Source organism: Nicotiana tomentosiformis, chromosome 3, assembly GCF_000390325.3.
Source record: "Nicotiana tomentosiformis chromosome 3, ASM39032v3, whole genome shotgun sequence".
NCBI lineage: Eukaryota > Viridiplantae > Streptophyta > Magnoliopsida > Solanales > Solanaceae > Nicotiana > Nicotiana tomentosiformis.
In genome coordinates, this window is record NC_090814.1 from 91,911,160 (window position 1) to 91,983,248 (window position 72,089).

The window sequence follows — 72,089 nt, forward strand, 5'->3', positions numbered from 1 at the left end:
TTAACTATCATAAAGAATTATAAAACAGGATAAATTTACTTTCAGCAATTTGGTTATTTTTACCAAATCATTGAAGAACATTTAGTTTCAATAAAAAATAATATATTAATCAAGACCAACTCATTGAGACTTAAATCTTAATATTATAGATGAGAGAGAAAGGGAAAAACAGAAACAAAAAGAGGAGGAAAGAAAAGAGTGATGATCAAATATTTGGATGTGTAGAAAGATTTCAAGGCTAATATACGTTATTGACATGTTCTTTATATATTTCTTGATATTTTCAAGGATTAAAAGTTTTTTCTTATTCCGATAGTAAAAAGCCACGAGAAGAAGCAAGTTCTTATAGTTCAATCTATAAAGTACGTATTCTCATATGCCGCTTTGTTAATATATAATGAGTCAGGGCTTGGATGAATTCAATCTTTTTGGTATTCCAGCCTTCTTTCTCTTTTCAGAGAAAGCTAATGCGGGTATTTTGATATGTTAATGATAAAACCTATCTACTATTCCGCTACGAGGGAAAGGAGTGAAAAGCAACTATGTGAAGTAAAAGAGATATTGCGGATTACTACTAAGAATCTAACATATTAAATATAATAGTGATAATAAAACATATTATATTAATTAGCTACAAACATGATGTCTTTAATATCTTCATAACACATAAGTTGCATGCAATTAACATAGTTCACTATTATTTGAAGTATAATGTATTTTACACTTCTAAATTTATTCTCTTACTTTACTTTTTTTGTTTATTTTCTTATCTCTTCTTAGTTGGGGTGTTACGTGTGAAACACGTTTGTAGAAACTAGTATTGAATAATAAATAAATTATAGTAGTAGTAGTACATACTTTTCCTTTCTTTTTTCCCGTGTTTTGGACATTCATTTATAACCATAAAATTGTGTTTTATAACTAAACTAAGTAAGATGATCCATTAAAGAGAGAGAAGCTCTAATTTCTCTCTAACTCTTGTAACGATCCGACCGGTCGTTTTGAGTATTTGCATTTCGCTCGATAGTTTGAGGGCACGAGTAGCTATGTATGATGTATTATGACTTGTGAGAATCGTCGGTTTTCGTTTTCAGGTTATTCGGAATTGATTTGGAAGAACGATTCTCAACTAGGAAGCTTTAAGTTGGAAGAATTGACCAAACTTGACTTTTATGAATTTGACCTCGGAATGGAGTTTCGATGATTCCAATAGTTCCGTATGGTGATTTTAGACTTAGGAGCGTTTTCAAAAAATTATTTGGAAGTTCGTAGTTAAATTATGCTTGAAATGGCTAAAATAGAAATTTAAGTTTGGAAGTTTGACCGGGGAGTTGACTTTTTGATATCGGGGTCGGAATCCAGTTCTGAAAATTTTCATAGGTCCGCTATGTCATTTATGACTTGTGTGCAAAATTTGAGGTCAATCGGACTTGAGTTGATAGGTTTCGACATCGAATGTAGAAGTTAAAATTTCTTAGTTTCGTTAAGCTTGAATTGGGGTATGATTCTTGATTTTAGCATTGTTTGATGTGATTTGAGGTTTCGACTAAGTTCGTATCGTATTTTAAGACTTGTTGATATGATTGAATGGGGTCCCGAGGGGTTCGGGTGTGTTTTGGATCACTGGTTAAGAAATTAGTTAAGTTAAGGATTTGGAGTTTGACCATGGTCAATATCGGGTTATTTTTGGTATTTTGAGTGCGCGAGTAGGTTCGTAGTATGTTTTATGATTGAAACACATATATGGTTTGTGTCCGGGAGGTTCCGAATGAGTTTTGGGTGCTAAAACGAAAATTCTTTCGTTGCTGATTTTCTGGTGTAAAATAATTACGAAAAATGTCATTTTGTTTTAATCGCTTAAATTTCCAGACTTCATTTAAATCTTCAAAATATCATATCTCCCTCATTTTAAGGCCAAATTGGGTGATTCAAAAGTTAAACTTGTCTCACAAGGGATCCATTGAAGGCATCAAAAGAGAGTTTCGGGATGGTTTGGTATACGAAACAAGGCAGAATAGCTGGGCAATCTTTTTTTAAATATCGAGGGTTTGTTCATTTTTTATTTTTGATGAATTGGAGCTCGGAAAGAGACGATTTTTGGGACATTTTAAAGGAAAATAATGGGGTAAGTGTTCTTAACTTAATATTGGTCAAATTACCCGAATCCATGGTTGTTTTTAACATTTAATTGGTGAATTAAGTTGGAAAATTTAGAAAACCCTCTTGGTTTAATTTGAGGATTTGAGGGTCGAGTTAATGTCGGTATTTGGTGAAATTAATATGTTTGAACTCATGGTTGAATGAAAGTTCATATTTTGTAACTTTTGTTGGGTTCCGAGATGTGGGCCCCACAGTCGATTTTGAGTGTAATTTCAGATATTTTTGGGAAAATTTGTATTTTCATATGGAATTAAATCCTATAATTTGTGTTGACTGAATCGAATTAATTGTGACTAGATTCGAGCTGTTCGGAAGTTGATACGCGCATAATGGATTTTCTGGAGCATTGTTTAGCTTGCTCGGCATTGGATTTGGCTTGTTCGAGGTAAGTAACATCTCTAATCTTGGAGCTGAAGGTATGAACCCTGATTATACGTGTTATGTGAATTGTTTGGAGGTGAAGCACATGCTAGGTGACGGGCATGTGGGCGTGAACCGTAGTAATTGAGACTCAGTTGATTCCGTAGAGCTGTTTAGTCAATTAACTTGTATTCTGAGCTACTTCTTTTATTACTTCTATTATATTGTTATGAACTGTTGTTGGTTATTGGTGTTGGACCCTGACCTTTGTTCTAACTCGTCACTACTTTCAACCTAAGGTTAGGTTTGTTACTTATTGAGTACATGGGGTCGGTTGTACTCATACTACACTTCTGCACATTACGTGCAGATATTGGATGTTGATGTTATTGTGATCGACGGGAGCTGGATTTGAAGATGTACCTGTGTTCCGGTCATAACTGCCTCTTGTTTATGGTAGCCTTAGATTTATAAGAATCTGCTTATGTACATTTCGAATAGATGATGTATTTATTTCATACTAGCTTGTAAATTCTAATCTTAGAAGCTCATGATTTGTACTACCAGTCCTTGGGGAGTTTATTAGACTTAATTAAATATTATTGGAATTGGATAGTTATTAGTTGGCTTACCTAGCAGGTTGGGTTAGGTGCCATCACGGCTAGTTGAATTTTGGGTCGTGACAAGTTAGTATCAGAGCTCTAGGTTTCATGGGTTCTACAAGTCATGAGCAAGTGCCTAGTAGAGTCTTGCGGATCGGTATGATGACGTCCATACCTATCTTCGAAAGGCTACAAGGCATTTAGGATAATTTCTCATCTTTCTTTCCTTATCATGCGAAATTGATTCAGCTTGAAACATAACTCTTTGAATTCCTTCCACGCATTTGTGTGCGCATGTGAGTTGTCACGACCCAAACAAACCCCTGTCGTGATGGCGCCTATCGTGGAACTAGGAAAGCCGACTCATTTCCAAAACAAACCGATATTTCCATTTCAAAGATAATTTCAATGCTATTTAACACAAAAACCTTCGTAAAAGAGTTCAATTCAAAACAAAAATGCGGAAAAGAAAAGCCCGATATCCGGGTGTCATTAGTCATGAGCATCTACTACAATCTGTCTAACAATATCAAGGCTAACTCAGCCTGAAAAATAGCTAAATACAATTAGAGGAAGATAAGAGGGAGAAGAGTAGGGGCTGCGGTCGCCAAGCAGCTACCTTACTATCCCCGAGAAAATCTGCAACCAAAATAATCAACAACCGCTACCGTGTCTAGCTACACCTGGATTTGCACACAAGGTATAGAGAGTAACGTGAGTACGCCAACTCAGTAAGTAACAACAATAAATAAAGACTGAACAATAGTGACGAGCAATAAAGCATATAACGTTCATATCGGGAAATTTTAGTAGAATACCACATGCTTTAAAAATCAGGATTTGAATCAAAACATCTCGTTTAAACCCATTTCCAGTAAATATCATTTAAAGATATTTTTCAACAGTTTTTAAACAGAGGAAAAATGCAAAGGTGAGCGAAATGATGAAATCATAAACAACCCCTCGGGCAAAACATCACTCATATAAAGCCCCTCGGGGAAACCTCACAGTCACTTGTGCCACTCGGGCATACCTCACAATCACTCATGCCCCCCAATCACTCAGCACTCGCACTCAGTAGGTACCTGCACTCACTGAGGGTGTGTACAGACTCCGGAGGGGCTCCTTCAGCCCAAGCGCTATAATTTGCATGGACAACTCACATGCTGCACGGACAACTCACGTGCTATAATAATAAAGTATGTTGCAGGCTGGCAACCCCGATCCACACTCATCCTCACAATCAAGCCCTCAGCCGATATCAAACATGCTGCGGCGTGCAGCCCGATCCCATAAATATCCTCACAAATCAGGCCCTCGGCCTCACTCAGTCATAAATATCTCAAGCCACTCGGGCATTTTAGTAAAATAGGGCATTCGACCCAAAACATTTATATGCATCAAAATAGGGTCATAAAACTGAGTTATGTGGTAAACAAGTATAAACATGGCTGAGTATAGATTTTCAATCGAAAACAGTGAGAGGATAGTAAGAAAAGGCCCATAAGGGTCTAAACAGCACTGGCACAAGGCCCAAACATGGCATTCAACCCAATTTACAGAAACTCTTTCTAAAACATATAAGTATCATATAGTTTCAACAAAATATGCAACTTTACAGTTGCTACGGGATAGACCAAGTCACAATCCCCAACAGTGCATGCCCACACGCCCGTCACCTAGCATGTGCGTCACTAAAAATAGTAGAATGATACAAAATCCGGAGTTTCATACCCTCAGGACTAGATTTACAATCGTTACTTACCTCAAACCAGTCAAATCTCTACCCCGAAATGCTCTTGCCTCTCGACTCGGCCTCCAAATGCTCCGAATCTATTCACTATCAGTACAATACCCTCAATATACTCTAATGGAATGAATTCCACAAGAAAAACTATCAAATTAGCCCAAAACCTGAAATTGGCTCAAACCCGCCCCCCCGGGCCCACGTCTCGAAATCCGATAAAATTTACAAAACTAGGAAATACATTCACTCACGAATCTAATCATACCAAATTCATCAAAATCCGACATCGTTTGGTCCTTCAAATCCTTAAATTATTCTCCAAAAATTCCAAGCCCTAACCCCTCATTTTCACTAATTACATGATTAAACAACGAGAAATCACCATATATACGAGTATTAGGGCTCAAGCAACTTACCTCACTGATAGTCCTTGAATCACCCTTCAAACATCACTCCAAAAGCTCTAAAAACCGTCTTGAAAATGGTGGAAATGAACCAAATTCGCGAAGGGTTCTATTTAAGGTTTTTGCCCAGGTTTTTTGCACCTGCGGGTTCTTTTTCTGCACCTGCGGGACCGCACCTGCATTCAAGGTGCCGCATCCGCGAACTCCACTTAATTCCCCAGCTTCCGCACCTGCGCTCCAGGCCTTGCACATGAGGGCTCGTAGGTGTGGCCAAATCCTTCGCGCCTGCGCTCCAGCCTTGGCCTCACATTTCTCCGCATCTGCGCAGCAAATTCTCGCGCCTGCAAAAGCGCACCTGCGCGTTTCCTCCACTTCTGCGAAGCCTGCCCAACATTCCCCTTTCTGCATCTGCACCCCAGGTTTCGCACCTGCGGGCTCGCAGATGTAATAGCCTTCTCGCACCTGCGCATTCTGCCTAGCCCATCATTTCCCGTACCTGCGAACTCCCCACGTGCACCAGCGGCCTCGCACCTGTGACTCTTTCTTCCGAAGGTGCGGAAAGAGCAGTAGCAACAGCTTCAACTGCATTTTTTAACTTCGACAAATCCGTTAACCACCCGGAATCACCCCAAGGCCCTCGGGACCTCAACCAAAAATACCAACAAGTCATATATCAACATACCAACTTAGTCGAACCTTCGAATCACTCAAAACAACATCAAATCATCAAATTACCCTCAGATTCAAGCCTAAGAACTTCTAAATTTCTAAATTTGGCCACCGATGCCGAAACTAACCAAACCACGTCCGAATGACCTCAAATTTTGCACACACGTCAAAAATGACACTACGAACCTACTCCAACTTCTTCCGGAATAGCATTCTGACCCCGATATCAAATTTTCCACTGCCGACCGAAATTGTGAGATTTCCAATTTCGCCAATTCAAGCCTAATTCTACCACGGACTTTCAAATCACATTCCGGACGCACTCCTAAGTCCAAAATCACCTAACGGAGCTAACAGGACCATCAATATTCACACCCAAGATCGTTTACACATATGTCAACATCCGGTTGACTTTTCCAACTTAAGGTTCTAAATAAGAGACTAAGTGTCTCATTCCACTCCGAAATCACTCCGGGCCCGAACCAACTAACCCGGTATATCATAATATAACTTAAGAGCATAAAGGAAACAGAAATGGGGGAAATGGGTCTATAACTCCCAAAACGACCGGCCGGGTCGTTACATCCTCCCCCACTTAAACTTACATTCGTCCTCGAACGTGCCGAGAGTTGTTCCAAAAGCCAAAAAATGGCTGTGTAACTTTCCCATGCACATACCTGGGGGTGATCCCACGTCACCCTATCCCATACAGGTCCGATAGCACAGCATAACCGAAATTTCTCAATTCAACCTAGCCCACAAGCCTTCGAATCAAATTTCCAACATCCGAAATTTCCTATAAGATTAGAAATTCGCATCTACATACCGTACAAGTCTGAACAAGCTGTACCAAAAACCATAACCATAACTCGAATACTCAAATTCAAATACCGCATAGCTCGAATGCTTGAAGCAATGATTTCTATTCAGAGTATCGGCTCAAATCAACCCAGTGCCGGTAGTAAACCTCATATCAGACTAAACCTAATTCTAAAACCTTCGTACACTGCCGATGGTGAAAGATACATACCGAATTCATAACCATTCATTAGACCAACAGGTCATGGAGCTCCCGTTCCTTCTACAAGAACTGTAGCCAATTTCAAAGTCGACTTCCGATATTATCCTCCTAATTATACCACAATCAAATCCGATAACATCCATTCTAGGGCCAATGACCTCGTCTCATCCAACACGACCACTCTAGTGACATGACACATCAATACAATCTAAAGCCACAACCCGTGCAATCCGTGCACCAGATAGCAACATTCCAGATGTACCCAATCATAACAATGACCAATATGCAACAAGCCAAGTGTACTCAAACAGAGAAAATTACCCAAGCGAGAGAACCGTCCCGCAAGCTCAACAAATACCGCCATAACGTGATGATAACAACCCAATTACTCATCTCACTCAAATTCCACTATGAGACCACAATAGAATCGCACTATGTGCGCCTAAAACCAACAGATCATAACTCCTCGTAGCATGGAAGAGTATCTCATAACTCATTCCAGAACACAAATAAGCCCAGAAACGACTGAATCACAACACACACTAACCTCTGACTAACCTTGGCAATGTCTCCACAGCCCACAACTATGAAATTATCTACTCATTAGAGTTCCCAGTCTCCAAATCCATAGAGCACACGAACCACCATATTTGATTCCACCTCCACCGCCCGAATGCCTAACACCTCTCTCGCATACAATCATCCCACGAGAAATACTTTAAAAATTCTTCCATTCCACCTGGCAAAAATTTAAATATCAGCAGTCGATCAACCGGGAGAGTGCCGCAATACCAGCGAAGTACCCATAAATCAAAACACACTGCCCCTTTTGAAATGTATGCTCTCATCAAGCTATACCAGATAGTAATATCATTTACCTAGTCATCGGAAACCGTTCATGCTGCCTAAGAATTTATGTCCTTCCCTTCAAAACTGAATTGTGACCTTGTACATGTAAATCCTATTCCCACACAACACACCACATCTATTATGCCATCATGTGACAAGCATAAGAATTCCATTATCAACTTCGAGTCACTAGCAAATTACATACATTATTAGTCATAAACCTCTTTCTTGCTTCTTTCTAGGAGGAAATCATAACACATAACACGTTCCGTACATCAGTAGAAAATATCCGGTTCAAACCATGGTAGAACCCATCATGAACACTTTGAAATCCATTTGCACATAACCAAGCTATCTGAACTGAATTCCTCTAACTCTACCAAGCCACACAGTTTGCCAAATTCAAGAGCATTGCCACGAAACACCTGTAGGTACTAGCCACATCATAAGTACCCAAAGGAACGATCATACCCATTACTGTGCTAACCCAACCTACTACCAAACTATCCTATTTCTCCAAGTTCTTTCTAAATTGCCTTCAAATTGCTACTTTTTCCTTGTTAGAACACTACTATCCTTAACTAAAACTTACCCCACGAACTCTAGCATAGAATCACGCCGCCCTAAGGCTTATAAGCTGCCGAATTCCCTTTTTATGTATCCCAAAGGTTCCCCAACCAAAAATGCTTACTCCGAAGAGACTTTATGTGAACCTAAAACTGTTTCCTTCACCTTCTTGATACTGAAATGCATAATTCACAGTGATATAAGATGCCACGAGTCTCAACACCGTTCAATGCAACTCCTAGTTTTCTAGCCATATTTATAAATCTTGAGTCCATTGGAACCATTCTCGAGAGTCATCCACTCTACTCAATTCTCGAATTAACCAACCAAACGGACCGTAACGACCTGTGCCCCATTAGCACACCAACACCCAAGGGAATAAAGAGTAACCCACACTCCTACGCAACCGAGCAAATTCCTGCTCCATGTACACTACATTCTCTGTGAATAACCACTCAATTATTTTATGGTCCTCCTATGACCATAGAGTGTAATACAACTTGTGTTCAGAAATTCCTTTACTCGAGTCATTCTCGATCTAGACCTCTGCAAGTCATAACCGATTCACCGGTATACCCCGAACCGAAACTAATACGACCCATAACCGTGAAATCAACTCGTCGATAACAGACTCCCCCACTTAGCCTTAAGCTGCAATTATATAAAATTAGAACCCGTAAGAATTTCTCCTTCTCAATTACCAAGGTCTCGCACCGTTAACCTGCCAGACTTCTCGAAGTCTTTTATTAAGCCTTTCATGAACATTCTGAATCTCCAGCCAAAATCACATACGCGACCTCCTACCGGGTAGCAAGTAATATTCCTCGCAAAAGCTTCATGAACATCACGCCACCTCTAGCTGCACATAGGAGATAACCCACATGTGGAATTCCTTACTGACATCTTCCAATGATGCTGCACTGAGTGCAACAACCACTAAATCCGTAAATTCTCCTGAGTTTATGCTCGCTACCATTTGTATAAGTTTGTACTTTCCCTATTGACATCAATTGTACGTCAACAATACCTTCCGAACTCAAGTCATATTGCACCTGACACGATAATCAGATCTTCACGCCTCTATTCATTTGAAACACACTTCTTTCTGCCATATTCAATTTTCCTTTGTACACTAAGCATCACTCCAAATAGAGTCTGCAGGCCGATTCACATACTAACACGATTCCAAACCATTCTACACTTTCTTAAGGAGCACGACTACCCTACTAGTGAATTCATATGCTAATCTGCCACTCTTACTTCGGTTAAATCATTTCCTTTAAGAAACTTCTCAACCTCTACTTCTCCTACTTGACCTGCTAGTACTTCAACCACCGCGAAACACTTCCCGTCATGTCTTCCCTCATACTTTGCTACCCAACTGCTGCATCAAATCAAAATGTATCACTGTCGCACCTGAACCAATAAAATGTTATCGACTCTAAGTTTCTTCGAAGATTATCTTTCTCGAGCCATCAACATCAAAAATACCCATTCGCAACCACAATTACTACACAATCACTTACTCTTCTTGAGTCCAAAATCATTGACAAGACATGAGAATTTAATTTACCCCAAAATTTAACAACGTGAAAGATCCTTCAAAACATTCACACTCGAGACCGTACGTCATATCAAAAAAAAATCAAGCACCCAATGGCCTTCCTTTACATTTCAAGGAAACACTTCTAGTCACATTCAAATCGTCTTAACACATCTCGCAGTTATATCATACTCATCACAAATCCATTCCCCCGCTCATCGAGCCATGAATTTCTCTCGTAGGGGCATTACCGGACATATGAGTCCAAATGTACAGGTTACAACTGAAGCTACCGAGCCAAAAACTACGGTTTAAACCTGGCCTCAAGTCCTCCAGACTAGCCCATCACCAAAACACATAATACACACCTCGAACCTCATTCATAGAATCACAAGCCGGTGATGCACAACTGATACCGAGCGCTCATGTGCGCATACGAATGCGTGGAAGGAATTCAAAGAGTTATGTTTCAAGCTGAATCAATTTCGCACGATATGATACAAGAAAATGAAATTTTCCTAAGGTTTCTGCAGCCTCTCGAAGATAAGTACAGACGTCTCCGTACCGATCCGCAAAACTCTACTTAACCCGCTCATGACTCGTGAGACCTATGTAACCAAGGCTCTGATACCAATATGTCACGACTCAAACAAACCCCTATCGTGATGGCGCCTATCGTGGAACTAGGCAAGCCGACTCATTTCCAAAACAAACCGATATTTTCATTTCAAAGATAATTTCAATGCTATTTAACATAAAAACCTTCGTAAATGAGTTCAATTCAAAACAAAAATACAGAAAAGAAAAGCTCGATATCTGGGTGTCACTAGTCATGAGCATCTACTACAATCTGTCTAACAATATCAAGACTAACTCAGCCTGGAAAATAGCTAAATACAACTAGAGGAAGACAAGAGGGAGAAGAGCAGGGGCTGCGGTCACCAAGCAGCTACCTTATTATCCCCGAGAAAATCTACAACCAAAATAATCAACAACCGCTACCGTGTCCAGCTACACCTGGATCTGCACACAAGGTGCAGGGAGTAACGTGAGTATGCCAACTCAGTAAGTAACAATAATAAATAAAGACTGAACAGTAGTGACGAGTAATAAAGCATATAACGTTCATATCGGGAAATTTCAGTAGAATACCACATGCTTTAAAAATCAGGATTTGAATCAAAACATCTCGTTTAAACCTAGTTCCAATAAAAATCATTAAAGAAATTTTTCAACAGTTTTCAAACAGAGGAAAAATGCAAAGGTGAGCGAAATAATGAAATCATAAATAGCCCCTCGGTCAAAACATCACTCATATACAGCCCCTCGGGCAAACCTCACAGTCACTCGTGCCACTCGGGCATACCTCACAATCACTCATGCCTCCCAGTCACTCAGCACTCGCACTCAGTAGGTACCTGCACTCACTGGGGGTGTGTACAGACTCCGGGGGGCTCTTTCAGCCCAAGCGCTATAATCTGCACGGACAACTCACGTGCTATAATAATAAAGTATGCTGTAGGCGGGTAGCCCCGATCCAAACTCATCCTCACAATCAGGCCCTCGGCCGATATCAAACATGCTGCGGCGTGCAACCCGATCCTATAAATATCTTCACAAATCAGGCCCTCGGCCTCACTCAGTCATAAACTCTCAAGCCACTTGGGCATTTCAGTAAAATAGGGCATTCAACCCCAAACATTTATATGCATCAAAATAGGGTCATAAAACTGAGTTATGCAGTAAACAAGTATAAACATGACTGAGTAGATTTTCAATCGAAAACAGTGAGAGGATAGTAAGAAAAGGCCCATAAGGGTCCAAACAACACTGGCACAAGGCTCAAACATGGCATTCAGCCCAATTTACAGAAACTCTTTCTAAAACATATAAGTATCATATAGTTTCAACAAAATATGCAACTTTAGAGTTGCTACGGGACGGACCAAGTCACAATCCCTAACAGTGCACGCCCACACGCCCGTCACCTAGCATGTGCGTCACTAAAAATAGTAGAATGATACAAAATTCGGGGTTTCATACCCTCAGGACTAACTTTACAATCGTTACACCTCAAACCGGTCAAATCTCTACCCCAAAATGCTCTTGCCTCTCGACTCGGCCTCCAAATGCTTTGAATCTATTCACAATCAGTACAATACTATCAATATACGCTAATGGAATGAATTCCACAAGAAAAACTATCAAATTATCCCAAAACCCAAAATTGGCTCAAACCCGCCCCCAGGGCCCACGTCTCTACATCCGATAAAATTTACAAAAGTAGGAAACCCATTCACTCACGAATCTAACCATACCAAATTCATCAAAATCCGACATCGTTTGGTCCTTCAAATCCTTAAATTACTCTCCAAATATTCCAAGCCCTAACCTCTCATTTTCACTAATTACATGATTAACTAATGAGAAATCACCAGATATACGAGTATTAGCTCTCAAGAAACTTACCTCACTGATAGCCCTTGAATCACCTTTCAAAAATCACTCCAAAAGCTCCAAAAACCGACTTGAAAATTGTGGAAATGAACCAAATTTGCTAAGGGTTCTATTTAAGGTTTCTGCCCAGGTTTTTTGCACATGTGGGCTCTTTTTCCACGCCTGCGGGACCGCACCTGCGGTCAAGGCACCGCATCCGTGAACTCCACTTAATTCCCCAGCTTGCGCACCTACGCTCCAGGCCTCGCACATGCGGGCTCGCAGGTGCGGCCAAATTCTTCGCGCCTGCGCTCCAGCCTTGGCCTTACATTTCTCTGCATCTGCGCAGCTAATTCTCGCACATGCGAAAGCGCACCTGCGCGTTTCCTCCGTTTCTGGAAGCCTGCCCAGTATTCCCCTTTCCGCATTTGCGCCCCAGGTTTCGTACCTGCGGGCTCGCAGATGCGATAGCCTTCTCGCACCTACGCATTCTGTCTAGCCCAGCATTGCCCACACCTGTGAACTCCCCACGCGCACCAGCAGCCTCGCACCTGTGACTCTTTCTTCCGTAGTTTCGGAAATAGCAGCAGCTTCAGCTGCATTTTCCAACTTCGACAAATTCGTTAACCACCCGAAATCACCCCAAGGCCCTCGGGACCTCAACCAAAGATACCAACAAGTCATATATCAACATACCAACTTAGTCGAACCTTCGAATCACTCAAAACAACATCAAAGCATCAAATTACCCTCGGATTCAAGCCTAAGAACTTCTAAATTTCCAAATTCGGCAACCGATGCCGAAACTAACCAAACCACGTCCGAATGACCTCAAATTTTGCGCACACATAAAAAATGACACTACGAACCTACTCCAATTTCCGGAATTCCATTCCGAACCCGATATCAAATTTTCCACTGCCGACCGAAATCGCCAAATTTCCAATTTTGCCAATTTAAGCCTAATTCTACCACGGACCTCCAAATCGCATTCCGGATGCACTTCTAAGTACAAAATTACCTAACGGAGCTAACAGAACCATCAGAATTCAAACATGAGATCGTTTACACATAGGTCAACATCCGGTTGACTTTTCCAACTTAAGGTTCTAAACAAGAGACTAAGTGTCTCATTCCATTCCGAAACCACTCCGGGCCTGAACCAACTAACCCGGTATATCATAATATAGCTTAAGAGCATAAAGGAAATAGAAATGGGGGAAATGGGGCTATAACTCCCGAAACCACCGGCCGGGTCGTTGCATGAGCGCTTGGTATAAGATGTGCATCACCGACTTGTGATTCCATGAATGAGGTTCGAGATGTGTATTCTGTGTTTTAGTGATTGGCCAGTCTGGAGGACTTGAGGCCAAGTTTAGACTGTGGCTTAGGCTCGGTAGCTTCAGTTGTGTGAACTTGTACATTTGGACTCATATGTCCGGTAATGCCCCTATGAGTGGAATTTGTGGCTCGATGAGCGGTTGAATAGCTATATGATGAGCATGATGTGACCGTGTAATGTGTTCAGCTGCTTTGATTATGACGAGAATAGTTTGCTTGAGACATAAAACAAAAAGGGTCATTGGGTGCTTGGTGTCTATCTTGATTTGACGTATAGTCTCGAGTATGAATGTGTTAAAGGATCTTTCATGTTGTTTAATTGTGGAGCGAATTAGATTTTCATGTCTTGTAGATGAGTTCAGACTTAGGGAGATTAAGTGATCGCGTAGTGATTGTGGCTGTGAAAGGGTATATCAAGATGCCAATTTTAGGCTAAGCATGTGGGTTTTCTCGTGCAGAGTAATCCACAGAGGTGTGCTCCTTATAATATTGAGTGGAGAGTTTCTTTTCTACTAGTGGGGTGTATGTGTTGAGGTTTGAATTTGAATCTGGTTGGGAAAGTTGACTTGACTGTCAAGAGAAATAAATGCGATTTTAGCGGATGATTTAGGAATTTTATGTTTGATGTTGCATGATCTTGTGAAGAAGTTAGTTGAATCTCACTGTAGTATCATGGCAATAATACGGTATGTGTATTTTCAGTTATTGAATGTCATGATCTATGAATTTGAGCCAAGTGGGGGAGCATGCTATTGACGGTTTAATTTCATGGTTATATGTTAAATTTTAGTTTGGGTCTAAGGCATACTTGTGGTTTAGTTATGACTTGGAGAGGTTGAGATCGAGGATGACTCGAGTAAAGGAATTTATGGATACGAGTTATGTTACACTTTATTTGTATATGGAAATCATGGAATGGGTTGAGTTGTTATTCATGACGGATGTAGTGAGCACGGTGTATGAATTTGCTCGGTTGCATTAAGGCAGGGTTACTTCTTTGGGGGTTTTGTTATGCTAATTGAGCATAGGCAGCTCGGCCCATTCATGCAGTGCAATTTGGATTTGAGCAAAGTGGGTGACTCTCGAGAAGGTTCTAATGGGTTCGAGATTTATATATAACAATTGAGAATTTTTGTTTCCGAACTTGTGTGTGGATAGAATCATAAATTTGAATTTGATGGTGCCGGGACTTGCGGTAATTATTTATGACTATGGATTTTATATTCCAGTATAAGAAAGGTAAAAGAACAATTTTAAATTCACATAAGGTACTTTCAGAGTGTGCGTTTCGGTTGTGGTACTTATGAGGGTGCTTACGAAAAATACAGTGGCTTATGGGCCTTAGGGCGATGTCATTTTATGTTATGATGTCTTGTAGTGAGCTTTGGGTAAGGATCGTAGTATTCTGACAAGGAGAAGCGTCAACTTGAGGGTAATTCAGAAGAAACCTGAAGAAAATAGGACAACTGGGTAGTAGGCTAGACCAGTATGGTAATGGTATGCTCGGTCCTTTTGGGTAATTATGATTTGGTGAGGCTCTATAGATGTTTTGTGGCAATAATCTTGGATTTGGCGACTTGCTTGACTTGGTTGAGTTAGAGAGATTCAGTTCTGATGGTCTGGTTATGTGAAAATGGGTTTCGAAGAGTTCTTGATGATTTCTATCACGGTTCGAGGTGGATATTTCCTACTGGCGTGAGGAACATGTTGCGTATTGGAATTTTCTCCCGGATTAGATCAAATAGAAGGTTCTTGTCTAATTGAGTATGTAGTTTGCTAGTGATCAGAGTTGATTATTATATTCTCATACCTTTTCATATGATGGGATGATAGATGCGGTGTGTTGTGTAAGATTGAGAGTTGCATGTGCAAGGTCACAGTTCTGTTTTGAAGGGAAGGTCATGATATCTTAGACAACATGGACGATTTCAGATATCTAGATGAATGCTATTACTACTTGGTATTGCCTGAGAAGGGTGCGTATTTCAGAAGGCACATTGTGTTTTGACTTATGGATGCCTTATTGGTATTGCGATGCTCGCCTGGTTGATCGACTGCTGATATTCAGATTTTTCCATGTGGCACGGAAGAATTATAGAAGTATTCCTCGTAAGATGATCGTGTATGAGAGATGTGTTAGACATTTAGGCGGTGGAGTTGAGATCAAATATGGTGATTAGTGTGTTCTATGGATTTGGAGACTAGGAATTCTCAGGAGCAGATTGTTTCGTGGTTGTGGACTGTGGAGTTATGGCCAAAGCTAGAAAGATGATAGTATCTGTTATGATTCAATCATTGTGGACTTTTGTAGGGTTATTTATCTATTTGTGGGTGACCAGAGTTGGTTTGGGGTCCATTGTAGTCCCACTGAGGATGTGTATTCTACACCGGGTCGAATTTGTTGACTCCGAACTGCTATTGTTGAAGGATGTGACTTTAGATAAGAATTGATTTTATTCGTATCTAATATGTTCTATGTGTTACTCTTCCATGCTGCGAGGGGTTGTGATTCGTTGGTTATATGTACATATGATGCGGTTCTGTTTGGGCCTTATATAGCAGAATTCAAGCGAGATGGTGATTGGTGTGTGGAATGGTTGATTGCGCCTTGGTTATGGTCTTCCTGGGCTATGGTATATTGTGTTGTTGGCTTCTCCATGGTTATGGTCATGCACTTCGTGTAATTGATGCCGAATTGCGTGTAGTTGTTGATTTTGAGCATTGTGTCTTGAGGTATTTCATATGGACCGGTGTTTGGATGGTCACGCATTATAAATGGGCTATGTTGGGATATGATCCTTTATGTTAGATTCATGTGTCTTGATCCTACTCTGTGTGATGGGTTCATAGAATTGCGTTGTGGTGATACTTGTTGAGCTTGCGAGATGGTTCTCTCATTTGAGTCATTTTCCCCAATTGAGTACATTCGAATTGTTGCTTCTTGGTGCACATATTGCACAGTTGTGACTTTAGGTTGTATTGGTATGTCATGTCAATAGAATAGTTGTGTTTGATGAGATAAGGTCATTGGACCTAGAATGGATACTATCGGATTTGATTACGGTATGTTTGGAAGAATAACATCGGAAGTCGGCTTAGGACTAGGCTTTGGTTCCCGTTGGAGGAGAGAGAGCTCCATGACTTGTTGATCTGATGAGTGGTTAAGAGTTTATGCGTGTTTCTTTCATCATCGGTAGTGTACAAAGATTCATAACACGATTTTAGTTGATATGAGGTTTGTTATCGATGTCGAGTTGGTAATCGAGCAGCTATTGCCGTCGAGAGTTATTGCTATGATTATTTGAGTTATGTGGTATATCATGTTATTGTGTCTCAAGTCATGGTTATGTCTTTGTGCAACTTGTTCAGACTTAGACAGTGTGTAGATGCGAGATTCGGGTCTACTAGGAAATTCCAGATGTTGGAAATTGGATTATGGGGATTACGGGCTAAGGTTGAAGTAATGATCTTCAGTATGTTGTGTTGTCGGGCCTATATGGAATAGGGTGACATAGGATCACCCTCGAGTATATGCATGGTAAGGTTACACGGTGATCTGACGGCTTAAGAATAACTCTGGGCACGTTCGAGGATGAACGTATGTTTAAATGGGGGAGGATGAACATATGTTTAAGTGAAGGAGGATGTAACGACCCGACCGGTCGTTTTGAGAATTTGCACTTCGCTCGGTAGTTTGAGGGTATGCGTAGCTCTGTATGATGTATTATGACTTGTGAGAATCGTCGGTTTTCGTTTTCAGGTTATTCAGAATTGATTTGGAAGAACGATTCTCAGTTAGGAAACTTTAAGTTGGAAGAGTTGACCAAGTTTGACTTTTGTGAATTTGACCTCGGAACAGAGTTTTGATGATTCCAATAGCTTCGTATGGTGATTTTGGACTTAGTAGCGTGTTCGAAAAATTATTTAGAAGTCCGTAGTTAAATTAGGCATGAAATGGCTAAAATAGAAATTTAAGTTTGGAAGTCTGATCCAGGAGCTGACTTTTTAATATCGGGGTCGGAATCCAGTTCTGAAAATTTTCATAGGCTCATTATGTCTTTTATGGATTGTGTGCAAAATTTGAGGTCAATCGGACTTGATTTGATAGGTTTCGATATCGAATATAAAAGTTGGAATTTCTTAGTTTCGTTAAGCTTGAATTGGGGTATGATTTGTAGTTTTAGCATTGTTTGCTGTGATTTGAGGTTTCGACTAAGTTCGTATCGTGTTTTAAGACTTGTTGGTATGATTGAATGGGGTCCCGAGGGGCTCGGGTGTGTTTTGGATCATTTGTTGAGAAACTAGTTAAGTTAAGGATTTGGAGTTTGACCATGGTCAATATCAGATCAAGATGATATCGTTTTGGTATTTTGAGTGCGCGAGCAGGTTCGTAGTGTATTTTATGATTGAAACACATATATGATTTGTGTCCGGGAGGTTCCGAATGTGTTTTGGGTGCTAAAACGAAATTCTTTCGTTGCTGATTTTCTGGTGTAAAATAATTACGAAAAATGTCATTTTGTTTTAATCACTTAAATTTCCAGACTTCATTTCAATCTTCAAAACATCATATCTCCCTCAATTTAAGGCCAAATTGGGTGATTCAAAAGTCTAACATGACTGCAATTTCACAAGGGATCCATTAGAGGCATCAAAGGAGAGTTTCAGGATTGTTTGCACATGAAACGAGACAAAATAGCTGGGCAAAAATAATATTTAATATTGTGGGAATGTTCATTTTCCATTTTTGACGAATTGGAGCTCGAGAAGAGACGAATTTTGGGATACTTTCAAGGAAAATAATGGGGTAAGTGTTCTTCACTCAATATTTGTCAAATTTCCCGAATCCATGGTTGTTTTTAATATTTAATTGGTGAATTAAGTTGGAAAATTTAGAAAACCCTCTTGGTTTAATTTGAGAATTTGAGGGTTGAGTTGATATCGGAATTTGGTAAAATTAGTATGGTTAGACTCATGGTTGAATGGGCATTCATATTTTATAACTTGTTTTGGGTTCCGAGACGTGGGCCACACGAGCAAATTTTGAGTGTAATTTCGGATTTGTTTTGGGAAAATTGGTATTTTGATATGGAATTAAATCCTATAATTTGGGTTGACTGAATCAAATTAATTGTGACTAGATTCGAGTTGTTCGGAAGTTGATACACATAGAAAGGAATTTCTAGAGCATTGTTTAGCTTGCTCGACATTGGGTTCGGCTTGTTCAAGGTAAGTAACATCTGTAATCTTGGAGCTGAGGGTATGAACCCTGATTATACGTGTTATGTGAATTGTTTGGAGGTGACGCACATGCTAGGTGACGGGCGTGTGGGCGTGCACTGTAGAAGTTGAGACTCAGTTGATTCCGTAGAGCTGTTTAGTCAATTAACTTGTATTCTTCTATGTATTTTTATGTCTTAGAGAAACTGAGCTGTGACTCATGTTAGAAATCATGCTTAGGCAAATGTTGGTATTATTGGGACCCACCAGGGTCATTTCTACTGTCAAATTATATGTTTAAACTGTAATTTCATACTCAGTCATATCCATTCATTACATATCACATTCCAGTCTATGCTATTATTTATTGATACATCATATCATCATTTTGGTCTAGTTTCATGACATTGTGAGCCTGAGAGACTGGAGAGATTGATGACTGAATGAGGCCAAGGTCTTGATTATGAGGATAATTATGGGATCGGACTTCAGGCCGCAATAAGCCAGATTGGCTTATTATAGCACGTGCGTTGTCCGTGCAACATGTGAGTTATTCATGCGGATCCAGCTATTGATACTATAACATGTGTGTTGTCCGTGCAACACGTGAGTTATCCGTGTGGATCCAAATATTGATACTATAGCACGTGAGTTATCCGTGTAGATTATAACACTTGGGCTGAAGGAGCCCCTCCGGAGTCTATACACACCTCAGTGAGCGCAGGTACCTACTGAGTGCTAGTGTCGAGTGCCGAGCGATTGGGAGGATTGAGTGACTGTGAGGACTGAGTGACTGGGAGGACTGAGTGAATTGATATTCTGAGAGTATGCATATGGTTTTATTACTGAGTTGCATCACATTGACATGCACACTTGACATAGAGGCATAGAGATGCATTTTTCCTCATGTTGTATGATATTGCGTCATTCATGACTTCACATACTCATTGACATATAGGTATAGAGATATATTTTCCTCATGCCATTTGAAAATGAAACATCATATCTATTGTTGAAACGTTTTTGGCAAAAATCACAATTTTACAAAATGTACTCATATTTTGGTGATTTCGGTAAAAGAATTGGGTTTTCACTAATATATTTGAAAAGCATGCCCATTTTTTCTGAAACTGTGAACGAGCTGAGCATTTTATCTCTGAGCTACTTCTTTTATTACTTCTATTATGTTGTTATGAACTGTTATTGGCTATTGGTGTTGAACCCTGGCCTTTGTTCCAACTCGTCACTACTTTCAACCTAAGGTTAGGTTTGTTACTTATTAGGAACATCGGTTGTACTCATACTACACTTATGTACATTGCGTGCAGATATTGGATGCTGATGTTGCTATGATTGACGGGAGTTGGATTTGAAGATGTACCTGTGTTCCGGTCATAACTGCCTCTTGTTCATGGTAGCCTTAGATTAATAAAAATCTATTTATGTACATTTCGAACAGATGATGTATTTATTTCATACTAGCTTGTAAATTCTAATCTTAGAAGCTCATGATTTGTACTACCAGTCCTTGGGGAGTGTATTAGAGTTAATTATTAGAATTGGATAGTTATTAGTTGGCTTAACTAGCGGGTTGGGTTAGGTGCCATCACGACTAGTTCGATTTTGGGTCGTGACAAGTTGGTATAAGAGCTCTAGGTTTCATAGGTTCTACAAGTCATGAGAAAGTGTCTAGGAGAGTCTTGTGGATCGGTATGATAACGTCCATACCTATCTTCGAGAGGCTACAAAGCATTTAGGATAATTTCTCATCTTTCTTTCCTTATCTTGCGAAATTGATTCATCTTGAAACATAACTCTTTGAATTCCTTCCACGCATTTGTGTGCGCATGTGAGCACTCGGTATCAGATGTGCATCGCTGACTTGTGATTCCATGAACGAGGTTTGAGATGTGTATTCTGTGTTTTGGTGATTGGCCAGTCTGGAGGACTTGAGTCCAGTTTTAGACTGCAGCTTAGGCTCGATAGCTTCAGTTGTGTGAACTTGTACATTTGGACTCATATGTCCGGTAGTGTCCCTATGAGTGTAATTTGTGGCTCGATGAGTGGTTGAATATCTATATGATGAGCATGATGTGACTATGTAATGTGTTCAGATGGTTTGATTGTGACGAGAATAATTTGCTTGAGATGTTAAAAAAAAGGGTCATTAGGTGCTTGGTGTATGTCTTGATTTGATGTATAGTCTCGAGTATTAATGTGTTGAAGGATCTTTCATGTTGTTTAATTGTGGAGCGAAGTAGTTTCACGTTCTATTGATGAGTTCAGACTTAGGGAGATTAAGTGATTGTGGCTGCGAAAGGGTATATCAAGATGCCAATTTTAGTCTAAGCATGTGGGTTTTCTCGTGCAGAGTAATCCACAGAGGTGTGCTCCTTATAATATTGAGTGGAGAGTTTCTTTTCTGCTAGTGGGGTGTATGTGTTGAGGTTTGAATTTGAATCTGGTTGAGAAAGTTGACTTGACTGTCAAGAGAAATAAATGCGATTTTAGCGGATGATTTAGGTATTTTATGGTTGATGTTGCATGATCTTGTGAAGAATTTAGTTGAATCTCACTGTAGTATCATGGCAGTAATACGGTATGTGTATTTTCAGTTATTGAATGTCATGATCTATGGCTTTGAGCCAAGTGGGGGAGCATGCTATTGACGGTTTAATTTCATGATTATATGTTAAATTTTAGTTTGGGTCTAAGGCATACTTGTGGTTTAGTTATGACTTGGAGAAGTTGAGATCGAGGATGACTCGAGTAAAGGAATTTCTGGATACGGGTTATGTTACACTTTATGTGTATATGGAAATCATGGAATGGGTTGAGTTGTTATTCATGACGGATATAGTGTGCACAGTGTATGAATTTGCTCGGTTGCGTTAAGGCAGGGTTACTTCTTTGGGGGTTTTGTTATGCTAATTGAGCATAGGCAGATCGGCCCATTCATGCAGTGCAATTTGGATTTGAGCAAAGTGGGTGACTCTCGAGAAGGTTCTAATGGGTTCGAGATTTATATATAACAATTGAGAATTTTTGTTTCCGAACTTGTGTGTGGATAGAATCTTAAATTTGAATTTGATGGTGCCAGGACTTGCGGTAATTATTTATGACTATGGATTTTGTATTCCAGTATAAGAAAGGTAAAAGAACAATTTTAAATTCACATAAGGTACTTTCAGAGTGTGCGTTTCGGTTGTGGTACTTATGGGGGTGCTTACGAAGAATACAGTGGCTTATGGGCCTTAGGGCGATGTCATTTTATGTTATGATGTCTTGTAGTGAGCTTTGGGTAAGGATCGTAGTATTCTGACAAGGAGAAGTGTCAACTTGAGGGTAATTCAGAAGAAACCTGAAGAAAATAGGACAACTGGGTAGTAGGCTAGACCAGTATGGTAATGGTATGCTCGGTCCTTTTGGGTAATTATGATTTGGTGAGGCTCTATAGATGTTTTGTGGCAATAATCTTGGATTTTGCGACTTGCTTGACTTGATTGAGTTAGAGAGATTCAGTTCTGATGGCCTGGTTATGTGAAAATGGGTTTCGAAGAATTCTTGATGATGTCTATCACGGTTCGAGGTGGATATTTCCGACTGGCGTGAGGAACATGTTGCGTATTGGGATGTTCTCCTGGATGAGATCAAATAGAAGGTTCCTGGCTAATTGAGTATGTAGTTTGCTATTGATTAGAGTTGATTATGATATTCTCATACCTTTTCATATGATGGGATGATAGATGTGGTGTGTTGTATAGGATTGAGAGTTGCATGTGCAAGGTCACGGTTCAGTTTTGAAGGGAAGGTCATTAATTCTTAGACAACTCGGACGGTTTCAGATGTCTAGATGAATGCTATTACTACTTGGTATTGCCTGAGAAGGGTGCGCATTTCAGAAGGCGCATTGTGTTTTGACTTACAGATGTTTCATTGGTATTGCGATGCTCGCCTGGTTGATCGATTGCTAATATTCAGATTTTGTTATATGGAACGGAAAAATTATAGAAGTATTCCTCGTAGGATGATCGTGTATGAGAGATGTGTTAGACATTCGGGCGGTGAAGTTGGGATCAGATATGGTGATTCGTGTGTTCTATGGATTTGGAGAGTGGGAATTCTCAGGAGCAGATATTTTCGTGGTTGTGGACTATGAAGTTGTGGCCAAAGCTATCCAGATGATAATATGTCTTATGATTCAATCATTGTGGACTTTCGGAGGGTTATTTATCTATTTATGGGTGACTAGAGTTGATTTGGAGTCCATTCGTAGGCCCAATGAGGATGTGTATTCTACACCGAGTCGAATTTGTTGACCCCAAACTGCTATTGTTGAAGGATGTGCCATTCGATTAGAATTGATTTTATTCGTATCTGATATGTTCTATGTGTTACTCTTCCATGCTACGAGGGGTTGTGATTCGTTGGTTATATGCACACATGATGCGGTTCTGTTTGGGCCTTATAGCAGAATTCGAGTGAGATGGTGATTGGTGTGTGGAATGGTTGATTGCGCCTTGGTTATGGTCTTTTCGGGCTATGATATATTGTCTTATTGGCTTCTCCATGGTTATGGTCATGCACTTCATGTAATTGATGCCGAATTGCGTGTAGTTGTTGATTTTGAGCATTATGTCTTGAGGTATTTCATATGAACCGGTGTTTGGATGGTCACACATTGTAGATGGGCTATGTTGGGATATGATCCTTTGTGTTAGATTCATGTGTCTTGGTCCTACTATGTGTGATGGGTTCATAGCATTGCGTTGTGGTGATACTTGTTGAGCTTGCGAGACGGTTCTCTCATTTGAGTCATTTTCCCCAATTGAGTACATTCGAATTGTTGCTTGTTGGTGCACAGATTGCACGGTTGTGAATTTAGGTTGTATTGGTGTGGCATGTCAATAGAATAATTGTGTTTGATGAGGTAAGGTCATTGGACCTAGAACGGTATGTTTGGAAGAATAATATCGGAAGTTGGCTTAGGACTTGGCTTTGGTTCCCGTTGGATGAGAGAGAGCTTCATGACTAGTTGATCTGATGAGTGGTTAAGAGTTTATGTGTTACACCCCATATTTCCGTACGTTAATGTTTCGTCATAAGTTAATCGACGTAAATTCGGGAATGAGATTATTTTGAGATTATAAGCATTATGCTATTTCAAACAAGTGACGAGTAAATTCGTGAAGGCGAAGAAAATGAGTTTCATTGAAGGTTGTCGATTTGAGATAAAATACGGTCCAAGCTATAATACCCCGTATTTATGGACTAGTGCCATACAAGGTACCACATGACCGTGATAGTAAGGTGTATAAGGTATGTTAAAAGTGAGTAGTATTTTAAGTAATTTGAGATAATTCTTAATTATGTGGATAATTGGTTAATTATTGGACTAGTGGGGATTAATGAATTGATTAAGTAATTAAGTGGGTGACTTTTGGATAAGTCTTATAACCACTTACGTAGCAGCCATATAAGAGCCACTAGGTGACTCATAATTAAATATGCAAGATGGCAAATTTAAAGAGTTAGGCACTTCACCTCATTTGGTAAAAGAAAGTTATCAAGAAATGTTACGGCCTGATCATTCCTTGCTTGAAATAAGCAAATGTTCCATTCCAATTTCACAATATTATGATCAAATTCAAAGGAAAGATTCAGCAACTTATTCAAAATATTGGCAACGTGATTTTGCTACAAAAATCATACGAGACTACGTAATGTTATAGCAACGGGATTTTGCGATTCTAAGGGAGTACGGTGGAACCTTTTTCAAGAATGTCATATGGATTTTCCCCTACTTCGATCCGCCGTTACGTGAGTTATCGCAAAAGACGGGTGTTGGAAGGATTGTCAAGAGAATTGGCTCAGGTATGTTAAGGCTATCCCTTCTTTCTTTTTGGCATGATCCAAATAATACAAATGAAACGAGCAAAATACGCAACTTTCATAAATGACTCTATTCATAGAAATACTAGGGGTTTCTATATTCTTGGTTTCCCATGTAAATTATTATTATATCTTATTTTCATGGGTCTCAGAAAAATACGTATTTGATAAAGTTTATCCGAAAGGCATATTGATTTTTATGGCATTCCGAGAAATCTTATTAACGTATTTCTTATGCATTTCATGCATTTATACATGTACATTGACCCATGACCAGATGGCATTATATACGCGTATATTATATGTATATGAGATATGGGAAAAGGTTATGGCGTTATATACGCACCACCACCTGATCAGCTGGTATACGCTGATGAATTGCCCACAGTGGCCGAAATGATATAATGGGATGCCCTCAGAGGCTTGATGATGTTATGAACACATATACCTATGCATGGTATGATATTCATATGCATATGCGTGATGTTATAAAAATGAAATAATTCACAGAGTTTTTCAGACTTACATGTCGAGTCTTTTACTCCATGTTTCTCTCATGTTTAATGTTTACTGATTTTCATTCCTTACATACTTGGTACATTATTTGTACTGACGTCCCTTTTGCCTGGGGACGCTGCGTTTCATGCCCGCAGGTCCCGATAGACAGGTCGAGAGCCCTCCAAGTAGGCTATCAGCTCAGCGGAAGATGTTGGTGTGCTCCATTTGCTTCGGAGTTGCTTATTTGGTTAGTATGATTTAGACGGGTATTGTTTGGTATAGCGGGACTCTATCCCGACCTTTATGACATTTTTGTACCCTTAGAGGTTTGTAGACATATGTCGTGTACGTGAAAGATTGTACGGCCTTATCGGCCTATGTTTTGAGTTTATAAATAATCATGTTTGGCCTATTAGGACCGTATGTCACATGTATATGATGATATAATAAGAAAAATACGTTATGTTGGTAGTCGGTTGAGTAAGGTACCGGGTTCACGTCGCGGCCCATCGGTTTGGGTCGTAACAAAAGTGGTATCAGAGCAGTTCTGTCCTAGGGAGTCTACAAGCCGTGTCTAGTAGAGTCTTGTTTATGAGTGTGTCGTGCACCACACTTATAAGCAGGAGGCTAAAGGGCATTTAGGACTGTCACTCTTTCTTCTTAATCTAGATCGTGTGGTAGAGCTTAGTTGTAAGAACTCAATTTCTAAAAACTATATCTTATTCATAATACGACGATGCCTACATCCAGAAAGACGGTTGGTAAGAGATATAGCTGTGGAAGAGTTGAGTAAGAGGAACTCGATTTTTCATGATGCTTATGATGAGTAAATGTGAGGTCTTCAGTAGATCATATGTGTACTAAGATGTGTAAAACTTCTTGATAAGGATCCCTAAGGCAAAAATGTATATCCACTCTTATGGTAAAAAGGAATAAGAGAATCGGAAGGTAGATACAAGTTTTAGCAAGTAAAAGAAGCAAGATGAAAAAGGGTATGAGCTACCCAACTAATGAAGATTATCACAGAGGAATATAAGCCTTTTGAGTTATGTTCAACAATAACAAGAGGTATGTACAATTGGCCACACCCATCTCATTTATGCCCTATGGTGGCTAACAGAATTAGTATAAGAGAAGGAAGGAATGTCAGGATCTAGCTGGGGTTAGGGTAACCCAAGATGGTGGATGGATTGTTAGCATTAACTGACATTTCCGAAGGATATTGCAAATGTGCTAATAGATCTCCTTGTGAGACACCCAGAAGGTGCACTCTAAAATAGTACAGCTAGATATGAATACTACAAAGATAGGTACTAGAAGCCTTGAAGGGATAAATATTACCTTAGTGTAGCTCCCGTCCCTAGTGGATAAAGAATGTTAGGCAACCCAAAGAGCCAGTAGATGGAGCAAGGGGAGCTAAAAGCAAAAGAATGTCTTGTTCGAGTTTTCAGAATAAAGTGATAGACATAAAGGTTAGCGGGAAATAAGAAGAGAGTTAATAAAGCATTATGAGTAAGATGTGATACATGGATGACAACGGTAGATCAAAAAGATGACAGTATTACAGAGTCTATAGTCAAGTGAAGGAAAGGACGAGAGGTGACAAGCCTTGAGACAACAAAGAGTATAGGCCATAAAGTCATATCCTCACTTCGAGAAATAAGTTCGTGACTCCAACATGATTACCAAAAGGAAAAATTAGACCCCAGAGTAATAAGAAATCAGCATGGACTGATAAACAAGATAAACTAAACATGAACTAGGGACTGAGTAATAGTCGGCATCATGAGAATTTCAGAGATTACGTCCCGAAAATAATAGAATGGACGACAGAAGAATACACTTTAAAGATCATACAGGAAGACGCTTCCCCAAAGCAAGAAAGGTGAGTAAAGTTAAGCTTAAGGGACTGTATGTGCCAGTTACACTAAGTGTCACCCTCATGAGTGAGGAATTTTGTTATCCTTGGTACAGAAGGATTACCGCGAGGCGAGTAAGGATCACCGATGATGTGAAAAGATGCCAAAGATGAGAAGGTAAAACATCTATATGTAGATCATTGTAGCACTAAATCTTAGTGCTCCCCTAAAGGGGGGAATATGGTGTGATGTGGCATTAAGTCAGAATTAAATGGTTCTTGTAACTATGGAATGGTAAAGGAAGAATGCGATAAAAAAATGAGAAAGGGATGAGATTGCACTCATTCAAATCCTATAGATTTTCTATGATTCCAGAACATTATGCAAGCACGACATCAAGGAGAGAAAGTAAGGGTTCCTACCCGAGATGTTATTGATAGATAAGGAACCAGTGCGAGACGTAAGTTAATACAAAGGAAATAACCAAAGAAATATTATGCGGAATATTGATATGAGAATGGGCCAACGAGCAGTTAGTAGTTGATTGAGGAAGAGCCTAGTTATGGTTGAACAAGAGGACATAGACAAATCAATAGATTGTGCAAGACGAACATAGTGAACCCCAACATGGGGAATTCAGTCTCGCAGATATGACATCGTGATCCTTGAGATATATTCAGATAGGAGTTGGGGTAGTTAAAGGTAAATAACAGAGAATGCCACTGGGAAGACAGTCAAAATATTAGTTCAGATGCAACCCTACAAGCACACGGGCGTGGAAATAAGTAACTACGGATAATTATAGGTGGGGAAGAACATCAAATATTCCGTCAAGTATACGATGTGATAAGATCGTAACTTTACAAGAGCCAGAAGGTCTCCCTAAATACTACAATGAAAGACTAGATGAGGAAATAAGGAAGAAGGCTTCAACCTAAATACGGTGACCTAAAGAGGAAATGGCCGTGTAACAATAGTCTCACTACAATATTGTATGCACTCCATGAGAAAGTGGCACCTACCATGGCTAATGAACGGGAAGTAAAAGCAAAAGTAATATTCGGGATCATGTGAGTTGCATGAAAATTCTGGCCCATCGGTTTGTGTCGTGACAAAAGTAGTTAAGATAAGCTAAGTATGCACGCAACAAGGGGGAAGGAAGACCAGAAAAAATGATTGCTTACGTTTGCAGAAAGCTGAGATGGAACAAAAGGAATTATTCGATTCATGATCTAGAGTTAGTTACGTTATGAACGCACTTAAGACTTTGGAGTTTTATACATACAGCATATACAGTCGTAGAAGATTCCGGTATAAGTTAAAAGAAATAATTGAGCCCAGGCCATAGACGAAGGATTGAATAAAAGATTGTATCATGGATATTCCTCAGCGCCCATGAAAGGCTAAAAGTAATAACTAATACCATGAACCACATATCGGGAGGTAACTTAAGCCTACATAAAGGCTGATCAGAAGAAGGAGGAAACTAAAGAGTTACATCAACGAAGTAAATCAGGAATCTAATTATTGGACCCATGAAAATTATAGAAATCATGATTAAGGACATTATAGGATCACTCTAAATATAAGAGGTACCAAAGGGATAGTACAACAACCATATTCTATAACGACCCTACGATAAAGCTGGTAGTACCAGCCTCATAAGAAGTCAGTACGAAGCTCTCACCGGATTGTGTATCCACCAGAGGTGCAAGTATTATAATAGAGCTTCAAGTTATGGACGTGAATTATACCTATGTGGAAGGGAGGTCATGAAAGAGATAGAAGATACGATGCGAGATTTTAAGGTAAGTAAGGTAAATGTGAACAACATACAAGATACTTAAAGGCAGAAGATTGTTAATAGTCCATGCTTTAAATAGAAGGCTAGAAGCACTGAGATTCAGTATCCAGGAATGATAGCAGCGTCGTCAGTGGCGTACCTTCTAGCCTATGGTTTCTAAGTACCGAGAGATCTAGTCAAGAGAGTAAATAAGAGTTAGAGACGATGTAATATCTCGCTTGAAATGTGATTTCTAAGTACCTTCAAGCAAGTTGAAGGAAGGCTGCGAATAGTATAGGTAGATATGTATAAGTCGTAAGCTAAAGTATAGTAAAGCGACAAAGTTTTATGACAGGAGTAAGAATGAGGAAGGGCAAGTGAGAAGGTGACGAGAATGGATAAGTCCTCGCGAATAAGCCCATGAAAACAAGAGAGCTAATGGTTTATCTAAGTTATACAAAGCTCCGTATAGCCTGAATGAACTCAAATGAGGCTAAGGCTAATAGCATTTAGCAGAGGTGGAATGCTGCCCTGGTAATAGAATGAGGGTGTAATTGTGATAGATAAAGGATGACATTGGATAATGATTTCATGAATTGTACAGGATTAAAATACCCACGTAAGGTAAATCACATTGGGATGCTATGAAATACGATTATGGAATTATAGTATTATATCGCCCCCAGGTGGATCAGGAAACTCACTTCAAATGTTTCACGATGCAAGTTATCAGTGGTAGATTATAGATCAATATTGAGGTGAATCAATAACGGATAGATAACCGGGTCTATGAAATAAGATATAGCAATATTCGTAAGTTTGACAAAGTACTGAGTGAAGAACTCCAGTATACCTATAGATGCCCAGAGGGACATCTTGTCAAGCTCTGTATATGTTTACAAAATGAGGCTTAGAGATGGGCTAACAACTGGAGGAAAAATGAGAGAAGAGTCGCATAGGCGCACTTACAAGGTCAGAGTCGTACAGGCTGCATGATAGAAGGTAGCAAGAGTTAGCAGATTGGAAGGATTCTGATCATAAATCGTGGTGTGAGAAAGAAGCCTAAAGGGGGGAATGCCCTGGTGTTTGGGATTCATTCACAGAACAGTTGCCTAGATGGCAAGAGGAGTACTAAAGTATTCGCAAGAGCTATGGGTTATGAGAATGATAAATGCATCAGTCAACATTCGAGGACGAATTTTCCAAAGGGGGGGAATGATGTTACACCCCATAATTTCGTATGTTAAAGTTTCGTCGTAAATTAATCGACGTAAATTCGGGAATGGGATTATTTTGAGATTATAAGCATTATGCTATTTCAAACAAGTGACGAGTAAATTCGCGAAGGCGAAGAAAATGAATTTCATTGAAGGTTGTCGATTTGAGATAAAATACGGTCCAAGCTATAATACCCCGTATTTATGGACTAGTACCATACAAGGTACCACATGACCATGATAGTAAGGTGTATAAGGTATGTTAAAAGTGAGTAGTATTTTAAGTAATTTGAGATAATTCTTAATTATGTGAATAATCGGTTAATTATTGGACTAGTAGGGATTAATGAATTATTAAGGAATTAAGTGGGTGACTTTTGGATAAGTCTTATAACCACTTACGTGGCAGCCATATAAGAGCCACTAGGTGACTCATAATTAAATATGCAAGATGGAAAAATTTAAAGAGTTAGGCACTTCACCTCATTTGGTAAAAGAAAGTTATCAAGAAATGCCAAGAAATGTTACGGCCTAATCATTCCTTGCTTGAAATAAGCAAATGTTCCATTCCAATTGCACAATATTATGATCAAATTCAAAGGAAAGATTCAGCAACTTAATCAAAATATTGGCAACGTGATTTTGCTACAAAAATTATACGAGACTACGTAATGTTATATCAACAGAATTTTGCGATTTTAAGGGAGTACGGTGCAACCTTTCTCAAGAATGTCATATGGATTTTCCCCTACTTCGATCCTGCCGTTACATGAGTTGTCACAAAAGACGGGTGTTGGAAGGATTGTCAAGAGAATTGGCTCAGGTATGTTAAGGCTATCCCTTCTTTCTTTTTGGCATGATCCAAATAATACAAATGAAACGAGCAAAATACACAACTTTCATAAATGACTCTATTCATAGAAATACTAGGGGTTTCTATATTCTTGATTCTCCATGTGAATTATTATTATATCTTCTGTTCATGGATCTCAGAAAAATACGTATTTCATAAAGTTTATCCGAAAGGCATATTGATTTTTATGGCATTCCGAGAAATCTTATTAACGTATTTCTTATGCATTTCATGCATTTATACATGTACATTGACCCATGAACAGATGGCGTTATATACGAGTATATTATATGTATATGGGATATGGGAAAAGGTTATGGCGTTATATATGCATCACCACCTAATCAGCTGGTATATGTTGATGAATTGCCCACAGTGGCCGAAATGATATGATGGGATGCCCTCAGAGGCTTGATGATGTTATGAACACATATACCTATGCATGGTATGACATTCATACACATATGCGTGATGTTATAAAAATGAAATGATTCACAGAGTTATTCAGACTTACATGTCGAGTCTTTTACTCCATGTTTCTCTCATGTCTATTGTTTACTGATTTTCATTCCTTACATACTTGGTACATTATTTGTACTGACGTCCCTTTTGCTTGGGGACACTGCGTTTCATGCCCGCAGGTCCCGATAGACAGGTCGAGAGCCCTCCAAGTAGGCTATCAGCTCAGCGGAAGATGTTGGTGCGCTCCATTTGCTTCGGAGTTACTTGTTAGGTTAGTATGATTTAGACGGGTATTGTTTGGTATGGCAAAACTCTATCCCGACCTTTATGACATTTCTGTACCCTTAGAGGCTTGTAGACACATGTTGTGTACGTGAAAGATTGTACGGCCTTGTCGGCCTATGTTTTGAGTTTATAAATGATCATGTTCCCGTATGTCACGTGTATATGATGATGTAATAAGAAAAATACGTTACGTTGGTACTTGGTTGAGTAAGGTACCGGGTTCCCGTCGCGGCCCATCGGTTTGGGTCGTGACATTATGCGTGTTGTTTTTATCATCGGCAGTGTACAAAGGTTTAAAACAAGATTTTAGTTGATATGAGGTTTGTTATCGATGTCGAGTTGGTTATCGAGCAGCTATTGCGGTCGTGAGTTATTTCTACGAGTATTTGAGTTATGTGGTATATCATGTTATTGTGTCTCAGGTTATGGTTATGGCTTTGTGCAACTTGTTCAAACTTAGACAGTGTGTAAATGTGAGATTCAGGTCTTATAGGAAATTCCAGATGTTAGAAATTGGATTATGGGGAATATGAGCTAATATTGAAGTAATGATCTTCAGTATGTTGTGTTGTCTGGCCTATATGGAATAGGGTGACATGGGATCAACCCCGAGTATGTGCATGGTAAGGTTACATGTTGATCTGACGGCATAAGAACAATCTGGTCACGTTCGAGGACGAACGTATGTTTAAGTGGGGGAGGATGTAACGACCCAACCAATTGTTTTGAGCATTTGCACTTTGCTCGGTAGTTTGAGGGCATGAGTAGCTCTGTATGATGTATTATGACTTGTGAGAATCGTCAGTTTTCGTTTTCAGGTTATTCAGAATTGATTTGAAAGAATGATTCTCAATTAGGAAGCTTTAAGTTGGAAGAGTTGACCAAGTTTGACTTTTGTGAATTTGACCTCAGAACGGAGTTTTGATGATTCCAATAGCTCCATATGATGATTTTGGACTTAGGAGCGTGTTCAAAAAATTATTTAAAAGTCCGTAGTTAAATTAGGCTTGAAATCGCTAAAATAGAAATTTATGTTTGGATGTTTGACCGAGGAGTTTTGATTTCGGGGTCGGAATCTAGTTCTGAAAATTTTCATAGGTCCGTTATGTCATTTATGACTTGTGTGCAAAATCTGAGGTCAATCGGACTTGATTTGATAAGTTTCGACATCGAATGTAGTAGTTGGAGTTTCTTAGTTTCGTTAAGCTTGAATTGTGGTATGATTTATGGTTTTAGCATTGTTTGATATGATTTGAGATTTCGACTAAGTTCGTATCGTGTTTTAAGACTTGTTGGTATGATTGAATGGGGTCTCGAGGGGCTCGGGTGTGTTTTGGATCACTGGTTGAGAAACTAGTTAAGTTAAGGATTTGGAGTTTTACCATGGTCAATATCGGATCAAGATGACCTCTTTTTGGTATTTTGAGTACGCGAGCAGGTTCGTAGTGTGTTTTATAATTGAAACGCATATATGGTTTGTGTCCGGGCCGAATGAGTTTTGGGTGCTAAAACGAAAATTCTTTTGTTGCTGATTTTCTGTGTAAAATAATTACGAAACATGTCATTTTGTTTTAATCCTATAAATTTTCAGACTTCATTTCAATCTTCAAAATATCATATCTCCTTCATTTTAAGGCCAAATTGGGTGATTCAAAAGTCTAACATGACTGCAATTTCACAAGGGATCCATTAGAGGCATCAAAGGAGAGTTTCAGGATTGTTTGCATATGAAACGAGGCAGAATATCTATGTAAAAATAATATTTAATATCGAGGGTTTGTTCATTTTCTATTTTTGACGAATTGGAGCTCGGGAAGAGACGAATTTTGGGAGACTTTCAAGGAAAATAATGGGGTAAGTGTTCTTAACTCAATATTGGTCAAATTACCCGAATCCATAGTTGTTTTTAACATTTAATTGGTGAATTAAGTTGGAAAATTTAGAAAACTCTCTTGGTTTAATTTTAGAATTTGAGGGTCGAGTTGATGTCGGAATTTGGTAAAATTGGTATGGTTGGACTCGTGGTTGAATGGTTGTTCATATTTTGTAACTTTTGTTAGGTTCTGAGATGTGGGCCACATGAGCAATTTTTGAGTGTAATTTCGGATATTTTTGGGAAAATTGGTATTTTGATATGGAATTAAATCCTATAATTTGTGTTGACTGAATCAAATTAATTATGACTAGATTCGAGCTATTCTGAAGTTGATATGCATAGAATGGAATTTCTGGAGCATTGTTGAGCTTGCTCGACGTTTTATTCGGCTTGTTCAAGGTAAGTAACATCTCTAATCTTGGAGCTGAGGGTATGAACCCTGATTATACGTGTTATGTGAATTGTTTGGAGGTGACGCACACGCTTGATGGGCGTGTGGGCGTGCACCATAAAAGTTGAGACTCAGTTGATTCTGTAGAGCTATTTAGTCAATTAACTTGTATTCTTCTATGTATTTTTATGTGTTAGAGAAACTGAAATGTGACTTACGTTAGAAATCATGCTTAGGCAAATGTTGGTGTTATTGGGACCCACTGAGGTCATTACTACCGTCGAATTATATGTTTAAACTGTAATTTAATACTTACTCATAGCCATTCATTGCATATCACATCTCAGTCTCTGCTGTTATTTATTGATACATCATATCATCATTTTGGGCTAGTTTCATGACATTGTGAGCCCGAGAGACTGATAGATTGATGACTGAATGAGGCTAAGGGCCTGATTGTGAGGATAATTATGGGATCGGACTTCACGCTGTAGCAAGCCAGATTGGCTTATTATAGCACACGAGTTGTCCGTGCAGCACACGAGTTGTTCGTGCGGATCCAACTATTGATACTATAATATGTGTGTTGTCCGTGCAGCACGTGAGTTATCCGTGTGGATCCAGATATTGATACTATAGCACATGAGTTGCCCGTGCAGATTATAGCGCTTGGGCTGAAGGAGCCCTTTCAGAGTCTGTACACACCTCAGTGAGCGCATGTACCTACTAAGTGCGAGTGTTGAGTGCCGAGTGATTGGGAGTATTGAGTGATTGTGAGGACTGAGTGACTGGGAGGACTGAGTAAATTGATACTCTGAGGGTATGCATATGGTTTTATTACTGAGTTGCATCACTTTGACATGCACACTTGACATACAGGCATAGAGATGCATTTTTCCTCATGCTGTATGATATTACGTCATTCATGACTTCTCATACACATTGACATGTAGGCATAGAGATGTATTTTTCTCATGCCATTTGAAAATGAAACATCATCTTTGTTATTGAAAAGTTTTTGGGAAAAATCATAGTTTTACAAAACGTACTCATATTTTGGTGATTTCGGTAAAAGAATTGGGTTTTCACTGATATATTTGGAAAGCATGCCCGTTGTTTCTGGAACTGTGAACGAGCTGAGCATTTTATCTCTAAGCCACTTCTTTTATTACTTCTATTATGTTGTTATGAACTATTGTTGGCTATTGGTGTTGGACCCTGACCTTTGTTCCAACTCGTCACTACTTTCAACCTAAGGTTAGGTTTGTTACTTATTAGGAACATGGGGTCGGTTGTACTCATACTACACTTCTGCACATTGCATGCAGATATTGGATACTGATGTTGCTGTGATCGACGGGAGATGGATTTGAAGATGTACCTGTGTTTCGGTCATAACTGCATCTTATTCACGGTAGCCTTAGATTTATAAAAATCTGTTTATGTACATTTTGAACATATGATGTATTTATTTCATACTAGCTTGTAAATTCTAATCTTAGAAGCTCATGATTTGTACTACCAGTCCTTGGGGAGTGTATTAGAGTTAATTAAATATTATTGGAATTGGATAGTTATTAGTTGGCTTACCTAGTGGGTTGGGTTAGGTGCCATCACGACTAGTTGGATTTTGGGTCGTGACAAGTTGGTATAAGAGCTCTAGGTTTCATAGGTTCTACAAGTCATGAGAAAGTGCTTAGTAGAGTCTTGCGGATTGGTATGATGACGTCCATACCTATCTTCGAGAGGCTACAAGGCATTTAGGATAATTTCTCATCTTTATTTCCTTATCATGCGGAATTGATTCTGCTTGAAACATAACTCTTTAAATTCCTTCCACGCATTTGTGTGCGCATGTGAGCGCTCGGTATCATATGTGCATTGCTGACTTTTGATTCCATGATCGAGGTTCGAGATGTGTATTCTATGTTTTGGTGATTGGCCAGTCTAGAGGACTTGAGTCCAGGTTTAGACCGCAGCTTAGGCTTAGTAGCTTCAGTTGTGTGAACTTGTACATTTGGACTCATAAGTACGGTAGTGTCCCTATGAGTGGAATTTGTGGCCCGATGAGCGGTTGAATATCTATATGATGAGCATGATGTGACTACGTAATGTGTTCAGATGGTTTGATTATGAAGAGAATGGTTTGCTTGAGATGTAAAAAAAAGGGTCATTAGGTGCTTGGTGTCTGTCTTGATTTGACGTATAGTCTCGAGTATGAATGTGTTAAAGGATCTTTCATGTTGTTTAATTGTGGAGCGAAGTAGTTTCACGTTCTGTTGATAAGTTCAGACTTAGGGAGATTAAGTGACCGCGTTGTGATTGTGGTTGCGAAAGGGTATATCAAGATGCCAATTTTAGGCTAAGCATGTGGGTTATCTCGAGCAGAGTAATCTACAGAAGTGTGCTCCTTATAATGTTGAGTGGAGAGTTCTTTTCTACTAGTGGGGTGTATGTGTTGAGGTTTGAATTTGAATCTGGTTGAGAAAGGTTACTTGACTATCAAGAGAAATAAATGCGATCTTAGCGGATGATTTAGGTATTTTATGGTTGGTGTTGCATGAGCTTGTGAAGAATTTAGTTGAATCTCACTGTAGTATCATGGCAGTAATACGATATGTGTATTTTCAGTTATTGAATGTCATGATCTATGGGTTTGAGCTAAGTGGGGGAGCATGCTGTTGACAGTTTAATTTCATGGTTATATGTTGAATTTTAGTTTGGGTTTGAGGCATACTTGTGGTTTTGTTATGACTTGGAGAGGTTGAGATCGAGGATGACTCGAGTAAATGAATTTAGGGATACGGGTTATGTTACACTTTATGTGTATATGGAAATCATGGTATGGGTTGAGTTGTTATTCATGACGGATGTAGTGTGCACGGTGTATGAAGTTTCTCGGTTGCCTTAAGGCAGGGTTACTTCTTTGGGGGTGTTGTTGTGCTAATTGAGCATAGACAGTTCGACCCATTCAGGCAGTGCAATTTGGATTTGAGTATAATGGATGACTCTCGAGAAGGTTCTAATGGGTTTGAGATTTATATATAGCAATTGAGAATTTTTGTTTCCGGACTTGTGTGCGGATAGAATCTGATATTTGCATTTGACGGTGTCGGGACTTGCGGTAATTATTTATGACTATGGATTCTATATTCCAGTATAAGAAAGGCAAAAGAACAATTTTAAATTCACATAAGGTACTTTCAGAGTGTGCGTTTCGGTTGTGGTACTTTTGGGGGTGCTTAAGAAGAATACAGTGGCTTATGGGTCTTAGGGCGATGTCGTTTTATGTTAGGATGTCTTGTAGTAAGCTTTGGGTAGGGATCGTAGTATTCTGACAAGGAGAAGTGTCAACTTGAGGGTAATTCAGAAGAAACTCGGAGAAAATAGGACAACTGGGTAGTAGGCTAAACCAGTATGGTAATGGTATGCTTGGTTCTTTTGGGTAATTATGATGTGGTGAGGCTCTAAAGATGTTTTGTGGAAATAATCTTGGGTTTGGCGACTTGCATGACTTGGTTGAGTTAGAGAGATTCAGTTCTGATGGCCTGGTTATGTGAAAATGGGTTTCAAAGAGTTCTTGATGATTCCTATCATGGTTCGAGGTGGATATTTCCTACTGGCATGAGGAACATGTTGCGTATTGGGGTTTTCTCCTGGATGAGATCAAATGGAAGGTTCCTGGCTAATTGAGTATGTAGTTTGCTTGCGATCAGAGTTGATTATGATATTTTCGTACCTTTTCATATGATGCGATGATAGATGCGGTGTGTTGTGTAGGATTGAGAGTTGTATGTGCAAGGTCACGGTTCAATTTTGAAGGAAAGGTCATGAATTTTTAGACAACATGGATGAATTCAGATGTCTAGATGAATGCTATTGCTACTTGCCTGAGAAGGGTGCGCATTTCAGAAGGCCCATTGTGTTTTGACTTACGGATGCTTCATTGGAATTGCGATGCTCGCCTGCTGATATTCAGATTTTGCTATGTGGCACAGAAGAATTATAGAAGTATTCCTCATGGGATGATCGTGTATGAGAGATGTGTTAGACATTCAGGCAGTGGAGTTGGGATCAAATATGGTGATTCGTGTATTCTATGGATTTAGAGACTGGGAATTCTCAGGAGCAGATTGTTTCGTGGTTGTGGACTGTGAAGTTGTGGCCAAATCTATCCAGATGATAATATGTCTTATGATTCAATCATTGTCAACTTTTGGAGGGTTATTTATCTATTTGTTGTTGACCAGAGTTGATTTGGGGTCCATTGGTAGGCCCAATGAGGATGTGTATTCTACATCGAGTCAAATTTGTTGACTGCGAACTGCTATTGTTGAAGGATGCGCCATTCGGTTAGAATTGATTTTATTCGTATCTGATATGTTATATGTGTTACTCTTCTATGCTACTAGGGGTTGTGATTCATTGGTTATATACACACATGATGCAATTCTGTTTGGGAGTTATAGCGGAATTCGAGCGAGATGGTGATTGGGGTGTGGAATGGTTGATTGCGCCTTGGTTATAGTCTTTCCGGACTGTGGTATATTGTGTTATTGGCTTCTTCATTGTTATGGTCATGCACTTCGTGTAATTGATGTTGAATTGCGTGTAGTTATTGATTTTGAGCATTGTGACTTGATGTATTTCATATGGACCGGTGTTTGGATGGTCACGCATTGTAGAGGGGCTATGTTGGGATATGATCCTTTGTGTTAGATTCGTGTGTCTTGGTTCTACTATGTGTGATGGGTTCATAGCATTGCGTTGTGGTGATACTTGTTGAGCTTGCGAGACGGTTCTCTCATTTGAGTCATTTTCCCCAATTGAGTACATTCGAATTGTTGCTTATTAGTGCACAGATTGCACGGTTGTTACTTTAGGTTGTATTGGTGTGGCATGTTAATAGAATAGTTGTGTTTGATGAGATAAGGTCATTGGACCTAGAATGGATACTATCGGATTTGATTATGGTATGTTTGGAAGAATAACATCGAAAGTCGGTTTAGGACTTGGATTTGGTTCCCGTTAAAAGAGAGAGAGCTTCATGACTTGTTGATCTGATGAGTGGTTAAGAGTTTCTGCGTGTTTCTTTCATCATCGGCTATGTACAAAGGTTCATAACAAGATTTTAGTTGATATGAGGTTTGGATGTTGAGTTGGTTATGGAGTAGCTATTGCGGTCAGGAGTTATTGCTATGAGTATTTGAGTTATGTGGTATATCATGTTATTGTGTCTCGGGTTATGGTTATGGCTTTGTGCAACTTGTTCAGACTTAGACAGTGTGTAGATGCGAGATTCGGGTCTTGTAGGAAATTCCAGATATTGGAAATTGGATTATGGGGATTACGGGCTATGGTTGAAGTAATGATCTTCAGTATATTGTGTTGTCGGGCCTATATGGAATAGGGTGACATGGGATCACCCCTGGGTATATGCATGGTAAGGTTACACGGTGATCTAACGGCTTAAGAACAACTCTGGGCACGTTCGAGGACAAACATATGTTTAAGTGGGGGAGGATGTAACGACCCGACCGGTCGTTTTGAGCATTTGCACTTTGCTCGGTATTTTGAGGGTATGAGTAGCTATGTATGATGTATTATGACTTGTGAGAATCGTCGGTTTTCGTTTTCAGGTTATTCGAAATTGATTTGGAAGAACGATTCTCAATTAGGAAGCTTTAAGTTGGATGAGTTGACCAAGTTTGACTTTTGTGAATCTGACCTCGGAAATCAGTTTTGATGATTCCAATTACTCCGTATGGTGATTTTGGACTTAGGAGCGTGTTTGGAAAATTATTTGGAAGTCCGTAGTTAAATTAGGATTGAAATGGCTAAAATAGAAATTTAAGTTTGGAAGTTTGACCGGGGAGTTGACTTTTTTATATCGGGGTCGGAATCCAATTCTGAAAATTTTCATAGGTCCGTTATGTCATCTATGACTTGTGTGCAAAATTTGAGGTCAATCGGACTTGATTTGATAGGTTTCGGCATCGAATGTAGAAGTTGGAATTTCTTAGTTTCGTTAAGCTTGAATTGGGGTATGATTCGTGGTTTTACCATTGTTTGATGTGATTTGAGGTTTCGACTAAGTTTGTAACGTGTTTTATGACTTGTTGGTATGATTGAATTTGGTCCCGAGGGGTTCGGGTGTGTTTTGGATCACTGGTTGAGAAACTAGTTAAGTTAAGGATTTGGAGTTTGACCATGGTCAATCTCGAGTCAAGATGACCTCCTTTTGGTATTTTGAGTACACGAGCAGGTTCGTAGTGTGTTTTATGATTGAAACACATATGGTTTGTGTCTGGGAGGTTCCGAATGAGTTTTGGGTGCTAAAATGAAAATTCTTTCGTTGCTGATTTTCTGGTGTAAAATAATTACGAAAAATGTCATTTTGTTTTAATCCCTTAAATTTCCAGACTTCATTTAAATCTTCAAAATATCATATCCCCCTCATTTTAAGGCCAAATTGGGTGATTCAAAAGTCTAACTTATCTGAAATTTCAGAAGGGATCCATTGGAGGCATCAAAAGATAGTTTTGGGATTGTTTGGCACATGAAACGAGGCAGAATAATTGGGCAAACAAAATATTAATATCGAGGGTTTGTTCATTTTCCATTTTTGACGAATTGGAGATCGGGAAGAGACGATTTTTGGGATATTTTCAAGAAAAACAATGGCGTAAGTGTTCTTAACTCAATGTTTGTCAAATTACCCGAATCCATAGTTGTTTTTAACATTTAATTAGTGAATTAAGTTGGAAAATTTAGAAAACCCTCTTGGTATAATTTGAGGATTTGAGGGTCGAGTTGATGTCGGAATTTGGTAAAATTAGTATGGTTGGACTCATGGTTGAATGGGCGTTAATATTTTATAACTTATTTTTGGTTTCTGCAATGTGGGCCCCACGGTCGATTTTTGAGTGTAATTTTGGATTTGTTTTGGGAAAATTTGTATTTTGATATGGGATTAAATCCTATAATTTTTGTTGACCGAATCAAATTAATTATGACTAGATTCGAGCTGTTTGAAAGTTGTTACGCGTAGAATGGAATTTCTGGAGCTTTGTTTATCTTGCTCGACATTGGATTCGACTTATTTGAGGTAAGTAACATCTCTAATCTTGGATTTGAGGGTATGAATCTTGATTATACGTGTTATGTGAATTGTTTGGAGGTGACGCACATGCTAGGTGACGGGCATGTGGGCGTGCACCGTAGAAATTGAGACTCAATTGATTCCGTAGAGCTGTTTAGTCAATTAACTTGTATTCTTCTATGTATTTTTATGTGTTAGAGAAACTGAGTTGTGACTCATGTTAGAAATCATGCTTAGGCAAATGTTGGTATTATTGGGACCTACTCAGGTCATTTCTACTGTCGAATTATATGTTTAAACTGTAATTTCATACTCAGTCATATCCATTCATTGTATATCACATCTCAGTCTCTGCTGTTATTTATTGATACATGATATCATCATTTTGGGCTAGTTTCATGACATTGTGAGCCCGAGAGACTGGAGAGATTGATGACTGAGTGTGGCCGAGGGCCTGATTGTGAGGATAATTATGGGATCAGACTGCACGCCGCAGCATTCCAGATTAGCTTATTATAGCACGCGAGTTGTCCGTGCGGATCCAGATATTTATATTATAGCACGTGAGTTGTCCGTGCGGATCCAGATATTAATACTATAGCACATGAGTTGTCCGTGCAGATTATAGCGCTTGGGCTGAAAGAGCCCCTTCGGAGTCTGTACACCCCCCAGTGAGCATGAGTACCTACTGAGTGCGAGTGCCGAGTGCCGAGCGATTGGGAGGATTGAGTGATTATGAGGACTGAATGAATTGATACTCTGATAGTATGCATATGGTTTTATTACTGAGTTGCATCGCATTGACATACACACTTGGCATACAGGCATAGAGATACATGTTTCCTCATGATGTACGATATTGTGTCATTCATGACTTCACATACTCATTGACATGTAAGCATATAGATGCATTTTCGTCATGCCAATTGAAAATGAAACATCCTATCTGTTGTTGAAACGTTTTTTGGAAAAATCACAGTTTTAAAAAACGTACTCATATTTTTGTGATTTTGGTAAAAGAATTGGGTTTTCACTGATATACTTGAAAAGCATGCCCATTTTTTCTAGAACTGTGAACAAGCTGGGCATTTTATCTCTGAGCTACTTCTTTTATTACTTCTATTATGTTATTATGAACTGTTGTTGGCTATTGGTGTTAGACCTTGACCTTTGTTCGAGCTCGTCACTACTTTCAACCTAAGGTTAGGTTTGTTACTTATTGAGTACATGGGGTCGGTTGTACTCATTCTACACTTCTGCACATTGCGTGCAGATATTAGATACTGATGTTACTGTGATCGACGGGAGCTGGATTTGAAGATGTAATTGTGTTCCGGTCATAGCTGCCTCTTGTTCATGGTAGCCTTAGATTTATAAAAATCTGTTTATGTACATTTCGAACAGATGATGTATTTATTTCATACTAGCTTGTAAATTCTAATATTAGAAGCTCATGATTTGTACTACTAGTCCTTGGGGAGTGTATTAGAGTTAATTAAATATTATTGGAATTAGATAGTTATTAGTTGGCTTACCTAGCGGGTTGGGTTAGGTGCCATCACGACTAGTTGAATTTTGGATTGTGACAACTCTCCACCCCTATACAACCGCTTTGTTTTCATCAAACAACCACCATCATTCCTGAAGCATCCTAAATGTCACCAATTGACAATCTCCTTCAAATCTCACCTAAGCCGCCTGATATTGCCTCTGCCTCTTCACCTCCCACACCTACTACTTTCAAGAATAAATTAATGGCTAATAACCCAGCATCACTAATATCCATACAGGCTGAATTGGAAAACCAAACGACTAGGAAACTCCTATCAGAGGGAGGAAGAGACTCTAATGAACAAAAACAATGTTTCAAAGAATATATCAACCTTGGAGGTATTCTGTGAGTATAAAACTACAAGGACGCCGTATCCTACACAACTATCTAAAGCAAAAAATAACAAGACTATGGAAACCCACTGAAAACTTTCCTCTAATCGATCTTTGCAATGACTATTACACAGTCAAATTCCAAAAAGAAGAACCAAAATATGATGCTAGCAATGAGGGATCAGTGGAATCTCCCACGTCATTATGTCCTTCTCCAACCCCAAAACCTAACAATAGATCTCCCCTTCTTTCCTCTAGAAGCTGTGACAAACCTCAATCCAATCTTCATGCAATGTGATGCTTAGGCCAACCATGCAGTCCAACAGAACAATCCACAAGCTCCACCAGCCTTCCCACACAACCATCCTTCATCTCCACCTTATCCCTTCGTACCAGCTCCAGGACCAGACGAGCCAATGATGGGAAAATAGGAAAATCTCCCAGTTCCACAACAGTTGGTTGTAGAATTTTCAAGCCTAAACGAAGTAAAAGTCTTCATCTTCATGGAGATGCAAGATTAGAGGAAGATTCTCAGATGTCCTCAAACACTCTATAAATGTACACTGGACATAAGGCAACCCAGGACCCAACAGTAGGGAAGGAAGCATGCAATGATACTGGTCCCAAGCCTAAGGAGGAATCCATCAAGACCAGTGATGGAGAATGGAAAGTTAACGAACCCAACTATCAACATGAATCGAGCAACTAACTACATTATCTGGAACATTAGGGGTGGAAATAATGACAACTTCAGAAGGAATTTCAGGGACTTAGTGGACACTCATCAACCCTGCATGGTTACATAGCTAGAAACTAGAATTGTAATGACCCGACCGATCGTTTTGAGAGTTGTAGCCCCATTTCCTCATTTACTACTCATTTTGTACTTTATAGCTATATTTTGACTTGCCGGGGTAGTCGGTTTGGGGCCGGAGAGATGGAATGAATTGAGACACTTAGTCTCAAGGTTGAAAACATAAGTTGAAATGGTTGACCGGATGTTGACTTATGTGTAAACAGCCCTAGAATTGAGTTTTGATGATTCCAATAGCTCCGTATGGTGATTTTGGACTTAAGAGCGTGTCTGGAAAATTATTTGGAAGTTCGTAGTTAAATTAAACTTGAAATGGCTAAAGTAGAGTTAACTTTTTGATATCGGGGTCGAAATTCAATTCTAGAAATTTGAATTGGTCTGTTATGTCATTTATGACTTGTGTGCAAAATCTGAGGTCAATCAGACTTGAATTGATAGGTTTTGGCATCGGATGTAGAGTTAAAAATTCTTAAGTTTCATTAAGCTTGAATTGGGGTATGATTCGTGGTTTTAGCAATGTTTGATGTGATTTGATGTTTCGAGTAAGTTCGTATGATGTTTTAAGACTTGTTGGTGTATTTGGTTGAGGTCCCAGGGGCCTCGCGTGTGTTTCGGACCAAGTTTGGCTAGGTTACTGCTGTTGGTTTGTTGGTGCTGATGTTTTTTTTTGCGAACGCGAACGGAATCACACGTTCGCGAAGAAGGAAATTGAGGGGGGTTGCTGATTTCTCTACGCAAATGCGAAGAGAGGCCCACGAACGTGTAGGTGAACCTGGTAGTGCTCCACGAATGCGGAGGCCCAACCGCGAACGCGAAGAGAAAAATAGAGGAAACTGCACAGAAGGCCTTTGGCCTATGCGATCGCGACAGGGGAATCGCGAACACAGAGGGTTGGGGCAATGACCCATCGCGAATGCGAAGCATGTTTTGGGGCAGTAGCATTTTTGTTCTTCACGAACGCGAGGCAAGGGCCGCGTTCGCGAAGAAGAAAAGCCTAGACATAATGTTTAAGTTCGGAAAATGGTTTAGCGATTTGGAGCTCGGGGAGAGGCGATTTTCGGGAGATTTTCAAGGAAAATATCGGGGTAAGTGTTCTTAACTCAATCTTGGTTAAAAGTACCCGAATCTATGGTATTTTTTAACATTTAATTGGTGAATTAAGTTGGAAAAGTTTGAAAACCTTCTTGGTTAATTTGAAGATTTGAGGGCCGAATTATTATCGGAATTTAGTAATTTTGGCATGGTTTGACTCGTGGTTGAATGGGCGTTCATATTTTGTAACTTTTGTCGGGTTCCAAGACGTGGGCCCCACAGACGATTTTTGAGTTAAATTTCAGATTTTGTTGGAAAATTAGTATTTTCATATGGAATTAATTCCAATAATTTGTATTGATTAAATCAAATTAATTGTGACTAGATACGAGACTTTAAGAGACCAATTCGTGAGGCAAAGGCATATCAGAGTAAAGAATTTCACAGTTCAAGGTAAGTGACTTGTCTAACCTTGTGTGGGAGAATTTCCCCTTAGGATTGGTATTGATATGATAATTGTGATATGTTGAAAGTCGTGTACGCGAGGTGACGAGTGTGTAAATGGTCTAAATGTGGAAAACTCTGGTTTTAAATTGTGTAGATCTCTGTTACACATTAATTAAATTATTTTATCCAGTTATATTCATCATCATTAATCTATTTTTTTTATATTCTAAATTTGCCTGACATTTTTCCTGCTAATTGCTTTACCTGGTTAGTTGAGACTTTGTTTCTTTTATTCTGTGCTCATTACTTGAAAGTTGAATTTCTTAATTGAATTATTATTAATATGATGTATTTGACATTAAAAATTTGGTATTGAGGCAATGTGTTAAATTTGTGAAATATTATTTTGTTGAGTTATTCACTCCCGAATATTTTGTGAGATTTTGTATTCATTGTGATTGAGTTGTGAGCTCCTTATTGTGGAAAATAATGTTGTTGTTGGTTTATTTTGGCATGTTGAAATATTTGGGCACTAGAGGTGCAAATTGTGATATATTGTGATATTGATATGTATGCGGTGGTATAAGGCCCGTGTGTTGATATGCATGCGGTGAGATAAGGGTGGCTAGTGGGGGAACTACTAGAAGTCATGCGGTGTGATAAGGGTGGCTAAAACGTGGGATGCTATTTCGGGGAAAATGATTTCTTTAAAATTAAATGTGAAGGCTCCCGCGGTGATATAAGGAAATGAGATATTTTGAATCTATTTATGATTTGAGACTACGAGGCGGTATCTCGGGAGCGCCCTTGTTGATATTTCTCTATGGGTGCACTTGCCTTTGGTTATTTTGTGTTTTCATTGAACATGTAAATTCCTGTTTTCCTTCCGTGAGGTATTATTTGCTCTTATTCTGTGTAGTTAAATTGTCACACACTCCTTACTAAATTCATTCCCATTGTTGTTGTTGTTGTTGTTGTTGTTGTTATTATTATTATTATTATTATTATTATTATTATTATTATTATTATTAATATTATTATTATTATTATTATATTGTTGAACTTTTTACCATGTCTTTTATTATTTCCAGTAGGGCCTGACCTAACCTCGTCACTACTCTACCGAGGTTAGGCTTGGCACTTAGTGGGTACCACTGTGGTGTACTAATACTACGCTTCTGCACAGTTTTTTGTGCAGATCCAGGTACGTCCTACCAGGCTAGGTATTAGTGAGCTAGACTGTACGCGGAGACTTAAAGGTATATCTGCCATCGTCCGCAGACCTCAGAGTCCCCCTCTATCCCTATTATGTGGTTTTTTCTTATTCTATTTAGACTCTGATGTATAGAGATACTTAGAATAAATTCTTAGAAGCTTGTGACTTATTTCTGTTGCGTTTTGGGAGTTGTAACTATTTGAATCGCAGTTTGATTTATTTTATATGTTGAGATTTGAGTTTCAGTTTTGTATTCCGCATAATTGATAGGCTTACCTAGATTAGAGACTAGGTGCCATCACGACATCCTACAAAGGAAAATTGGGATCGTGACAAGAATGGACTCCCATGTTTCTTTACTTAATGGGTATGGCTTTACTGAGATAATTGAAGTACCAGCGGAAGGTCAAGCTGGTGGTATGGTGGTGCTTTGGGATCACACGTCCGTCAATGTTCATAGCTTTGTGAGGAGAAACCAAGAAATCTCAGCTACCATAGAGGTACTTCCATCTCACATCTCTTGGTTATTTACTTCTATTTATGCTAGCACTAATAAGGACACTAGGAATTTGTTATGGAATAACCTAGTTAATACCCGTAACTGCTACAAAGGTCCATGGTTAGTAGGCGGAGATTTTAACGATGTTATGACTCAAAACGAAAAGTTTGGTGGTAGACCAATTAACAAGAAAAGACCAAAGCGCCTACGATCTACCATAAATAGTTGCCAACTTATAGACCTAGGTTACAAAGGATGTAAATATACTTGGTCTAATAAGCGTCGCGAAGGGAGGGTCTTGATCATGGAACATTTGGACAAAGTCTTTTCTAATGAACATTGGCTCAAATTATATCCAAATGCCAGCATTTTTCATCTACCAAAAACACACTCTGACCATAACTCCCTCTTAGTGCAATTAATTCCTAAACCATTAGGGTAACACAAAACCTTTTCATCTAGAGACTATTTGGTGTAGACACCCTCAATTTGTAGAACTTGTTCGAACTTGTTGGGCTAACAATGATCTTGGCACTTCCACTTCCTTTTTTCGTAACCAGGTGATTCACTGGAAAAATGATGTTTTTTGGGGATATCTTTAGAAATGTAAGAAGACTGTTAGCGAGACTAGGGGGAATTCAAAACTCTATTAACTACCCAAATAACTCTTTCCTCCTTAATCCTGAGGAAACACTTCGCCAAGAATTTAATAACATCCTTAAGATGGAAGAGGGCTATTGGAAGTTTAGTGTCACGTCCCAATCTCTCTTGTGAGTCGTGATGGCCAGAATACCCACTGGAAGGACCATGAATAGCTAGTGGGCGGTAAGAACTTTCTGGCATGGCACTGAAATAGGGTCGCACTGGAGCACCCGAGGAGGCGGCGGTGCTAGATATGTAAGCCTGCTGGGGTGGCCCCTCATGAACTGACCTCTGCCCCCAGCCGGGGCACCTCTAAAATCTCCGGAATAACGGACCTGCTTGTCCCGTTGTATCTGCTCTCTACCTCTATGACGGTAACCCTCATTCCTCCGAGCTATCTTCACTACTAGCTGATAAAAAGTCCCCATCCTAACCTCCCGGGCCATAGTGACCTGAATACCTGAGTGCAACCCCACAACAAACCTCCGCACTCTCTCCGCATCGGTAGGAAGCATCATAATTGCATGGCGAGACAACTCAGAGAACCTCGCTTATAAGTAGGGATTTTGACCGCTTATTTGCTCTCTTTTACTTGCGTTTTAGCTCAAAAATACTTAAAGGTATTCCCGAAAACTAATAAAATATGCTTTTGTAAAGGAACATTGGGAAATGAGCCAAAGGAGTCAAAATTAATTCATTAAGGAGACAAAAGTGGACAACGACCAAAACAAGGCAAAAGGCCAACAGTGCGGACCGCACAATTCTGTATGCAGCCACAAAACAAAGAAAGAGCCATGTCAGGTCTTCGTCAGAGTATGCGAACCGCACAAATATCGTGCTGCAGAAAAGGAGATTCAGAGAGTTGGTTTTGGGCAAGCTGAAGGAGTGCGTACTGCACCATAATTTTGCGGCTACAAAATGTCAAGTACGGCCGTACTCAATATTATGTGGTCCGCAGTAGACAAAGATCAGAGAGATGGGACTTCAGAATCAAGTTGGATTGCGGACCGCACTATTTTTGTGCGGCCGCACAATCAGAAACGCATCCACACTCATTTTTATACGGTCTGCAGAAGTCTCACATAGCCAGAGCCTAAGATCAAGGAGTGCGGACCACACTATAATTCTGCGACCGCAGAAGCAAGAATGCGGCCACACTCACAAATGTGCGGTTTGTAGTAGTTGAAGGAGTGCGACCTCAATCCAGAATTGTGCGACCGCATAACTGGAACCTATCAAGCCAACCTCCTCAGGGACATTTTTGTCAAATATTTTTAGCTTAGTATAAATAGAACTTTTTGTCATTTTTAGGGTAAGTTAAGTTTTGGGAAAGAACCTGAGCTATTTTTCTTTACTGTTTTGAGTAATATTGTACTAAATTAGTTTCTAAACATTAGATTTTCTTTCCCTAATCAATTATTATGCATTCTATCTTAACTTCTTCTATATTTCTTCATTTTTCATGAGTAGCTAAATTTCTAGCTAGGGCTGTGGCCCAACCCTAGTGTGGGTACTCAATGGATGTTTGATTTAAGACTTGTTTATAATTGGGTTAGTAATATTTAGCCTAGTTCTGGCTTGAATTCAAGAATTAATGGTTGCAAACATTAATTCATGCCTAATTGACTTAATCTCTACTTGAGAAAGAGAGACTAAGTCTAGGAAAACTTGGTTAACAAGAAATTGGGGTGAACTCAAGAAATTGATAGCCCCAATTAAAGGGTTGAATCTAGAGATAGTAAGACCCGACTTGAGCATTTATCACTTGTTTTGTGCAATACCCATTTGGACTTGAGAAAGTCAAATTGGGCAAAATCACTCAAACTACCGAGAGGTATAGAGTGGGTAATTGCGTGTGATTGCTATATTACAACCCTGACCAATCACACTTTCCCTAGAGTTTACAACCCATTAGGTAACCACCTAGGTGGAAGTCACGACCCTAGATCTTTTATCATTTGGAAAACAACCAAAACCAAAAATATTGTCTCCTAGTTATATAATTGCAATGAATAGTTTAAAATAGAAGTAAAAACAACAAACAAGAATGTAGAAGTGTAATCTAAGGCATATTGTACAATTACACTAAATATATACCTAATCCCAATTCTAACTCCCTGAGGATTCGACCCCGACTTGCGTTGGGTTTTATTATTTCTTCGACCGCCTTACTACCTATATTTGTGGTGTGAGCTTGGGCGACATCACTCAGCTCTTAATCGGTCACTGACATCTGACCCTGCTGAAACTGCTCAAACTGAAACCGCAACTCTTCCCTCTGGGAGGGTGGAATATACCTATCCAAGAAAAGGCGTGTAAACTGATCTCAACTCATGGGAGGAGCACCTGCTGGTCTGCCGAGAAGAAGAGACTGCCACCACCTACGGGCCCTACCCTCCAGCTGGAAAGTAGTGAAATCCACCCCATGGGACTCTAATATACTCATGTTGTGCAGTCTGTCCCTGCACCTATCAATGAAGTCCTGGGGGTCCTCATGTCGCTCACCTACGAAGACAGGAAGTTGAATCCTGGTCCATCTATCCAATAGCTTCTGTGGCTCGCCGACCACATCTGGTCTAGGCTCAGGTACAACTGATGCAATTGGCTGGGTTCCACCCACGGGTAGTGCGCCCGGGGTCTGATATACGACAGCTGCATGTCCCGAAGCCTGAGTAGTAGGGGTCTGTGCTCCCCCTCCCGCTTGAGATGTGGCTGGGTCCGCGGGAAATAAACCAGCCTGGGTCCTAGTATCCATAAACCATAGCATGTGGCCCATAACCTCCTGAAATCCCGGTGCTGACATGAAATCTACTGGGGTTGGCTCTGCCATAGGCACCTCGCCCTGCTCCTCAATAGTGGGATACTCTACTGGATCTGCTGGTGGTATAGCTGGGACAACTCTAGGACGTCCTCGTCCCCTACCTCAGGGTGGTGCCCTCCCTCGGCCTCTGCCTAGGACTCTAGCAATAGGGGAAACAACTCCTCCCAGGTCCGAAACATCCACCGTGCGCATTCTCACCATCTGTGAGAGAATATGAGAAAAACACTTAGTATAACATCAACTGTACGATATGAGATGAAGAAAGAGTAGTTTCCTAACACCCTATAGCCTCTCGAAGATAAGTACAGGTGTCTCCGCACCGATCCGTAATACTCTATTAGGGCTGCTCATAACTTGTGAGACCTACGTGAACCTAGGGCTCTGATACCATGTTGTCACATCCCAATCTCTCCTGTGGGCCGTGATGGAGCCCAACGTTATTGCTAGGCAAGCCGACGATGAACTAGCTCTGTGATACTTTCTTTTAAAGATTCGAAATAGTTGGTTCTTTTTAGTTTGTGCATAATTAAGAAGTAAGCTTTTCAATAAAATAAGAAATCAAGATTTTTAAAGCAGTGATATAAATAAGATAACCAAAAAATCATCACGTGCCTACTAGCTTAAACCATCAAGACCTGGTGTCACAAGTGTATGAGCAACTAGTAGAATATACAAAAGAGTTCTACGCTGCTGTCTGAAATGAAGTAGACAGAAAATACAAGCAAAAGAAAGACTGACTATTGCATAATGGGCTCAGAAGGCAGCTCACCGTGAAGTCACGTAGTAGTAGTCAAGTATGCGCGCTGTACTGATATCCAGATGCACCTGCCTCAGAACCTGCACATTAGTGCAAAAGTGTAGCGTGAGGACATCAACAACATATACCCAGTAAGTATCCAGATAGTGCACATCTATCTGCTACCGAGGCATTCGGCCCGCTCCACGAAAGAGAAAATACTTTATACCAGTCAAATTCAAGATTTTATTAAGAGTCAATCATTTAAGGAAATACCAATCCTCAATAATAGTCCAGGGTCCCGTTAAAGAATTTAAGTAAGTGAGGTTTTGCCTTCTACCATTCCTCTATCAAGGTACAACATGATTTAAGCAATTAAGTTCCCAAGTGGGGTGCAAACATAGTAAATATAGCATGGTATGGGTCCTAGACTACCCATACATAAGCATAATTAGTAGCTACGTACGGACTCTCGTCACCTCGTGCGTACGTAGCCCCCCACAAATAGAAGCACATTTTAATCAATTCACCTCTGGGGTTACTTCCCTCTTACAAGGTTAGAAAGGAGACTTACCTCGTCTCAAAGCTTACTTTCCAGCCTCAAATTCAATCTAAAGACTTAACTCAGTGCCGAACGGTCCAAAAACTAGTCAAATGGTATATAAATGATCAATACATGTTCAAAAGTTCATATTATAACTATTAAAGCGATTACCCAACCCCATATGCATGATTCCTAAAATTCACCCCGGGCCCACGTGCCCAGATTCCGAAAATTTTTGAAGAAAGTTGTTACCCACAACCTCATGAACTCAAATATATGATTTATACTAAATTCCATAACAAAATTCGTGGTTAAATCTCATTTTTATCAAAAACCTAGGTTTTTCACCTAAACCCATGATTTTCACTAAGTAACATGTTATAATCTACCCATAAACTAAGTATTTAACTCACATTGTGTGGAAATTACTTACCTTAGAGTGCTAGGTGAAATCCTCTCTCTAAGAGCTCCAAGAATCGCCCAAACAATGAAATAAATGAGTTAAAAATGTCTAAGTCCCGCATTAAATTGGGGTCTGCCTCCAGCGATTTCCGCACCTGCGGTGCCTTGGTCGCATTTGCGTCATCGCTTCTTTGAACCAAGGGTCACTTCTGCGGAGGTTCCTGAGCTGTCTAGTTTCACTTATGTGGGTGGAAGACCACTTCTGCGGCGAGCTTATCGCACATGCGCCTCTCTTAAGCTTCTGCGATAACCCTCTTTGCACCCGCGCCTCCGCAGGTGCGGTCACCTTGCCGTTTTTGTGAACACTGGGCAGCCTGGGTTGCGCTGCTTCTGTGATCCATGGCTCGGTTCTGCGAGCTAGCACCTGCGGTTAGCGCTCCGTATGTGCGATTACACCAGAAACCTGGTGCTTCAGGTGTTCTTCCAAGTCCAAACTCGGTCTGTGCCTAGTCCGATTGACACCCGAGGCCCCCCGGGGCCCTGCCCAAACATACCAACAAGTTTGAAATCATAAAATGGACTCTTTCAAACCCTTGGAATGCATAAAACAACAATGAAACTAAGAATCATATCCCAAACCAAATTGAATCAAGAATATGAACTTCAAGTTCTTCTAACTCACTCCCAACATGCCAAAACATACTTAAACTACTCGAAATGATGCCAAATTTTGTGTGCAAGTATTAAATCACCATACGGAACTACTCCCGATCTCGGAATCCTATCTGGACCTCGATAACACCAAAACCTACTCCAAACCAAATTAAAAGAACTTTAAAACCTTCAAAGAATCAACTTTCACTATTAGGCGTCGAAACTCTCCCTGGTCATCCAAAACCTGATACGAACATACGTCCAAGTCCGAAATCATCATACGAACCTATTGGAATGGTCAAATTCCGATACTGAGGTCGTCTAATCAAAACGTTGACCGAAGTCAAACTTAGCCTTTTTAGCCAACCTTAAAGAACCAAGTGTTCCGATTTCAATCTGAACCCTTCCAAATCCCGAACTAACCATTCTTGAAAGTCATAAAATAGTAAAATAACGTACGGGGGTCTTTCCCAAGATTAATATCTAGAGTTATTATCCTTAACTGGATTTAACCCCTTGTTATATAAATTAAATAGTTGTTGATACCAAACTTTGCCCTTATATATATATATATATATATATTCAAAATGTCAATTTTTCATCATTATTTGATTTACAAGATTTATACAAGTACTTTCCATAATTGTTTGCAATTTTTAGAGTTTTAAAATTAATTTTCGTGCATTTAAATTACTTAAATATTATCCCTTTAAATTATCTATGATGACTTAATCATCAAAATTTATCATTTTATATCCACGTGTATGTTTATTAATATTTTACTTCATTTTATATAATTACATCTATATTTTAGTTATTTATGTAAGTTTTGCAATAATAGCCTATGTTCATGCATAATTGCGTTTTCATTACATTATTTGTGTCAAAATAGCATTTTATATTTTTATAATGCTAAATTATTATTTCCAATCATTTTAGTGCATAATTAATATTTTTACTATTTATTAATTACTTTTATAAATTATTATTTTTATACATTTTGTGTATTTAAACTATGGCCCAATTGTAAGCCAATTTCAGACCAAATTTGGCCCAAATCCTCAGCCCAACAACCCCAGCCCAAGCCAAGCGACCCTTTACTAAAACCCGGTCGCAACCCACTTCAAACGACCCACCCGTTCAATTTTTTATCGTGGCCGTTGATCTCTCAAGATCAACAACCCTCGTTCATTCCCCTCTTTTTAATTAACCCAACCTAAACCCTAATCCTCATTTCCCACCTAATAGCCGGCATTGAAACCTCTCCACTCCACTCATCTATGAGAAACCCTAGCCGCCATACCCTTAATCCTCTCTAATTCCAACCTAAACATGGAATCAATCCATGATCTACTTACCAATTTTGTGATACTTTACTATTATGTGCGTGTCTATGGTGTTACTTAATTCTTGCCCTATTTTTGGCAAGAACTACCTTTCAAGAGCAAGCCTGATTGACTCCGATTTTGTTAAGATCTAGACGATCTTTCGTCTATATACACTCTACAATGAATGATTCTTGCATTATTGGTTCGATTCAAGACCGTTGGACCCAACTACGATTTGAGGTTTTCCTTTTTTCTTACTGATTTTGATTGCATGTGATATATTCTTTCCTTTATTGTGTTTGACTGATGATTTTCCATGTTCGTCCCCTCCATTTGAACACTATATAAACCCCTCCCTAGTTTCCCCTCGAGACAGACCTAATTTTCACTGCTAGCACATTCGCTACACTCTTCTCTCACTCGTTCACTTCTTCTGAGATACTTGAATATTTTTTGGAATTGTTGAATCCTTGGCCGGCTGAAAGCCAAGGCCATAATATTGTTAAAACAACCTCCTCCGGTGCAAGCACTGCTCGGAGCCCTTCTCGAGGCTCTTGTAAACTCTGAAGCATCGGGGATCTTGGGTTCTCGTGCTACCAGTATTCTAACTCCTCACTCTTTTGTTCGTTTAACTTTGCTACTCATTAGTATCTTTAACTCTTGCAATGTTAACTATTTTTCTTTCTGTTTATCTATGATGTATGTGTTCTATGTGTTGATGTTGTTTAAATTCTATAAGCATGACTCGGTTTCCCTGTTATTCATGGATCCATAATATTGTACTACTATGATATTGTTTTATAATCCTCTGTAATTCCGTGTTCTTTGAATTTAGTAGGTTTTAACACATGTAAGATGCTTTCATTATTGGAATGGATTCTAGGTTTATTAGGTATTTCTAGACTAATGTGGATCTCTACTTTGTCCTGTATTTCTATGTTTGTATTCTAGACCTTGTTGGGTTCTTCTTGACCAATATGATAGATCTCTGAGACAGTATCAATTATCTAAAGCATGTTTCCATTTAAGTTCTGTTGCATGTTTGGTTTAGAATGGCTTCTAGGGCAAATTGCTATGTTAGTTTCTCTGCCGCCTAGGTAATTGGTACGAATGGTTATGCCTGCCTGTCTCATTCCCTTTTAAGTGCTCATGAGTGAGGACACTTATGAGATTTATGGTAAACCATGCCATTAGTTTGTTGCTATGCTGCTTATGGTCATATTCATGTGAAATAGCATATCCCTCTAACTGTGATTGTTTCGAATAAGGCTCACATGTTTAAAATGTTTTTCTGACATTTTGGTTAATGTCTTGTCCCGTCAACTCTATAGACTTGCCTCTTTAGCCTTCTTAATGTGTAACTATGCTCAGTATGCTATACCCTCCCTTTGTTGAATAATTGTTCAATATGGTGTTAGTTCTTCTATGTCAAACTTGCTATGCCAAAGTTGTCTATCCAGTTGGTATGCTCAAGCCCTCTTGTTTAACCAATATTGTTCCCTTTGCTTCTAAGAATTATGACCACTGTTAATAGGCTTTAGGACTGTTAATTGATTATCATGTATGGTTTCCCCCTTTAAGCTTGGTATGAGTTTGTGTATGGCCCTGGGTGTGTAGCTGATACATTCTCACTCTGAAACATGTTGTGTCCTGGGTTCACTGTTCGTGTGAAAGGAGAAGCTTGCTGAAGGCCCATGTGTTACTGGGTTATATTCTTTTGGGCTTGTTATGTGTATTCGGCCTGTAGCCTTTTAATATATAATATTCGCACTTGTATTCATTATTTTGGGTTCTGTAATAATTTGTGAACAAAAATAGATGGGGAGATTAGTAAAAGAGGGGTAGGGTACTCTAATTCTCACATAAATGGGTAGAAAGCATGCCTATAGGATCTATGTGAAATATTCGCTATTTTCTTCATATGTTTAACTTCATGAGTAGAAAGCCTGCCTATAGGAGTCACACGCACACACATCACTTAACTGGCCAACGCATACTACTTCAAGTATCTGCTGTACTAGTTTCCACTACTGTGTTTTCTTAGATAACATGACTATAGGAAATAGCAATGCAACATTCTACTTACCTAGGTGCCATGCCTATAGGACTTCGAATGATTAATCTATTCGTTTCCTCAATTATCATTGTACTGCTTATGCTTATGGGCTTAATAATCAGCTGCCCATATCGTTTGTATTGCTCATCTAGATAGCATGCCTATAGGGATAAAACTATATAAAATCAATGTCAGTCACCGACTCTTAGATATCATGCTTCTAGGACATTGTCACCTAACTAACGAACTTGTCTATAAAATCAGCGTTGGTAGTTCATGGTTCTAGAGTCGTTTCACTGCCTTTTACGAACAATCTAGAAATCATGCCTATAGGTTTTTGTAATCTGCAAATCTGTTGCCTGTATATTGCTAAAATCAGAATCACTTAGAAACCATGTCTATAGGGCTTATAACGATTTAATCTGTACGTTAGCCTAAAATGCAGCATTGCCTGTTTGATATTGGAATCATATAGAGATCATGCATATAGGACCAAAAGATTCTGAGTCTCAAGTTCGAAACGTTCTATTGCTTAATCTGAAAATCAGTATGCGTGCTTCTCTATTTATGTGTGGAGGCTAACATGAGCCACTCTTTGCTATTATGTGCAGTCCTCTTTGTTTTTGAGTGCCCGATTAGTTTTATCATTTTTGAGCAGCCTAAGTAAGTCTAGAACCACCCAAATAGAGGTCCAAAGCCTCCTGGACCATAGGTATGGGACGGGTAGTGCACGCATAGGACGCGACTTGGAATTGAATTAGAACGCTTTAGGTAAACAACTTCAACATAGTAATCGGGTAGCAGGAGATGTTAGTCTATGCCCTCTCAATAATATGAGCAACTCCTATCTAAAAGGAGTTGCGAACTATTATTTATGTTGCACGGGGTGATCCTTTAGGCTAAAAAACATAAGACCCCCCTTTCCTTTATATGTTTAGTCATTCAACCTAGACCAATGTAGTGGTATCCTTATAATCATTAAAGATTAGTACCAATTCCCTTTGTGTTATAATAAAATTCTTTGGCTTTTTATATTTCTTCGTTTATTTGATCACCCAGCCTAATCCACATAGTTTTAAGTCCGGTCGGGACCCACAATTATGGACCTCGAAGAGTGTCTAACACCTTCTCTTTGAGGTAATTTGAGCCCTTACCCGATCTTTGGTGGCGTTGACTAGTCAAACAGAGTTATTTGTATAATAGGTGCCCTAACGCACCTTAAAACCGTTAGGTGGAAACTCTTCTCTTTTAATACCCTCCCTTAAAAGAGTTGTCACACGTCGAAGCCCTATTTAGTGAGAAAACGGGGCGCGACAACATGACGACTCTGCTGGGGATTTACACTTAGGCTCTTACCATAATGAACTTGGCTTATGTGGATTACTTTCTTTGTTACATGCACATCCCTTCCCCTACTCACCTTTATTTGTTTAAATCCGCTACGACATGCACATCCCTTTCCCTACTCATCTTTATTTGTTTAAATCTGCTATGAAATGCACATCCCTTCCCCCTATTCACCTTTACTTGCTATGTGCGCTCTTTTATCTTGTCAAAATTGTTATATCATGCCTACTTCCTTACTTACTTTATTACATTCTTGCATATATTCTACAAACTAAACTGACTTCTTCCTTTTGTTTTTCTTTTCTATTCTTTCCATGATTACTTTTGCTATCTTATTTACTGCTTTTACATATTTTATCATGCAAATATTTGGCAATGTGTTATTGTATCTGCATAAAGCATGCTCCACATCATACTCCACTCGTGCCAATTATCAACATAGTGATGCTTGATGAGTGTCCACGCTCTTCCAAAACTAACCTTTTAAAATCGTAAAGGCTTATTGGCGGTAGACTAGTCGATCAACGGTGCAATCGATGGTCCCGTGCCTTTCCCTCTCAAGTTGTCCACTTGGGAGTACCAGTCTAGACCATTTTACAAACCCTACTCCAACTTAAAATGTACATGCACCATGCTAAACCTAGCACGGGTTGGAGCATTATTAACGTAACAACCCGCTAAGATAAACCTTGTCCAAAGTCCGACGAGATTTCCATAATCCCAATGGACACTATCATATTATGTGCATTTCTTGGGGAAAATGAGCCATTGTGTTGATCATTATTGCGTCAATAGTCAAATCTGGAGGGGGAAAGGGGCTAACTTTTGTTTGTTTGCATAAAATGAGGCACGAAGTCCCCAGGTTCGGTATGGTCCAAAATATCCCACCCTTGCTACTCGATTGGTGGAAAGACCTTGCACCTTGCGACAAGAACCATGTGAGAAGAGTATTGGGTAACATACCATCCTTGCTAAACATTCAGCCAAATAGGTCATTGATTGAGGCCTCTACCATGTTCTGGGATGAGAAAAGGGTCGTCTTTCGATTTGGCGACATAGGAACGACTCCTCTCCTGGAATAAATAGGAGGCTTCGCTAAGTTACCATGGGATAGTCCAGGATTACTAGTGCCAGAGAATCGCACCCCCCACGGTTTTCTAAAGATGCTGGGTTTCAAGAAAAATGACGAGCTGCTCTGTTTAAAGAAGTCATACATCCCTTTCAAATTTCTTTACGAACGGTATGGGCATAGTAAGTCATATCGTCTTCATCATGATGAACTTGCCATTACTTTCTTGGGTTGGATGCACCACCGGGTTTATGTGTTCATCGTCTGCTTCTTGGGATTGTTGATATTTCCAATGAAAGGGGGAAGGATCCATACTCGCTTAGCCATGGTCGCTAGGACTTTGATGGAAGGCATCGAAGTACAAACTTATACCATCGTCCCTATGATTTTAGCTGAAATATACCGCGCTCTAGATCGATGCAAGCAGGGATTTGGACACTTTGAAGATTGTAATTTGTTACTACAAGTTTGGCTATTGGAACACTTTCAAAGAGGAGAATATCGTCAAGAGCTTCTGCGACGGCTGTTGAATAACCACATAGCTTACCATCACCCAAATAAAATGACATTTATCCCAGACAGGTTTGCACAACCTGGAAATGCTATAAGTTGGGTGCGTTTCTTCAGCATTCTAACAGACGAGCAAGTACTTTGGATGTTTGAGTGGTTTCCTAGCAGTGAGTTCATCATCAGGTCAAGAGAGACTACTCATCTGGTACTGATAGGGTTGTGAGGTATCTATCCTTATGATCCTATAAGGGTAATGAGACAAGCGGGAAGAAAATAGGTCTTACCTCGGGTTTCCAACATGGTCCAATACAAGGCAGATTTCAAAGGGGACATCATTCCATTCAAGTTCGAGATGCAACATATGTGGAACCAGAAGATCATTGTGGAAAAAGAAACCATTGAGCCAGACAGGTATCATGCCAGTCATCTTTACTTCTATCCATCGTGGTTGGTGAATGATATAGAGGGAGAGGTCAAGCCATGAGTCAATCTAAAAGACAGGATCATAGATGACACTGTCGAGGCACATGTTAATTATAGAAGGCTGCGCAAAAGGGTTTTTGAGTCTGAAGCTAAACATTTGGAAAAACACAAAGTGAATATGGAAGCAATAAAAGAATGGAAAGAAATTGCCACTAAGTCAACAGAGAGGTTGGAATACTTGGAACAAGGATTAATGGATCTTGAAGGAAAGATAAGGAAGAGACTCTCAGATTGTCAAAGCACGGATGGCCGTGAAGGAGGGCATCTAGCAAAGGCTTACTTACTGTTGGATGTGCGCGATCTGGGGAAACTGATTGATGGAGTCAAAAGAGCCAAGCACGGGGAAGGTCCTTCAGGGACCAAGTAGATTATAAAATGATATTCTTTAATTCTTTCTAGATTAGCTTTAGATTTCAATTGTAATAAGGCTTAATGCCATTAGTAACTTTATTATTATTGTTGATTTAGTAAAGGTTTGGCTCATTTTTTGCATTAATGAAATGACGCAATTATTGGCATCGATTTTCTCCAAGTGTATGTGTCGCTTAGGCCTACCTCAGTCATAATGAGGTCCCCCAAATTAGGACGCGAATTATTGCATGACTTTTCAAAACATGTTTTAATACCACAAGCATTCTTTCAATATTTCTTACTAACTTGGCTACCTTTTGTTTTGTTTTTCTTTTCTTTTGATTATTCCCATTCCCCAAGGTTGGTTCATTCATACTGGTATCGTCAACATATCACACTAGATCCAGAGGTCCTCCACCTCCTCCTCCACCAAGCGATCCCAAAGGCAAAGGAAAAGGGAAGATGGATGATTTGAGTGGTATCAGAAAAGACAGTGCTATCGTGGCAGAAAATGTTGATACCTCGGATGGTTGAAGTACTCCAGCACAGAATAAATTGGTCTTACGTCTGGAACAGAAAATCTTGGAACTACAAGGAAAACTTGAGCAGGTCTAAAACTTGGCAAACCTTTCCCTCACTCTCAATGTCCCCGACATTAACCAGCAAAATTTGACTACCCAGAACCAGACACTACCACAAAACACACAAAACCAAAACCCACAACCAAATCCTCCTGCACCACACTAGTATCCCACACCTCCTCAGAACCTTAATCCTCTACCAGTACCAGCTCCTCAACAACACCCTCATCATCCAGATCAATACCCACAAACCACTACTTATCACACTCCCCATAATGCACCACAACCTACTCCTGATCCCCAAAACTCAACCAATGACCACCCTTATACCCAAGTTCCCAGAGTCCACCAAAGTAATCTGATATATGTGGAAACTTTACCCCATGCTCCACAACAAGCCCTATACATACCCGAATCGATCAAAAAATACCTGCTCATTAATAACATAGCGAAGGAACTCAAGAATCTCACTGGTAGATTTCAGAATGTTGAAGTCTACAAAGGCATTAAAGTTCTAAACTATGAGGACCTATGTATTCAGCCGAATGTGGAACTGCTGGAGGGTTACAAACCTCCCAAGTTCGAAATGTTCGATGGGACTGTTGATCCGAAAGTGCATCTGAGAACATATTGTGACAAACTTGTAGGAGTAGGCAAGAATGAACAAATCCGTATGAAGTTGTTCATTCGAAGCCTCACAGGAGATACTTTGTCTTGGTATATCAGTCAAGACCCGAAGAAGTGGGTTAGTTGGGTAAGCATGTCATCAGACTTTATGGACAGATTCAGATTCAACACGAAAAACGCGCCAGACATTTTCTACATTCAAAACCTCAAGAAGAAGCCAACAGAATCCTTTCACGAGTATGCTACTCGTTGGAGATCAGAAGCCGCGAAAGTAAGGCCAGCACTTGAAGAAGAACAAATGAATAAGTTCTTCGTCAGAGCTCAAGACCCGTAGTATTATGAAAGGTTAATGGTTATTGAAAATCGCAAATTCTCTGACATCATCAAGCTAGGAGAAAGAATAGAATAAGGGATTAAGAGTGTGATGGTAACCAATTTCGAGGCGCTGCAGGCCATAAACAAAGCTTTGCAATTGGGAGGTATTTCGAAAAAGAAATAAGTAGGTTCTTGTAAAGACCCGGCCGGTCATTTTGAGTGTATTAGCCCCGATCCCCTATTTAATGCTTCCCCCATTTCCTTTTCTACTTATGTGACTTGCCGGGAGATTTTGTTTTTGGTTTCGGAGTGTTTTGGGACACTTAGTCCCTAAACGGAAGCTTAAGCCTTAGAATTTTGACCGTAGTCAGAACTGTATGAAGATGACTCTGGAATGGAGTTCTGTCGGTTCCTTTGGGTGATTTTGGACTTAAGGGCGTGTCTGAATTGTGTTTTGGAGGTCTATAGCTGATTTAGGATTGAAATGGCGAAGATCGAATTTTTGGAGATTTTGACCAGTAGTGGACTTTTTGATATTGGGGTCGAATTCTGATTTCGGAAGTTGGAGTAGGTCCATAATGTCAATTATGACTTGTGTGAAAAATTTGAAGTCAATCAAACGTGTTTTGTTATGTTTCGGCATTGGTAGTAGAAGTTTGAAGTTTCAAAGTTTATTAAGTTTGAATTGGAGGGCGATTCGTGTTTTTAGCATTATTTGATGTGATTTGAAGGCTCGACTAAGTTCGTATGGTATTTTAGGACTTGTAGGTATGTTTGGTTGAGGTCCCGGGGGACTTGGGTTGATTTCGGGTGGTTAACGGATCATTTTGGACTTAGGAGAGATTGTAGATTTCTGGTGCTCTTTAGTTCTGGTCTCCTTCTTTGCATTCGCGAGGGGAGTCTCACATTCGGGAAGAGGAACTGAAGGTAGGTGAGATTTTGTGCTTTGCATTCGCGATGGAGGTCCCACATTCTCAAGCACTGAGGTACTTGTTCTACGCGTTAGCGATGGAAGTCTCGCGTTCGCGCAAAGGTATTGGCCAACTGGGTCCCCAGGCCCTTTTTGCCTACGCGTTCGCGACGTTGGTCGCACGTTCGCATAGGGTCGAGCTGTGTGGTCTTCGCATTCGCGACAAGGGAATCACGTTCGTGCTGGAGGATTTGGGCCGAAGTAAATTTGTGCTTCGTGAACGCGAGGGTGTGGCCACGTTCGCGAAGAAGGAAATGTCTGGGCAGTATTAAAGTTTCCAAAAACGAGGGTTGGCCATTTTTATCAAAACTTGAGATAGGGAGCTCGGATTTGGACACGATTTTGAGGGATTTTCAGAGACATCGATTGGGTAATGATTCTTCACTTGTTTTTGGTTATATCACAGTAATCTATCATTAATTCCATCCTTTAATTTTGGATTTGGGTTGAAAATTTGGGGGAAATGGGAGAAGTTCTTCAACTAAGTTTTTGAGTTTTGATTGGGATTTTGATATTGGATTTGGATAATTTTGGTACGAGTGAACTCGTGAGTGAATGGGTGTTCATATTTTGTTACTTTTACCCGATTCCGAGATTTGGGCCCGAGTCAACGTTTTGGGGCGATTTTCTAAATTCTTGCTTTAGCTTTGATTTCATTAATCAGATTAATTTCTTAAAGTTGTATTTATGGTATGTAATTTATTTTGGCTAGATTTGGTCCATTCAGAGTCGGATAATGGTGGGAAAGGCATTATTACCGATTGATTGAGCTTAGTTCAAGGTAAGTGGCTTGCCTAACCTTGTGTAGGGGAAATCCCCTTAGGATTTGGTACTGTTGTGTTATGTGAGCGCCGTGTACGTGAGGTGACGAGTACGTACATAGGCTATTTGTTGTAAAACCCGATTTATTTTTACTTAGTAACAACCTATTTTTCCTTTAATTTGAATTATACCGTTTAAATGAGTATTAGTCTATTTTCATTCTTAATTGAGCTATTCCAATATGGGTAGTTATCCTGTTTAGTCTAATATCGCATGCCTACGTGCTTTAACTGCTTATTTGAACTCTGTGAAGCATGCCTAGTTGATTTTTCCTACTTTTCCTTGTTCTTTATCAGTATAACTATAGAAATCTTGCTGTTAACTGTTGTATTTATCAGTTTCAGCTGTGTGTTTACTTTTGAGACTACGAGGCGGTTCCTCGGGAGTTCTCCCTGCACATTTACTTTTGAGACTACGAGGCGGTTCCTCGGGAGTTCTCCCTGCACATTTACTTTTGAGATTACGAGGCGGTTCCTCGGGCGTTCTCCCTGTATATTTACTTTTGAGACTATAAAGAGGTTCCTCGGGAGTTCTCCATGCACATTTGCTTTTGAGACTACGAGGCGGTACCTCGGGAGTTCTCCCTGTATATTTACTTTTTAGACTACGAGGCGGTACCTCGGGAGTTCTCTCTGTATAATTATTTTGGTACTACGAGCCGGTATCTCGGGAGATCCCCTGCTGTTTACCCATGTGTTGTACTGTTATTTTTGTTGTGTTTTCCTTTTGTTAAATTCCAGTCTCTTAATATACTGTTATATTCCCTTGCTTTATTTATTATATACCAGTGGGCCTGACCTGACCTCATCACTACTCGACCGAGGTTAGGCTTGGCACTTACTGGGTACCGTTGTGGTGTACTCATGCTACTCTTCTGCATATGTTTTTGTGTGCAGATCCAGGTACTTCTTATCAACCCCGCTACTAGCTGAGAGTGCTTGTTGTTGTACGGAGACTTCAAGGTACATCTACCGCGTCCGCAGACTTCGGAGTCCCCCTCTATTCTCTCATATGTCATTTACCATTCATAATTCTTTTGTTAGACTCTGGTGTATAGAGATACTAGTTTCCTTCTGTAGCTTGTGACTTACGATGTTCCGCATTTTGGGAAGACTGTGTATTTATAGAGTATTGGTTATTGAATATACCGAGCGGCATTATTACTAGTTATTCAATTATCCACTGCTGTTCGTTGCCAAGTTTTACTTTCGTTTTGTTATTTTCGGCAATTTGTTAGGCTTACCTAGTCGTAGAGACTAGGTGCCGTCACGACGTTATACAGAGGGAGTTTGGGTCGTAACAATGCCGTAATGGTAGCCCAGGGTCCCAAGTCTCCTCTCACAGACCAAACACCTCCACCCACATACCAAACCTCACCCCCCAGATAACAATAACTTGCTACCACCTATCATGCCTATAATACTCAACCCGCATATTACCACTCTCCACCACCCGCCCGCCAAACCTACCAAAAACCACGACCAAATTTTGACCAAAGACCACCTAGACAATACACTCTAATTGGAGAACCCATAGACCAATTGTACGAGAGGCTGAAGGCTGCTGGTTACGTCACTCCCATTCCTACCGTTGCTATGGATAATTCTTCCCAGTGGATCAACCCCAACAAGGTATGTTCCTATCATTCAGGCATGAAGGGTCATACCATTGATGAGTGCCACACATTAAAAGATAAAATTCAGACATTGATCGACTCTAAGGTCATACAGGCAAATGAAGCTGCACCAAATGTTCGTAACAATCCTCTCCCGGATCACAAAGGTGAGAGAGTGAATGTGATAGAGGCAAATGAAGAATGGGACTCTAAGGGGTCAATAGGACTCATTCGAGAGGGAGATACTCCTAAAACGTCTCTAGTCACCCTCACGCTGGTTGTGGTCCAAACCCAGGTGTCGTTTGAAGTTGAGGTATCTACACCATTCACCGTGATGGTAGCTCCCAGACCATCCTACCAGTCTGATGCCATCCCATGGGACTATGTTGTGGAATCAAGGAGAAAAGGAAAAGCAAAAATAGAGGAAACATGGGCAGCACAAGGTATAACTAGAACTGGCCGAGTTAACACACCTGAGAACTTGGGAGGAACAAGCAAGGAACCTGTATCTAAGACACCTATTGTCGAGACTAGCAATGATGATCTTTGGAGGAAGGTGCAGGCAAGAGAGTACTCTGTCGTTGACCACTTGAACAAAACTCCCGCTCAGATCTTGTCACTACTGCAAAACTCAGACACACATAGGAATGCTTTGATGAAGGTGTTGAGTGAAGCTTATGTACCCACCAACATCACTAGTGGGGAGATGGATAACATGGTCGGACAAGTATTGGAGAGTCACATAATCACCTTTCATGAAGATGAATTACCACCAGAAGGATTGAGTCGCAACAGGGCACTACACATCACAGTGCGATTTGAGGATAGGTTCATCGCCAGGGTCCTGATAGATGGGGGTTCAAGTCTCAACATATGCCCACTGCCTACTCTGAAGAGATTAGTTAAAGGCATGCATGAGATACGGATGGGAAGCATGAATGTGAAAGCATTTGATGGATCTTAGAGAGCTACCATTGGAGAGATCAACCTCAGTCTACAAATGGGCCCGACTTGGTTTGATGTCGAGTTTCAGGTGCTGGATATATCTGCTACTTACAACCTATTGGGATGACCATGGATATATGTTGTTGGTGTAGTGGATTCTACCCTGCATCAGGCTGTGAAATTTGAGTGGAATCATCAGGAAGTGATCATTCATGGAGATGGAAGTAACCCCATCTACACCAATCAGACTGTTCTACTCATCAAAAATAGAAAAAAGCTGGGTGGAGAAACATACCATCACATTGAGCGAGTCAACGCAATTGAAAAGGACCAATGGTGGAGCAACAAGATAGAAAGCATACTACTATGGACAGGGTATGAACCCGGCAAGGGTCTCGACAAAAATCTCAAAGGGATCACCAAGCCCATACAACCACAACATCATGGCATGACCTTTGGACTCGGATAAGAATACACATGGCAGGAGTACCAGGATTGGTCACCACCATGGCGTGGTCCTTATTATCCACTGGAACAACCGGTACCACCTCTGCACCAGACATTCCATCAAGCTAACATGATGTGGGGATCCGAGGACTATGAAGTTTTAGCGAGCATGAGGAAGCTGTTTCTAGACGAAGAGGATATGGACTACAGTGCAATAGTTGAGGAGGAGGAGGAGGAGGAGGAGGAGGAGGAGGATGAAGACCTTACTATTCAGATTGTGGAGAAAGGATCTGTTCTCAAGAACTGGACTGCTGCACCATCCCAGGCCTGTCGAGTTCCTGGGTAGCCTGGCAAATTAGCATGAATTACTTTTAAAATATAGTTTTGAGCATTTGAGACATTTTTCAGTATTTTGTTTTGAAATAATTTCTCGAGTCATCGAGATGTACTTGTTGACGTTTTAAGATTTTATTAATGCATTAATGCTCTTCATATTTATTATTATTCTTTACATTTTCTTTTTTAGCATTATTGTTACTTATCCCGATGAACCTACGACTATGACATACAATGAGATAACGCGACATAAGGATAGTGATTCAGAGGATCTGGAAGATGATATAATACCTGAGGAAATCATCAGAGAAGTGGAAAACTTTGAAAACAAACCAAAGTCTAATTTGGAGGAAACTGAGACTGTTAACTTAGGGGATTCCGAAACGGTCAAGGAAACACGTATACGCATTCATCTATCATCATCAGAGAAGGAAAAGTACATCAGATTCCTAAAGGAATATGAAGATATCATTGCATGGTCCTATGATGATATGACTGGTTTGAGCACATCTATAGTGGCTCACAAGCTACCCACTAATCCCATGTGTCTACCGGTAAAGCAGAAGCTCAGAAAGTTCATGCCGGATATGAGTTTGAAGATAAAAGAGGAGGTCACCAAGCAAATCAAAGCCAAGGTTCTTAGAGTGGTCAAATACCCGACTTGGTTGGCCAACATTGTGCCAGTTCCAAAGAAAGACGGGAAAGTTAGAGTATGTGTTGATTACTGAGATCTAAATAGAGCAAGTCCCAAAGATGATTTCCCATTTCCCAATATACACATACTGATTGAAAACTGTGCTAAGCATGAACTCCAATCCTTTGTGGATTGTTTCGCAGGATACCATCAGATCTGGATGGATGAAGAGGATGCTGAAAAGACGGCCTTCATCACACCGTGGGGGATATACTCTTAAAAAATGATGCCATTTGATTTGAAAAATGCTGGAGCCACCTACATGAGAGCCATGACAACCATCTTCCACGACATGATATACAAGGAAATAAAGGTGTATGTGGATGACGTTATCATCAAATATAAAAGGAGTTCGGATCATATAGCAGACTTGAAGAAGTTTTTAGACCGGCTTCCAAAATACAATTTTAAGTTGAATCATACAAAATGTGCCTTCGGAGTCCTTGCGGGAAAATTGTTAGTATTCATCATTAGTCACGAGGGATTGAGTTGGACCAATCAAAGGTCAAAGCTATCCAAGACCTAACACCTCCGAAGAATAAGAAAGATGTGATGAGCTTTTTAGGGCGTCTCAATTACATCAGCCGCTTCATAGCACAGTCAACTATGATATGTGAGCCAATCTTCAGGATGCTAAGGAAAGATGCTGCAACAAGTTGGACTAAAGAATGCCAGAAAGACTTCGACAAAATCAAGGAGTATTTATCTAAACCACTTGTTCTGGTCCCACCAGAACCAGGAAGGCCTCTGATGCTTTATTTGTTCGTATTGGATGGAGATTTTGATTGTGTTTTGGGACAACATGATGAAACTAGAAGAAAGGAGCAGGCGATATATTATCTGAGCAAGGAATTCATGCCTTACGAAGCCCGGTACTCATTGCTGGAATGCACCTGTTGTGCTCTGACGTGGATAACTCAGAAATTGAGGCATTATTTCTGTGCATACACTACATATCTCATATCAAGGATGGATCTGCTTAAATACATCTTTCAGAAACCCATGCTTACGGGTAAGTTAGCAAAGTGGCAAATACTGTTGAGTGAGTTTGAAATCGTTTATGTAACTCAGAAGGCAGTCAAAGGGCAAGCATTGGCAGATCATCTGGCAAAAGATCCCGTAGACAGAGAATATGAACCATTGAAAATGTATTTTCCCGATGAGGAGGTATCATTTGTAAGAGAAGATATCATTGAGGCGTATGATGGTTGGAGAATCTTCTTCGATGGAGCAGAAAACTTCAAAGGAGTAGGTATTAGGGTTGTCTTAGTATCAGAAACCGATTAACACTATTCGGTATCTACAAAACTCAGGTTTTCATGCACCAACAATATGGCAGAATATGAGGCTTGCATCTTGGGGCTCAAGTTTTCCATTGACATGAACATTCAAGATCTGTTGGTAATCGGAGATTCAGATCTTTTGGTACACCAGGTCCTAGGGGAATGGGCTAAGAAGAACACCAAAATATTGCCATATTTGCACTGTGTACAAGAGCTGATCAAGAGGTTCACAAAGATAGAATTCAAACATGTTCGGAGGATTCAGAATGAGTTTGCAGATGCTACTTTGTCTTCCATGATACAGTACTCGGACAAGAATTTCATTGATCTTATCCCAATAGGGATTCATAAACAACCCGCTTATTGTGCTCATGTTGAAGAAGAGATTGACGGAAATCCATGGTTCCACGACATCAAGAAGTACCTGGAAAAGGGAGAATACCCAGAGACTGCTACCCATACACAAAAGTGCACATTTCGAAGATTAGCCAACCATTTCTTTCAAAGCGGGGGAATTCTATATAGAAGGACTCCTGACCTGGGGTTACTACAGTATGTCGATGCCAAGGAGGCATCTAGATTGCCCGAGGAAATACATGCCAAAACTTGCGGGCCGCACATTATGGTTTCACCTTAGCCAAGAAGATATTAAGAGCATGGTATTTCTAGATAACTATGGAAACAGACTGCATCAAGTATGTTCAGAAGTGTCACCAATGCCAGATACATGCTGACATGATACGAGTACCACTCAATGAACTCAACGCAACAAGTTCGCCCTGGCCTTTCTCTGCTTGGGTTATGGATGTCATCGGCCCAATCGAACCCGCTGCTTCAAATGGGCATAGGTTCATTCTGGTGGCCATAGACTATTTTACAAAATGGGTTGAAGCTGCATCTTATAAAGTTGTAACTAAGAAGGTTGTAGCGGATTTTGTTCTGTACTGTACTGTTTGTCGATCTGGAGTACCAGAGTCAATCATTACTGAAAATTCCGCCAATCTCAACAGTGATTTGATGAAGGCCATGTGTGAAACATTCAAGATCAAGCATATGAACTCCATTACATATATGCCGCAAATGAACGGAGCCGTAGAAGCCGCCAACATGAACATCAAGAAGATATTGAGGAAAATGGTGGACAATTACAAACAATGGCACGGGAAGCTGCCATTTGATTTTCTTGGATATCTTACCACATTTCGCACATCAACTGGGGCAACTCCCTACCTACTGGTTTATGGTACTGAAGTGGTTATTCCTGCCGAAGTAGAAATCCCTTCTCTAAGAATCATACAAGAAGCTGAGCTCAACGATGCAGAATAGGTACAAAGCCGCTATGAGCAACTAGCTCTCGTTGATGGGAAAAGAATGAATGTGGTATGTCACGGTCAAATCTACCAGAACAGAATAACAATGGCCTTCAACAAAAAGGTTAGGACAAGGCAGTTCACACTGGGCAATTGGCACTAAAACAAATCTTCCCGCATTAGGATGAAGCCAAGGGGAAGTTCTCACCCAACTAGCAAGGTTTCTACATAGTTCATCGGGTACTAACAGGAGGAGCACTTATACTTGAAGAAATGGATAGAGAGATTTGGCCAAAACCTATCAATTCAGACGCAGTCAAGAGATACTATGTCTAAGATTGTTTGCATTTTTCCATTTGATGTAAATGAACTACACTTAACCTGATTCCTATTTAAAAGGGGATACGTAGGAAGCCCTATGGGTTCGGTCACATCCTAATAAAATCTTCATTTCCCCATGATCATAAACTGGGGTAGGATTTTGAGTTTGTCCGATATCATCACGTGTAACAGCCAAGGGATGTATTGTCAAGAGTATGCATTTAAACTGGGGCAGAATTTTGAGGAGGACACTCAAAATTCTAAAGCAAAGAGGTTGCAATGTCTCTAAATGTGTCGCAGTTACCTGTTCATCAAAATTATTTGATCTCATGCATTATCATATATTTCAAAACAACTACACTTTTACAAATAATTTTATCAAGTGCATACATGCTTTTCAAAAACTTTGTTTCTGCGGCAGCCAAATGTTACCCAAGGTAACTAGAGTAGGACCCCTAGACAGGAATGAAGGCAAAGTAGTTAATCAAGAACCAACCGTCCCACGCAAAAACTCACAATTTTCCTTTGAATGCATGTACGATAGACACAATAGTAATATTCGCAGATACATACGCACAGTGAAATCACTACCTTCATGACGACAAGTTGCTAAACGCAAACACAACAAGCTAAGAAATACTTTACTCCCTCGCAGCTGATCATTTCGTTTCTTGCATAAGGCTAAGCACTGGCTTTCTTTGCATGAGACTAAGCATTGTCTCCATTTCCCGCATGAGGTTAAGCATTACCTCCGTAATCGTATAAGGATAAACATTGCCTCTCTTTGCATGATACTAAGCACTGTCTCCATTTCCTTCATGAGGTTAAGCATTGCCTCCGTAATTTCATAAGGCTAAGCATTGCCTTTCTTTGCATGAGACAAAGCACTGTCTCCATTTCCTGCATGAGGTTAAGCACTGCCTCATTAATCGCATAAGGCTAAGCACTTACTTTATTTGCATGAGACTATGAACTGTCTTCATTTCTTGCATGAGGCTAAGCATTGCCTCCGTAATTGCATAAGGCTAAGCACTGACTAACTATTTCCTTTCCTTGCATGGGACTAAGCATTGTATCCATTTATTGCATGAGGATAAGCATTGCCTTCGTAATTGCATAAGGCTAAGCACTACCTTTCATTGCATAAGGCTAAGAACTGCCTTTCCTTGCATGGGTCTAAGCACTGCCTCCACTTCTCGCATGAGGCTAAGCATTTTCTCAGTAATTGCATAAGGCTAAGCACTGCCTTTTCTTTGCATGAGACTAAGCATTGTCTCCCTTCCTTTGCATAAGATTAAGCATAGTCTCCATTCCTTGCATAAGGCTAAGCATTGTCTTTCCTTGTCAGAGACTAAGCATTGTCTCCTTTCCTTACATTAGACTAAACACTGTCTCCACTACACTGCATAAGGCTAAGCACTATCCACTTCCTTCGCATAGGGCTAAGCACTGCCCTCGTCTCATATAAGACTAAGCCTTGTCTTGTCTCGTCCTCACATAAAACTAAGCATCATATCTTTGCATTTCATAGGTTGAAATATCGCCATTTGGTCCGAAGGCGTCATAGTCCGAAGGCACCATCCTCATAGCCGGGAGACACCATTCCATGGCCTGAGGATCACTCGAAACTGCACATCATTATTCAAAGGCGTCATAGTCCAGAGACATCATCCTCATGGCCCGAGGACACCATTTCATGGCCTGCGAATCCCTTATCATACGCTTCATGGCCCAGGACGTCATGGTCTAAGGACATCATCCTCATCGTCCAAAGACAACCTTCATGATCCAAAGGGAATTTGCATCATGTTTAAATTGTCCCAATGACCCATATATGTTCGCATGCAATGT

At 39.9% G+C, this 72,089-nt stretch overlaps 1 protein-coding gene and 1 long non-coding RNA gene across 2 annotated transcripts; both read left to right on the forward strand.

Moving 5' to 3' along the window:
- Positions 1–25,222: 25,222 nt before the first annotated feature.
- Positions 25,223–25,687, forward strand: LOC138908780 (uncharacterized). The gene is made up of 2 exons (XR_011415184.1): positions 25,223–25,268; positions 25,465–25,687. It is a non-coding gene; the product is annotated as an uncharacterized lncRNA (long non-coding RNA).
- Positions 25,688–68,656: 42,969 nt separating this feature from the next.
- Positions 68,657–69,244, forward strand: LOC138908167 (uncharacterized). The gene is made up of 2 exons (XM_070198814.1): positions 68,657–68,749; positions 68,912–69,244. Exons 1-2 carry the CDS (start codon positions 68,657–68,659, stop codon positions 69,242–69,244), a joined length of 426 nt encoding a protein of 141 aa, XP_070054915.1.
- The last annotated feature ends 2,845 nt before the right edge of the window (positions 69,245–72,089 follow it).

Bases quoted from the DNA above. Each gene is read 5' to 3' on its own strand.
- LOC138908167 (XM_070198814.1), top strand. From the start codon at position 68,657: ATGGCAGAATATGAGGCTTGCATCTTGGGGCTCAAGTTTTCCATTGAC. The intron at 68,750-68,911 runs GTACACCAGGTC...TCCATGATACAG, and splicing joins TCGGAGATTCAGATCTTTTG to TACTCGGACAAGAATTTCAT.